Source organism: Astatotilapia calliptera, chromosome 2 (genome assembly GCF_900246225.1).
Source record: "Astatotilapia calliptera chromosome 2, fAstCal1.2, whole genome shotgun sequence".
NCBI classification, from domain to species: domain Eukaryota; kingdom Metazoa; phylum Chordata; class Actinopteri; order Cichliformes; family Cichlidae; genus Astatotilapia; species Astatotilapia calliptera.
The window spans coordinates 12,748,308-12,820,396 of NC_039303.1; the positions used below are offsets into that span (position 1 = coordinate 12,748,308).

The 72,089-nt window shown below is 43.4% G+C and overlaps 2 protein-coding genes across 6 annotated transcripts; both read left to right on the forward strand.

The window, feature by feature from the left end:
* Positions 1-12,995: 12,995 nt before the first annotated feature.
* shtn3 (shootin 3) lies at positions 12,996-45,129 on the forward strand. 5 transcript variants are annotated; one of them, XM_026184875.1, is made up of 17 exons: positions 12,996-13,276; positions 18,275-18,338; positions 30,931-31,025; positions 31,784-31,955; positions 32,159-32,256; positions 32,484-32,565; positions 32,738-32,832; positions 33,428-33,574; positions 36,473-36,626; positions 38,404-38,575; positions 38,880-38,950; positions 39,131-39,237; positions 40,143-40,157; positions 40,442-40,504; positions 41,354-41,483; positions 42,237-42,510; positions 42,819-45,129. In XM_026184875.1, exons 1-17 carry the CDS (start codon positions 13,196-13,198, stop codon positions 42,931-42,933), a joined length of 1,935 nt encoding a protein of 644 aa, XP_026040660.1. In that variant the 5' UTR covers positions 12,996-13,195; the 3' UTR covers positions 42,934-45,129. The 5 variants fall into 5 exon arrangements, with proteins under 5 accessions (XP_026040660.1, XP_026040678.1, XP_026040686.1 ...); XM_026184893.1 differs by having other exon boundaries at positions 41,357-41,483; XM_026184901.1 differs by having other exon boundaries at positions 40,445-40,504.
* Positions 45,130-45,797: 668 nt separating this feature from the next.
* On the forward strand, positions 45,798-50,003 carry thoc3 (THO complex 3). The gene is made up of 7 exons (XM_026184922.1): positions 45,798-46,015; positions 46,322-46,642; positions 47,194-47,350; positions 48,403-48,607; positions 49,035-49,196; positions 49,381-49,481; positions 49,574-50,003. Exons 2-7 carry the CDS (start codon positions 46,463-46,465, stop codon positions 49,735-49,737), a joined length of 969 nt encoding a protein of 322 aa, XP_026040707.1. The 5' UTR covers positions 45,798-46,015; positions 46,322-46,462; the 3' UTR covers positions 49,738-50,003.
* Positions 50,004-72,089: the final 22,086 nt, after the last annotated feature.

Sequence of the window (72,089 nt, forward strand, 5' to 3'; positions counted from 1 at the left end):
AAGCTGTGAATGCTTGGTCCAAGCCGTGCAAGTTGGCACTTAACTTTTTTTAATAAAAGCTTGATGCGGGCCCCCTAGCCTTCTGTTAGAACGGTAGGTCATAGAAAATGTACCACTTGAGTTCTGGCTGTTTAGAATCAGAATCAGAATCAGAATCAGAAACTTTATTGTCATTGTCATGAGAACAACGAAATTAAGAATGGTCCCCGATCATTGCATCATCCCTAGCAATATCAAAATATAAATAAAACAATAAAATTAGCAGAGATTTAAAGTTATTTGCACCCTTGTAGGTGGGAAATATTGCGTTACTCCGGCAGAGAAACGTGTAGTGGACTCCACTGCACCTGACCAATATTTATTAGGGTGTGATGCGAACTTGTGGACAGGTAAATAAACAATACCATTGAAGTCAGGTGGGAGGGATACTCCTGCTGCGTTTTACTGTCCAGTGTAAGTCATCTCCTCCTTTCATTTGCAGAGTTCTGAGCTGCTAACCCCTCTTTGCCAAGTGGACTTCTGGCTGCGGGCCGAGGACCCGATACATCATTGTATTTTAATTTGTTTTAACCTGGTGTAATTTGACATATTATGACGGCGGCCGATTTTGTTTGGTTTACTAGTTTTATTTTTCTGTATCAGTAGGCACTGCAGATATAGACTTTATATGTATATATAGTAGTGAGCTCAGACAAGGAGGAGACAGAGGTATCATTTGGTCTTGCTTCCCGCGAGCTAGTAAGGGAGCACAGCTGTTTATTATCGTCCCCGACAACCCCATTACCCAACACAAAGTCCCGCAAATGTCCAGGTGCCCTCTTTCGTCGCACAGGCCGATCTCGACCAGCAGGGGAAGAGTTACTCGGAATTAGAACGGGTGCCACCAGCATCCCCTGCCCTGGCGCCTGCTGGAGCGGGCGGTCAGTACAGTGAGAGTCTGTCCTGGTGCAACACCAGCATGCGCCCCAGGCCTGGCATGCGGATCCGGTACACCACTTCTGTTAGCCGCTCCACGACCTCCGCCAGCCCTTGCCAGTGGCTGCACGGCTTGGGGGACACTCCTCTCTTGCGAACCAGGCAGTACACCCAAACCTTGTCGCCAGGCACGAAAGCTCCCCCTCGGCACCTGGTGTCACCGGCTCTTCTCTGTTGTACTCCGGCGCTGGCCTGGGCCTGGCGGGTGTAGTCATGAACCACCCGCAGCCACTCCCTCAGCCTCCTGCAGCAGTCCATGGCCACCAACACGTGCCGGTTGCCTGACTTGGTAACGGGGAAAGGCCCTAGGACCTCCACTCCCACTCTCTCCATCGGGCCCCCCACCAGATACTGCTGCAGGGGGGCAGTGGAGCGTTAAGTGGGGCCCTTCCGTGCCGTGCAGGTGTCACAGCAGTGCACATGAAGTTCCACATCCTGTCGACAACCAGGCCAGTAGAACCGTCCCCTGAGACAGCAGAGAGTTTTGGCATTCCCATAGTGGCCGGCCCCCACCAAGCTATGGACAAGCTCGAGCACCTGCGACCGCAGCGACCGAGGCACCAACAGCTGCAGGAGATCCTTGCCCTGGCCGGGGGCCCACTGATAGGTTTGTAGCTTGCACCTATCCGCTGGAACGTTGAAGACAATATAATTACACTGCAAAGTAAATATTTCTAAGCATAAATGACAATCAAAAATACAAACTCTAACACCCACCATCTCCTGTATAGGAGGCCGTTATGGGTCTCCAGATTGTTGTACTGGGAGTAGTAGCCATTCACAAGGCCCAACACCCACGTCCAGTCTGGGCGTAGCGCCGCTTCCAGCCAGGCCCCCACCTGAACCAATGTCGCGTCAGCCTCCTGTTCCCAATTCAGCTGCTACGTGGTCAATGGGAGCCATCCCCCTCCGCTGGCTGCAGCCTGAGCAGCAGCGACGCCCAGTGCCTCCTGGACCCGCTACTCCTGTCGTTTTGAGAGGAGCAGTCGATGTGGATGGGATGGATGGGATGAGCAGAGCCGGTGTGAATGGTGTACTGAACCAGCTGCGTCTGCCTGCAGTCTTCGTCACAAGCGGCAATGATGTCCACATTCTCGTCCAGGAAGCACTTCAACCGCTGGCGCTGGGCAATGGTGAGGCCTACGCTGCTGCGCTGCCACAGGTCATCAACAGCTTGGGTTGTCTCAGTCGAGGGAGGTGTTGGGATTCAGAGATTCTTTTATTGCTACCATATAATCTGCCTTATGAAGAATGTATTAATAACATGTTTTACAGTATCATTTATCAGTAATATTTCCTGCAGGGTTTATAAAATTGCATTGAATATTTCTGTCATCACATTGACCTTTCTATTTTTACAGGTTGAGTTCATTCTATACACAATGCATGAATGTGCTTGGTTAGAGTTGATGTTCCATTCTAGAAGGTTTTAAGCTTCACTGGTGAGAGTGTCCAGATGATACATGCTGAGGGGAGATGAGAACATAGCAGGTTAATTGCATGCATGCTTACGATACACATATTAATCTAGTAGCAGGTCTGAGCGAAGGCCTAAGCATCTTCTGCTTCAGTTTGAGACTGGCTGCAAAGTACTCTACTTAGTGATTAATGACGAGGGTCCATTATTAGCTCTCAGAGATGTTGAGACCTGAAGTTATTACCCTAAAAGGCAAGTAATGTAGAAAAGGGAAGTTATATGTCGGTTTATGGTTATTAGAAGTGTACGTGATGTACCCTTGTCCGCACGAGTTGAACTTTTGCCGGTCTGTCACCATGTATTTTTTAACTGTATTGACGTAGGTGTGATATTTTATCCTATAAAACCAGAACCCAATGTATTCTTGTCAGAGCAAAACAATCCGTATGCTGACGGTTGGTTGTTCTCCTGTGATAATAAAACTCATCGTTTGATTGCACTTTTCCGGAGCCTCCGTCGTTTGTTGTCTGGTCTGAAGTTGATTGATCTCGCAGCAGAGGTTTGTTGAGCCTAGAGGCTGGGGCTGAGGCGAGTAGAGTTGGGGTGAGTAGAGATGGTCCAGAGTCACCGGAGTCCAAAGTCTGTTGAGCGGCAGCTGCCTGAAGCCTGGCTTATCTGTCTCTGGTCCCCTCCGTTCCCTGCCTTTGACCGCACTGGAAGGCCAGAGTCTCTGTACCAAGAGTGATAGCCAGCTTCGCGGTGTCAATGCAGGCCCCCCAGCGGGTCAGCAGATCAAGGCCAATGCACTGGTCTTGGATGTCAGCAAGCCAGAAGTCGTGCACCAGCTTCAGATCCTTCACTCGGATCCGCAACGGTCTCTTCCCCCGCATGTCAGTTCTCTCCCACGTCACCAGCTGGGTGTCGGTGGGCGACCAACCCATCACAAGCAGCCCGGACGTTCCAGGTCGTATTAGGGAAATGGTAGACCCCGTGTCCACCAGGGCCCGGCAGGGCTGGTCCTCAACACAGCAGCTCAGGTAGAGACCCTTGAGGTGCCCGACTAGGCCCACCACCGTGCATCGTTCTTGGAGCGGGGCTGTAAGCTGGAGCGGTGGTGGAGCGGTGGTTCCCTGGCTATACCGCTCCTTCTCTCGTTTCCTTGAGGCCACATAGTCTGGTCTTTGGGGTGGGTGCCAGGCAGTCGTGCGCCACGTGGCCAAGCTCATCACAGAAGTGGTCGGTCGGTTGACGGGGACGCCTCCAGGGCACCAAGGGCTGCAGCTGGCATATCTTGGTGAACTCCCCCTCCCTGTCGCAGTCTGCGGCTCTGATTTGGGGGTAGTTTGGTGGAGTTACCTGCTGGTTAGGTCGTGAGGCAAGCACCAGCTTGGCCCTTTCAGCCTCAAGGAGCGCCTCACGGAGAGTTCATAGCATGGCCAGCCAGACGTGTTGGCGCAGTCGCTCTGGAAAGAGTCCTCGCAGAAAACCATGCAGGCTAAGCTCCTCATGGGCTGCTGCTGGGAACTCTGGGTAGCCACGACGAGCATATAGCAACACATCAGCCGCAAAGGTGCCCAGGCTTTCCCCTGCCCGACGGCTCCGGTTGGTCAGCTGCTCCCTGCTCTGATCAGTGGAGTGCCGCTGCCCAAATCGCCTCTCGAGTGCCATGGTGAGGGCCTGGAGCTCATGCTGCTCTGCCGGGGCTAGGTCAAGCAGTACCTGCAGTGCATCTCTTTCCAATGCTAGTGCTAGGTGCGTAGCAGCCTCTTCATCACTCCAGCCACTATGCCTGACTTGTGAGAGGTAAGGCTCAAGCGGGGTTAGCCTGTTGTATTTCGGTACCTTAGCTGGTGTTGTAGGCATCACTGCTCGCTGTCGGGGGCTCAGTATGTCGGTCGACAGAGGCAGCCCACGAAGCATTGTCCTAGCGTCTATCGCGAAGGGCCGCTGCGCTCTCTCCACCCAGAAACACTCAGTCACAGAGAACACGTCACCTGTAACCATGGCAACGTAACGCTGCCGCCTGGAACAATATATATATATATATATAGGACATCTACTGGACGTAAAAATATTAGTTGGCATGAATTTGAAGAGTGTAGCATTTTGCACACAGCCTATAAATGTCAACAACAAAAGGAGTGTGTAAAACATCTATATTGTAGTGATGGCAGTATACTCTGTATATTTATACTGGCAGTATGGAAAATGATTATTTGGAAATGCTTAAAATGGAAATGATCATTTACTGTGAGGTGAGGTGTGGTTGGGGTATGGACAGTGTTTGTGCTTTTGTAATGTTGAGGTATGGACAGCTACACACTGAGGCTTTGAGCCTCAGTCCTGCCTGTTCACATTTTATTCTGTAAAAACTAAATTTTCACTGCTTTTAGGACCTTTTTAGTGGGGAGAAAATAGCTAGGATTTAATGATTTAACAAATCTTTTAAATCCTTTGTCCTCCACAATGCTAAATGGCTGGGAGTCCTCAATCACCATGCTAACCAGGTCTTCATCTATTTGAGATTGTTCTCCTGAGGAAAGACAATAAAAACAAAGCACAAATATAAATATCACACACGTAACTTATTACAGTTGTATAATATTGTTATATCATGCTATATTATCATGGCATTCAACATGGGATGTTCGTCTCCTCCTGAAGGCCCGCAACACTGCCTTTAGGTCAGGAGATGCACACGCCTACAGTACAGCCAGGGCTAATCTAAAGAAGGGCATCAAAAAAGCCAAACACCATTACAAAAAGAAGGTAGAAGAACACTTCTCCAACTCCAACCCCCGACGCATGTGGCAAGGACTCCAGACCATCACAGACTACAGGACCACCAAACCCTCCCCCGCATCCTCTGATGTCTCCTTCCTCAACGAGCTCAACAACTTTTATGCTCGTTTTGAGCGAGGGAACCCCACAACCACAACCAAAGCAGACATGACGCCAGACCACCAACCTATGACTCTCTCCCCCACCGATGTAGGAGCGGTGCTGAGCAGGATCAATGTCCACAAGGCTGCAGGCCCTGATGGCATCCCCGGGCGTGTTCTCAGAGCGTGTTCTGGGGAGCTTGCAGGAGTGCTCACAGACATATTCAATCTGTCCTTGGCCCACGCTGTGGTACCGGCCTGCTTCAAATCCACCTCCATCGTCCCGATACCCAAAAACTCCAACCCATCTTGCCTCAATGATTACCGCCCAGTAGCACTCACCCCCATCATCACTAAGTGCTTAGAGCGACTGGTCCTAGCACACTTCAAATCCTGTCTCCCCCCCACCCTGGACCCCCACCAATTCGCATACCGCCGGAACAGGAGCACAGAGGATGCAGTCTCCATCGCAATGCACTCTGTCCTCTCACACCTGGACAACAACAACACCTACGCCAGAATGCTGTTTATAGACTTCAGTTCAGCATTCAATACAATCCACCCCTCACAACTCATCAGGAAACTGACAGACCTGGGTATCAGTTCCCTCATCTGCAAATGGTTACTGGACTTCCTGACCAACCGCCCCCAACATGTCCGGCTGGATAACCGCTGCTCATCTACCATCACAATGAACACCGGTGTACCACAAGGCTGTGTGATGAGCCCTTTCCTCTACTCCCTCTTCACCCACGACTGCAGACCTGCTGATGGTTCCAACACCATCATTAAGTTTGCAGATGACACCACGGTGATTGGCCTCATCAGTGACAACGATGAGGTCGCCTACAGGGAGGAGGTGGATCGTCTGGCTGAGTGGTGCGACAGAAACAACCTGCTGCTTAACACCGAGAAGACCAAGGAGCTCATCGTGGACTACAGGAGGAATGCTGACCCACATCCACCCATCCACATTAAGGGGACGGCTGTGGAGCGTGTGAGCAGCTTCAAGTTCCTGGGAGTCCACATCTCCGAGGATCTCACCTGGACGACCAACTGCTCCAAGCTGGTCAAGAAGGCTCACCAGCGCCTCTTCTTCTTGAGGACTCTGAGGAAGAACCACCTGTCCTCAGACATCCTGGTGAACTTCTATCGCTGCACCATCGAGAGCATCCTGACCAACTGTATAACAGTCTGGTACGGGAACTGCTCTGCCTCGGACCGGAAGGCGTTGCAGAGGGTCGTGAAAACTGCCCAGCGCATCGCCGGAGCACCACTTCCTGCCATAAAAGACATCTACAGGAAGCGGTGTCTGAAAAGGGCTGGGAAAATCATCAAAGACCCCAGTCACCCATCACATGGACTCTTCACCCTCCTGCCCTCTGGGAGGCGCCACAGGAGCCTCCGGACTAAGACCACCAGGTACCGGAACAGCTTCTTCCCCACAGCTGTCAGACTCCTGAACTCTGCCTCCTGACATCTGACCCACGTTAAACTCATGGACTGAACATACACACACCCACAATGGACAACTGTACCCTCAAACACAATAATAACATGGACTGAACCACCACTCACAACCACTAGCACTTTATATAGCCTCTGTAGAAACTATCTACACCCTCACTTATCTTAACTGCACTACTGTATAGCTCTGTGTAAATAATCATTCTGTACATTCGATAATCTTTAATCCTACAACTGTTTACAACTTGCATAGTTCCCATTTCTGTATAGCTGTATATCCCAGATTCTGTAAAGTTATTTATTTCATATTCTGTATAGTTTTTCATATTTATATCCTGTTCATATCCTGTACATAGCTTGTACTCACTACAGCCTGTACATACTTATAGTTATAGAATATTCACAACATACTTCATACCGTGTACATTATAACATACCATAATAGACCCATTTCTGTAATATACTCACATATCTATATTATTGCTAATATATATTGTAATATATCTATATCACTAAAGCACTTCTGGATGGATGCAAACTGCATTTCGTTGCCCTGTACCTGTGCATGTGCAATGACAATAAAGTTGAATTCTATTCTATTCTATTCTATTCGATGGCTCACCTGGTCTTGCTCCACAATCAGTGTTCCCCTTATTCTCATGCAAAGCTCTGTAGTGCCTAAACATGGATGAGGTGTTGTTGTTATATCCCAGCTCCCTGGCACATAGCAAACACTTCACCTTGTACAAAAGTAAAGACAGCTTAACGCAAATTGTATTGCACCATCAGTATTATGAAAATACATCTTCTGTAGAAATTTACATACCTTGTTGGGAGGAATAAGATCAAAATGTTCCCACACAGGAGAGGACATCCTCCTCTTCTTAGCTGGCTCCATTCTCTCCTCACTCTCCAGAACGTCACATCATCACTACCCGAGGCTCCGAAGCACTTTTTCGGTAAATTAAACGTGTTTGTAAGCTAATCTGTAACTACCGTCCTTAGCTAGGTCCTGAGACCTAGCTAGCTAAGATGAGCACTTGGCTGTCGGGGAAACTTGATTTGTAAAGTTTGTTTAGCTAACCCGTGCAGGTGAATAAATTTACCCTGACTAAAGAAATCAAGAGAAACGCCCCAGGCTGCTCAGTCACTAATTACCTTTACTGTACTTTTAGTACAAGTATTATTCTGTAAAAGCAACAGGCTGCACTCTGCTTCAGCTCCTGTGCAGAACTGATTATTAAATATCTTCAAACAACAGCATGTTTTCAGTCTCTTGCAACATCTGTAAAGACAGTAATGTGGAGGTAAGCATCAACGACACAGAGCTCTCAGTTCTCACTCCTTCTTTATTCATCTCCAACATCAACTGCGCATATCGCGCTACAAAACGCAGGAACACACTTCCTATACACTGGGTGTGAGTGGAGCCCTCTAGTGGTCCACCACACATGCCCCCCGAACACCCAGCAGAACTAGTCCAGGACCCGGGGCTTAAGCAAACGGCCGGAACGGCTGAACTGGGGGGGTGGGGAACTGACCGAGGGCAACCCAGCGAGGCTGGCACTGGCGGTCAGAAAAAGCTGCAGACGATTCGGACTCCGTTGATTTTGGGTCGCTCCTGGGGGAAAAAACAGAATCCATCAGCCCGGTGGCAGGTGGGCGGCCGCGGCGAGGGGCCTGGGCCGGGACCACCTGATCCTCTTGCATAACATGTGCAGGCTTAAGTCTGTCAACAGAGACAATTTCCTGCCGACCACCAAAGTCCAAAATGAAATGTTTGTTGCCTGGTTTAAGAACCCTGTATGGCCCGTCATATGGTGGCCGCAGCGGAGTCCTATGGGCATCGTGCCTGACGAAAACGAAACGAGCAGAGTCCAAAAGTGTCAGGCAGGCAGTGGTGCACAGGACCAGGAACAGGAAATGAGTCTCTTGGGGGGCGAAAAGGCAACAAAGAGCTATCGAAACATGGGGGAGGGCTCTCGGGTAAGAATTCCCCGGGGACCCGGAGAGGCTGGCCGAGGACCAGTTCAGCCGGGGAAACCCCGAGGTCTTCTTTAACCGCGCTACGCAATCCCAGCAAAACCCACGGAAGACGGTCGACACAGTCGCCACTTGTTAAGGAAGCACGGAGCGCGGCCTTAAGTGACCAGTGAAACCGTTCGCACATCCCATTAGCTTGCGGGTGGTATGCTGTGGTGCCGTGGACCTTGACTCCCAGGCCGTCAGCCATAGCAGACCAAAGCTCGGAAACAAACTGGGGGCCCCTGTCCGAGGTAATGTCAGCAGGGGGGCCGAAACGTGAAACCCACGTTGACAAAAATGCCCTGGCCACCGTCGCCGCTGTCGTGGACGCCAGGGGTACCGCCTCTGGCCACCTGGTTGTGCGGTCCACTACAGTCAAAAGGTGCGTGAAACCCTGTGACTGCGGCAAGGCACCAACCAGGTCCACATGAACGTGATCGAAACGCCTACCCGGGACACAGAAAGGTTCGGTTGTGTGTGCCGGTGGATTTTCGAGCGTTGGCATGGGATACAAACCGCTGCCCATTCTTTCACCGTCTTGCGAAGGCCCGGCCAAACAAACCTGGCGCTGACCAGCTTGACCGAGGCCCGGACGCCGGGATGAGAGAGGGCATGCACCGAGTCAAAAACACGAAGATGCCACGAAAGGGGAACCACCGGGCGGGGGCGGCCGTTTTTGTTGACTGAAGGGCAAGGACGTCCGGGTCAGCACGTTGCTCGGCGGCCATGGCAGCGTAGTCATTGCCGACATACACCGGAGAAACCAACACACGTGAGAGACAGTCAGCGGCGTGATTGGACTTACCAGCCACATGCTGAATGTCTGTGGTAAACTCAGAAATGGCCGCCAACTGGCGCTGTTGGCGTGCGCTCCATGGGTCAGAGACCTTGGACATCGCAAACGTCAAAGGTTTGTGGTCAACGTACGCAGTAAAGTTGCGACCCTCAAGGAAAAAACGAAAATGTCGTGTCGCGAGGTGCAGGGCCAGCAACTCCCTGTCAAAAACACTGTACTTGCGTTCAGCATCCCGGAGCGTACAACTGAAAAAGGCGAGCGGTTGCCAGAGACCTGAAACCCGCTGTTCCAACACCCCACCCACTGCCACGTCAGAGGCGTCGGTGATTAACGCGATCTCCGCCGACGGAAACGGGTGGGCCAGCAGGGCGGCGTGGGCCAGCAGGGCGGCGTGGGCCAGCAGGGCGGCGTCAGCCAGCGCAGACTTCGCTGCGGAAAACGCACGGACGCGTTCCGGCAGCCAGTCAACCGGATCTTTGGCTGTTTTACCTTTTAAAGCAGCATAGAGTGGCTGTAGCAGGTGGGCAGCTCTGGGGAGAAAGCGGTTGTAAAAATTTATCATCCCCAAGAACTCCTGCAACGCTTTAACCGACGTGGGACGCGGGAAAGCCGAAACGGCCTGGACTCTGTTGGGCAACGGAACCACACCTTCAGCGGAAATGCGGTGCCCGAGGAAATCCAGAACAGGCAACCCAAACTGGCACTTGGAAGGGTTGATGATCAGGCCATGCGCTGCCAAACGCTGGAAAACCTGGCGCAGATGGGACTCGTGCTGGCTCGCTGAGCAGCTGGCCACCAATATATCGTCCAGATAAACAAAAACGAACGGCAGCCCACGCAAAACGGAGTCCATCAGCCGCTGAAAGGTCTGGGCGGCACCTTTCAGGCCAAACGGCATGCGCAAAAACTCGAACAAGCTGAAGGGGGTAATGACAGCGGTTTTAGGAACGTCTTCGGCGTGCACGGGAACCTGGTGATACCCCCGCACCAAGTCAATTTTAGAAAAAATCGACGTTCCGGCGAGATTGGCAGAAAAATCCTGAATGTGGGGGATGGGGTAACGGTCATTCTCCGTGGCATTATTTAAACGGTGGAAATCTCCGCATGGCCGCCACCGAGCGTCCGATTTGGGCACCATGTGAAGTGGAGAGGCCCATGCACTGTTCGAACGCTGTACAATGCCAAGGCGCTCTATGGCTGCAAACTCTTCCCGAGCGACGGACAGTTTCGTGGGGTCGAGGCGGAGCGCGCGCGCAAACACCGGGGGCCCGACCGTGGGAATATAATGCTCAACCCCATGCTTCGTTACCGTGCTAGAGAAAGTAGGGACAGACAGCGATGGAAACTCTAAAAGCAAACGCTGAAAAGCATCCCCGGAGGTCACTACATTAGCCCGAATCAGTGGCTCGGCGGCCCGAGTAAAACAGGGTAGCGAAGAAAACGAGAGAGCATAGATTAAACGTCTGTTAGCAACATCGACAAGTAGTCCATGAGCACACAGGAAATCAGCACCCAAAATAGGTACAGAGCTAGCGGCAACAACAAAGTTCCACTGGAAATCCCAGCCATGAAAACAAACAGTCACCAACCTTTCCCCAAACGTTTTGATGGGAGAGCCATTAGCTGCAATGAGCTGCGGCCCACAGTTCGCTGCTAGTCCGTCGGCAGCGGTAGGGGGAAGGAGGCTCTTCTGGGAGCCGGAGTCCACGAAAAAACGTCTACCGGAGCGCGAGTCCTCTATGAAGAGCAGCCTTTCTGTATTGCCAGCGGTCGCGGCTGCTACGGCGCGCTGGCGGGTCCGTTTCCCTGGGCCGTGAAAGCGCAAGGCGGCAGGCAGCGACGCGCTCTGTCACCAAAACGCTGATGGTAGAAACAGATGCTCTTTCCGCGGTGCCGGCGTGTAGCAATCCCTGCCGTCAGCAAGGGGGCGGAGGCAGGTGGAGGCGTGGAAGGTGCCGCAGGCGTGTCCGTAGCCAGGGCGTGAACGTCGAAAGTGCGGCTAGCCAGGAGAATGCGATCCGCTTCTTCAGCCAGGGAGCGATAATCCTTCACAGGCAGAAGCGGAGAGTTCGCGAGGACAGCTCTCACGGCGGCCGGTAGTTGGCGGAGGAAGAGGTGCACGAAGAGGAAACCACCGTCATCCGGCCCGAGCAACGATAGCATGTTCTCCATGAGCCCGAGCGCGGTACCGCCACCCAAGCCTGACAGGTTGAGGAGCTTTTCGGCTCGTTCGGTGTCGGAGAGGGCATTGCGCCGAAGAAGCAGCTCTTTGAGGGTGGCGTATTACCCTTGGGCGGGTGGGTCCCGGAGGAGCGCCATCGCGTGACGGGTGGCCAGCGGGTCAAGCCACCACATGGTGATACTTCGTGTCGTCAGCCAAGATGCCGCGAAGGGCGAACTGAGCCTCCACGTGTACAAACCATGACGGGGGGTCATGGAGCCAAAAGTCCGGCAGTTTCAGCGCCACAGCGAACGTAGCTGCAACAGGAGGCGGAGGTCCGGCGGCCGCTGATGCATCCATAGCAGAGTCTGCGTTATCTACGGCCCGTTGCATGCTCGAGTCAGGGGTCACCAATGTGGAGGTAAGCATCAACGACACAGAGCTCTCAGTTCTCACTCCTTCTTTATTCGTCTCCAACATCAACTGCGCATATCGCGCCACAAAACACAGGAACACACTTCCTATACACTGGGTGTGAGTGGAGCCCTCTAGTGGTCCACCACAGTAATACCATTTTTTTTAAAAAAAAAAGCTTGTACTTCAGTAACTCCTCATTAATAATTAACTATGGATTAAACTCTTGAACTGAAAAAATGTAAGAGAAGAACTTCAGATTCTGGGTGTGTGAGGACAGAGAAGGATCAGCTCTATTTCAGATTTGAGAAATAAACTTTATATTTCAGTTTGTGATGGTTCTGTTCTCTTTGTGATTACAGGAGCTGTGCTCACATACCCAGGATCTGAAGCAGACAGATCATCCAACATGTTAACTGCAAAATTAACTGATGAAAACAGTACAAAGGTTAAAGTACCACATGTGCTGTCAGTGACTGTTTAAAATGAAGAGTGGAATCCCTATTTTAAATTGTGTTTTAAAAAACGTTTTGAAAATCAGGTTAATTTGGAATTTGAAAATGGTTTTTGAAACAAGGTTTTTATTGACATTTAGGTCTTTTCTTTGTGAAATTCATTATCAAATTGAAGTGTTTATTGATCGATTAATAATTCATTTTGAAAAATGTATTTAAAAATAGTGTTTAGATTAAGTGATTTAAAAATCAATTCGAAAATGAATTTACAAGTGCAGAAATCATTTTATAAATTATTATTTAAGCACAGAATTCTTTATTTCGATGTGTGGCTATTGTGGTCCTCCATAGAAGGAGGCGATCAGGGGAGCAGGATGACGCTGTCAGTGAAGGGAGGAGGAAGAGGAGGAGGGTCCTGCCCGCCGGCAGCAGCATCGTACTGAGCCTCTCTCCATCCCATGTGCTGCAAAGGGAAGAAAATGAGCTCACGTTCAGACATGTGCTCCTAGAATTTCAGCTCTGTTCGGCTTTCCTGTTTTTAAAAAAAAATATAGCTGGTGATAAGAATACATCAGCAGCCTGGAAGATAATTTGTCAATCAAAATGCTTCCCTGCTCACCATCCGCGCAGATGGAGGGATGCGAGGAGGAGGAGGAGGAGAAGGACGCACACATGCAAACAGAGGTAAAATGACACAAACGTCTCCTGTGCTGACTTCCGACACTCCAAATCAGCGTGTGAGAGGCGAGCATGCATGCGTGAGCCCGAGCGGCTCTGTTGCCCTTGTGGGACATTTCGCCGCCCGGCTTATGCTAGTGGAGCTCAGACATCAAAGAGCCGGACCCCTCCCTAAATCGTGCTCTTCACGCCATTTAAGCGAACTGAACCAGTCAGTGAGGAGAAATGATACGAGTAGCACAGCTACATCTTCCTTCATGGGGAAGTTTCTGAGTTTAAAACACGCTGTGTGTCTTTTTGTGTAAAAATGTGCGGAGTGAATGAGGCTGCCGGTTTATTCTGGACCGTGTGTCTTACTGCGTGCTCCCTTACAATAGACAGAATGAAAAACGCCTTAAATCATGTTCTCACACCACCAGGGCTTGGCTATGACCCCAAACACCTGCATGGTAGGGGTGGGCACAGGGGAAGTGAACCCCAGACCCCATTTCAGTGGTAATGCCTTGCTCTTGGAATTTAGTTGCCCCACCCTTTGACCTCCAAGAGCGAAAAATATGCTTAAAGTTGAGGTGGGAACAAAACCATCAACCTTTAGTGCTTATTCACCTGCTTCTTGCCCCCTTTTGATGGCTTTATGCCCACTTACTTACTGGGAATCGGACCCTCAAACCAAAGTGTATCAGTGCCTTGCTCTAATGTTCAAAGGCAGTAATGGATCACTAAGCTTTATGCTCGATCAGAGTCAGGGTTTCATCAGAAAATTCTATTTTAGCACCATCTTCTGCAGAAAAATGTATTTGTAGCTGTTTTGTGGGTGAAGAAGAATGGAAAAGAGTCAGAGTCTTACTCACATTCTAATTTAACCTGCTAACCTGCTAACTAGTTTGCTTTAGTTTCTTCTTGAACTTTGTAAAGAATTAAGTTATAATCCAAGAACAAGAGCAGAGTCTTAGGGTCGTATTGCAGTTTTTATAGGTTTCAGCTAAATTTCCTGGTCTTCATTTGACTCAGGCACTCTCCCAGACACCCACCTCAACCATGATCATACAGTTAAAGATCCACACTTTAGCCGTACTCTGGTAATTACTGTATTGGCTTATCAAGGCCCAGCTGTGAAGCCTCAAGCTGGATTTTTAAATGCATGAGCGAGGTGTGGATCCAAGAAACACAGCATGATCACTGCAAAGAAAGAAAAGCATCTACATTTTAGCTAAATCTACCTACCGTTTACAAGGATTCAGCCAAAAGAAAAAAGCTTAACCTTCCAGGTATTATCATATGTGGACCATGTTTTAATACTGTAATTGTCTCGGTGCAAAGAAAATGAAAAAATATTCATAATAACAGTTTGTTTCCATTAAAATTAAAAGGAAATGAGAATCAAATAGCTTGGGACTGCTACTCTGATAGGTGGGGAATAGGTTTTTTGTCGTGGTCGGTGGGAAGTGCAGGAGATCGAACCGCTCAACCAGGCAACCTCAGTGCCTTCCTGTGTGCCGATGAACCGGCTGCCCTCACTGTGCTCCTGAGGGAAATCTAAGCTGACAGTGTGTGAGGCTGCAGGTAGAGCCGGGCAAAAGTGGGACAAGTGCTTCCTGCTGCTGGAGGAAAGAGAGAGAGAGCACGAGCGAGCGAGTGAGCTGGATGCTGAATGTCCTTTTCGTGCTTTTTTATCTGAGGAATGTCCGTTTTGTCGCAATTCCGCCCTTTAGTGGCCTCGAACTTTGACCACTGATATGAGATCAAGCACCGTTTTCCTGTTAGCATCAGAACACCATGAACACATCTGTGTCACTGACACAAAATAGATCCAATCAGACTGTGTTCATCTGTTTGTAGAACTTTTTAGGTCACATCTGTGAAATCTAATGTAAGGGGAGCTGAGGATGGTGAAGCATCAGTTTAGGGCTACACCCCAAGAACAGTTTAGGTTCTTAGAGCTCAAACCAGGAAGTGCTGGTGTCTGTCGGTCCTAGATTTTAATGGAATAACATTTAACGGGTTTAAGAATTCCAGAAATTAGCCCAGTTCTCCAAGTAGCTGAAGTTACACCTCTGACATCAGTGTGTGCAGGTGAAATGTGTGCAAATAGGTCTTACATTACAAATCACAAGACAAGCGAGCACCAATTGTAAGGAAAAAAAAGATCCCATCCATCCCAGAATTTATATCCATATGTGGGATTTTGCAGTGTTGTTACTTCTCTGTTTTGTCAAGTGTTGGTACGTCATCCACAAAATGTCCTCCATCACTGTCAGAAACACCAAGTAGCTTTAGGATCTTCAGTGGAAAATGTGGTCAAATGTGTCCCTGACCGCCTTGTTTAGTGATCTAAATGACCAAAGAGCTATCTGTCTTGGTGGTCATTCATGATCTAGTCTGCCTGCGACTATAATACTAGGTCATTATGGCCACACAGAGTGAAACTAATGGTGCTCTGTGAAACTCATCAAAGTCAAAAGTTGGTTCATCAGCTGCCAGTTGCTCTGTAATGGCAGATTAAGTCAAATAACTAACATTTGTTGGAACAATCACAGAGTAAATAAAGAGTAAGGGGGGAAGCCACCAACATTAAGTCACCCAGCGGTTTGTAGAGTGTTACGAAGCTTCAGGTTTGGCCTTTCATCCGTCACCATCTTTGTTTCATTTAACCTGCATCATGAGGTGGAGGTGACTGAAAAAGTCTAATCCACCTTTCCAATCCCAAAGCAGCCACACCCTGATGCAAGCACAGCTTCATCTCCTGTGGATCAGAAGTAGAAAGAATAGAGGCTTAAGATGCCTTTGAGCCCTGTGCACACTCTGTGGAAACAGCCAGTCTGTGTTTGCATCACACCCAGCTGCTGCATCAGTCAGATGCTTCTCCTGTATTTACCAGTGACTGATGACCACCTGAACACAAACCCCTGATGAGTACAGTATGGTCACCGTGGGATTTGTCCAGGCTTTACAAGCAGACAGTAACTGCCTGAATGCATCTTTAAATTGCTGATGGGCAAGCGAGGATGGACACTAAAAGCCACAAAGGAGACATCATCTTCTATTTCTGAGAACTATAAAAATCGAACGTCTGTAAGTCCAAATGTTTGAATCATCAGTCCTTGAAGGAGCCTGTATTTGGGCCACCAGGAAAATTCACTTCACCTTGACTGACTATAAAACTCGTCCCCAGCTTCTGCCTTTTGGCTCATCTTATGTCAGTCCATCTGAAGTAGTTACCTCCAATGACTGTGCTAATGACATGCTGCATGTGGACATACCATTTGGCCTAAAAGTTCATCATTTTAACCTTGTATTTGGCATTTCCTTATGATGCGCCTTGTCACGTGTGACATCACTGCAGCGGTCCGATGGAGCGTGTAAAAGGTAAATCTTTTTAACGATGCACTCCCTGCAGAGGGTCTGATTCTGATGAATCTTCAAGGTTTGGCTGTTGCCAGTTTGCATCAGTCATATGTTAACCATTATGTTTGTTTCACTACATTGCTCCAGAAAATGAGCTTGAAGCTAATCAGTGTTCTCCAGTATGCAGAGAGTGATGTTTCATGCAGTGCATTTGTACTCTGGAGGTTGTTTAAACCCACAGGGAGACGTTTCTTTGCCTGTGTACTTTTGTTTTTTGCTTTGCAGGAGATCACTGAAAGCTTTACGAGTTTCAATTACCATTTTAAATTAATTGTGTGCAGAGCACAGCAGCACAGCAGATACTCTGTTGGTGGCTGTGGTCACTCAGGAGGGCACTTTACTTCTGTCCTGTAACAGGGAGGAGATATGAATGATGGGATGATAATCCAACAGTTACTTTTCTGCTCAGTGAGCAAGCACAGACACATATCTGAGAGACGGCTGACTAGAAAGAAACCGTCATCATCCCAAAGCTTCTTGGGGCTGCTCTTTTATTCACACGATGCCACCACACACCTGGCTTTACCTGTTTGATTTAGCAACATGAATCCTTTCATATGTCAGGCAACTCTGTCAATGTTAGTAATACGGGGAGATTCTAACCAGCTGTGCGTGTTTTTCTCAGTCAGACTAGAAATACATGTTTGGGTGTGGTGGAAAAGTTGATTTGTCTTTGAGTGTGCATGTTGAGTTTCTGTTAATCTGTGACGTTTGCAGCTGCTTTCATTTTTCCAACATTCAAACGCGGCGTCTCCTCAGCTGCTTGTCTGAAACACAGCACAAGAAGAGACAGTGGATGCGAAAATAAGCAGTTATGGCCTTTCTGGCTTTTTCTATGGTGGAAGTCAAGTCAGCAGGAGCAGAGTGAGTCAGTCTGTTATCAGAGGTGATGGGCTGTCAGTGTTATTACAGAAAGCCAGGCAGCATTTTAAGACGATGGAAGAGGGCAGCGCAGCCTTCAGCACAGAGGGAAATCGGGCAAAATGAACGTTTATCTGGAGGACGTGGTAGGAAGGAAGTGCTTGTGATGCTTGTGTTAGCTGCTAACACTGTCGCTGCAGTGTTCTAAGCATTACTTCATATTAGCCACATTCAGAAAGGATTAATATTATTGTTGGATTTTAAACGTTGGTGTCACCAAGTAAAGTAATGCCAGTGAATCTTAGCAATCACAGCTTGAGAATCACCAGATACATGCAGCTAATCCTGCAGAAATATTCTACAGTGGCAGCAAGGTCATGGTTCGTACCCGCCTAACGTGTGAGTGTTTCTGTCAGGGTTCTTTGTGTTCTCCCTGTGCCTGTGTTGGTTCTCTCCAGTTTCTCCAGCTTCCCCAAAGGTGTGCGTGTTAGGTTAACTGGTGACTCTCGATTTGATGTAGGTTCTGAATGATTGTTTGTCTGATGCACCAGCTTCCAGGTACTGCTCGTTGTTGGCCTGCTGAAAGTGTTTCAGGATAAAATCGCTGCTTTGTCACAGCTGAGTGTGTAAACTGTTGTGTGTGTGTGGGTGTAACTTCACTCTGCTGATATCAGTGACCTGTACGTTCAGCCTGTTGTGGAACACGATCTGATGGGTTGACCCTGCTGTCTGCTCCAGCAGTGCAACAGACTGACGGAGGAGAGAGACGAGGCAGAGAGACAACTCAAACACATCAAGAGAGGTGAGTCCAGCTTGTTTACACCTTCTCAAACTCTCAAACACACAAAAAAATGTGTTTTGAAGCAGGAAATGAAATTAAAGAATCTTTGCTAAACAATAACCTTCAGCAGCTATAACAACCAATAATGGAGTGACAGACATTTATTCTGCAGACATTAGTGTTCTATAGAGGATGAATAATACCAAGTCATCTTCTTACTTTTAAAAGCAGTCAACTCTGAAAAACCTTTACACATATCCCATCAGAATCAGTTGATTGTTTTTTTGTGCAAGAACTTGTATATCCAATTTTTTTTACCTTGACTTTACTATGAGTATTTTCCCAGTTACAGGTCCTAAAAGTACATGGGTGTGGCTTCGAATTTTTATCAATGGTTTTCAAGCCTTATAACTTTATAAAACAGAAGATATCTATACCAAATTTCCTGGTCCTAAAAACAAGCTTTGTACCATGGATGTTTGATCTGTACCCTGAAGATCCAGCTACTCCTGGCATTTCCTGTCTGCTCACTTTGACCTTGGGATAAACTGGTTTAGAGTTTCTGGATCAGCCCATATTCATTAATAGTTTCTAACTTACTACTCATTTTTCTTCACCTGTCAGTTTTCCATTTAGTAAAGTCCTCATCCTCCTAGAGGTTGCAGAAAACTATAATTATCATTTAAAAGTAAAAAAAATAAAATAAATGGTGCCATTAATGCTTCAGTGCACACAGACAAATACTTATGTCCAGATATCAAATACCACAGAGCAGCCTGACACCTCATCCCAGCGAGCCTTCACTTCCTCCGTCCCTCTTCGCGTTATTCATCTGTGCCTCTGCTGGTATGACATCACCAACACCTTGTCCTCTGAACAGGTGTGTTTAAGAGGGTGTCACCCGTTTCCATGGTGACTCTCAGTTTAGTCAGCCAGTTGTAGGGGAGCACTTTTGTTCTGAGGAGTTTAACTCCTGATTCTAAAACTGAGGAAACTGCAGCACTTACCTACGGCTCCCATGCCTTCCATGATTATTCACAGAGGTAAGAGAAGGTTTACTGATGTTTATCTATTATAGAAGCATGTAGGAGTCAAGTGTTTGCATAGCTACCTGATTATGTGTGGGATGGATAAATTAGTGGTGCTAAATGTCTGTTTAGGATGCTAAAATTCAGACTACCAACTTTTTCATATTCAAAAGGCTTATATTCGATATTCTTGTAGATTTAGCCATATTAACGAACACACAAGCCAACATTTGTCTTCCAAAAAGATTACATTTTAATTATCCTTTTGTGTCTTAGAGAAGCGGGTCAGTGATGTCAGTCGGTTCAGTCAGCTATGTGTATGTGGGCGAGCTGTTATTGTCCAAAGGTAACAGGAGAACCAGGCGTTCTCCATCTGTGGCTTGTCCTCAGGTGACGTTTCAGTAAAACAGGCCGATTCAGAGTCATCGCCTACCTCCCCTAACTACAGCAGTTCTTCCTAAATCTAACGGTGTCGTGTCAATGTCTGATTTAAAGATATTTTTGTTTTACTGAGCTCCTTTGTTGATTTAATTTAAGTGGAGGCATTCAAATGATCTTACCAAAGTTAGTGTCCCCTGAGGATGAACTCTAATGATGCTGTCAGGGCTCATACTCTACATCTGGTGTCACCACAGGGCATGACACTGTATTTTTTAACCTTCTATGAACATAAGTTAACAGCTGTTGGATAGATTACTGAGAATTTTGATAAACTCCATCTTGGCCCCCAGAGGATAAATCCTAATTCAGCTGACATTTCCCTGCCTGCCATCAGGTCAAACATTTTATTTGACCTTTTAATTTGCACAACGTGGTCATCTACATTCGTGATCCTGCAGTGAGACTGACCTTTTGCATTTTTAAGCATTTAATGCATTGGCATTAAATTTGGCGCACAAGCATGATCCCAGCAGCATTATGTTAATCATACTGGTGATTTTTACTGCCTGGCATCATAAAGTTATAATTAGCGTTACCAGTTATTGGGTTTATGACCAGTTAACAGCCTTTTCTTTCCTTAGTGTTCTGTGAGAATGATTAAACTGACACGCTACAAGCTAAACTAAGATTGCAATCATTGCAGAGATCATTATACTTAAGCATCAGCTTTAACCCTGATGCACCGTTTGTGTTATATAATTAAGAGCACAGAGCTGCCATTGTGTCTGCAGACTTTCAGTCGGTTGTAATTTTGTCTAACTGAGCCAAGCACGAGCAGCTGTTGTTGGGGCGGGGCCTATGGCTAATGGGGATGAAATAAATGAATAAATTAACAAATATTTGTTAGTTTAACTGGCGTTTAAAGAAACATGAGCTGAGTTATCCAGCTGGTGTTTTGTTGAGGTCTTCAGTGACTGTCAGATATCGCAGTCCTCTCCTAGAACTCAATAATATTCATATTAAATGGTAATGATGTGGCAGTTTAAAGTGCACGGCATGCTCCTAATGGAAGGAAATGATTGTCTTTCATATTTTGCAGTTTAAAGTAGAGTCAGTATACAATACAACGATCGGCAAAAGCGTATCATTACACACACAACAAAGAGGCCTTCCTGTTTGCAGTCCTTATGTTTAACAGGTGCAAATTAAAATCTGGGTGTTTAAAATTTTTATCAGAAAGGCTTCTGTTCATTTGGGGATTTTTCTCAGAACATTTCATGGGAACCTGTGAGAAAAACATATTCTAGTCTTTTAATCCGACTCAAACCTCAAACTGCCAGGAAAGTGTCACAAACTTGTCATCAGCAGCAAAACTGGACCTAAGATCCTCAGCAGTGTCAGCAGAATGCTGATCCTCCTTTTCACCATGGGTCTCATCACTTCACACACCCAGTCTATCGTTCATTCACTCATTTATTCATTCACCGCCTTCCCCCAGAGAAGACAGCAGTCGCTCTTGTCATGTTATTCTCATGAATTATTAAAACCTCCTGACATGAATAATTCAGCAGCAGAAAACTGGGGACGGACGAGGGTGTGTGTGGGAGGGGGGTGGGCTCATCTTGCCTGACTCTTTATCCACTGTGGTCCTTGAAAGGCCCTTTCTACCTGTTCCTCAATAATTGATGACCGTGCTGTAATGGCTTTAATGAGGGAGACTTGGCTGCCTGGCAGGTACTTGATTTTGAGCTCTTTTGGAACTCAAAGGCCAGTCTGAGATTAAGTGAGCATAAAACAGTGAAAACATGACCCGAACCGGAGTCTCTGTGAGATAATAAACTGGCCTCAGTGACGGAGGATCCTATTCACACTGAGAGCAAACATAACTAACTGACTTTATTACAATCCTGTGAGTAAAGTAACAGAATACGTACATGATTATGATACTCACTCAACATTTCACATTTTTGTATTTTTGTTTATATAAGTTTAATTTAAGCATATTTCTGTTATTTCTGTTATAGTTTGAGACCAACTATATATTATAGTTGGTCTCAAAAATGATTGTGGTTAAAAAGTCCACCTCGGCATCACTGTGTTTGCTTCTACTGCTGTTACATTTCTTCTGTGAGTGCAGTTTTTATAAGGTATTTTTAAGGTTTTAATTTTATCTCCATTTATTGATTCCCATTGTCATTGTTTAGCATAAAAATTTATCAGTTAAATATTTGTTCCTTTTCACAAAATCAGTCTCTGAGTATTTAATGTTTGTTGCTTATAAAAGTTGCAAAAAGCACAGAGAAGAACAACAGCGTGGAAGATCATGGGTTTGATGAGAATGCTACTAATACACATAAATGTGTGTGCAGGTGATTATAACGAGGCTTACTTTGTGTAGAACTGTCCCTCTAGTTGGTCTGTGAGATATCCACATTCTAATTTGGAGTGGATTTTAATGTGTTGAGAATTAATTGTTCCAAAAATCTAAAAATCTAAATACATTTCTGTTGTTTTCCTGTGACTGGACCAAAGATAGTCCAGGCATAGCTGCCCTGTCTCGTCTGGTGCAGCGTTGTGTCATATTCCATGGCAGAAATTGTGAGTTTAGTCCAAGATTACTTCTATAAATATGTTTGCAAGCTGACAAACCCTAAAGTAGGAATAACTAAACAGATTGCAAAGGTCCTAACATGTTTCCTGCAGCAGCGAGCACTGAGGAGCATCATTTAGGAGGAGGTGATCTGTCAGAAGGTTTCTTTCCCTTTATTTTGCTTTTCTTGAATCTTATATTTTCTCTGTTAAAATGGAAGCTGCCCGGCGCCCTCAGCTCTTTTCCTGAACCTTTCAGCCAGTAGGAAGCAGGCGGAACTGATGTCTCACAGTCTGCAATTTATTCTCTATTAAACCAGTGCAGCAGAGCAAGTAAAAGAGCACAGGAGCAGAGTGACAAACCTGCCTTCCTGGGAGGGATTTTGGCAGCAGCCAAAATTTGTTTGAGCTCAGTTAAAACCAAAGAACAATGAAAAACTCCACAGAACAGAAGACAAAAGAATATGTGAAATGCAATGAACACATCAGCAAATAAACTTTAGAAAAGAGACAAAAATATATTTCTATGTTCTTCTTCCACCAGTGCTTTGCATCACCTACTGTAATGCTGCATGTAGCTGGAGGCCAACTGTGCAGCACTCAGCTTCACAGGCTGATTGCCTGCAGTGTTATTATCATGTGCAGCCTAGTTATCCAGTCTACTGTACTTAGATAAAAGCCTGTGGCTGCACTTTCCATGCATTCGAGTACTGCAGGAAGTACTGAAATTACATGCTCAGAGTCCACAGAGGACCTGTGACCATGTGACTCTGGTAGAAACTTTCAAACTACATGAAATCAGGACCCGGGCATAAATACGATGAGCACAAAGGATCCGACACTCAAAAACAGTACAGAAAATAACAATGGCATCAGATTTAATCACAGATTGTGCCCTAAAGCATTGAAGCTGTTGATCATGTTCACAATGAACTTCTAAAGTTAAAACATAATTACACAATTAGACATTCAGTTATCTACAGCTTAGCTTAGTGTTGGAGCTTAAACGCCACAGCTCTCTGTCCTCTCCAGCATTTTAACCCTGTTTTAACACTGCGCTGGGATTTTGCTGTTACGCACAGATGAATGTCCAAACCGTTGGCTAATCCTCCAAATCTTCTGCCGATAACACAGACCGCCACTAAAGCGGCTTTACCAGCTGCAGTTCGTCGATGAAAAACAAAAGCCTGCCTCTGTTTTAGCTTCAATTGTCACAGGTTTTAACAGCACGTCATTTATCTCATGAGGCCCTGAGCTTGGAGGAATTACTGACCCAGAACAGCTTCTGCAGGACAAAGTGTGTCTGTGAGAGGACAGCCACATGTTTTATTTCAAACTGTTCCTGTGATGCTTTCAAAAAAGATGAATCGTCTGCTCTTCAATCCTTCAATCCTTATCTGACAAATGATGCATCATTTTTCATCATTTGTCATGATCTCAGTCAGCATGAGTACGCCATTTCAACTCTTTGGGGTTCCAATTTATATTTAGTTAATAAATAACATCTTTAAACTCCTAATAATTCATATTGGTAGCTTACAATTTGTCACCAAAAGGTTGATTCTGCTCATCTGGACGTAGCGTTTTCAGTGGGAGAAACGTTTCGTCACTCATCACTTATTTAAGCTACTATCGTCAGTGTACGCACACACGAGAAAAATAAAGGAGACACAACAAGCAGGGTCGGTGTGTCGCGTTCTGCTGGATAAAATGCTGAGCATGTGGCACAGCTATATTACATTAAATATGGATTATAAAACCTACACATATCCACATATGTAAAGACATCCTCGCAGACATGTGGAGATAGAAATAAATGAATTATGCATGGTTTAACTTTAAAACAACGTAAACAGCCACATTAATGGTTTTTCAATAGAGGAAAAAAATAAAAGAAAGAAGAGGAAGAAGCTTAACATTTCTCACTGCACATTATTAGGTGTGGGATTATCGGGAGATCCAGAGACTGCACCAGCTGAGGGTTTCTCCTGTAAAATAACATTTGAAAGCTATAAATAGCTGAGAATGAACTGTTTGCTGCGTCTGACCCGCAGAGCTGCAGCTGAGCTGCAGTGAAGTCAAGTGGAGGACGATCCGCGGTGGCATGTGGGCTGAAGCAGTGTTTAAAGGGACCAAAAGAATCCCTGAGAGATCTCTGAGGGTTTAAATGAGTCTCTGGATTGGAGGGAATCACACACCCAAAGCCCATCCACGAGCATTAAACATTGAATGAGGGATTAAAAAAAGATCCGGAAGCCTTCCCTGTCTCCCTTCTCTCTCACGTCATCCTCACTGCTGCTTCCTCACCCATACCCAGGCCCTTATGTAAGCATGGCCGACACTCTGGGTCAACATCTTCTGCAGCTGAAGCTTTTCTGTTTGCAGCTCTTGGCTGCTCAGAAATGTGTGGATGGATTTTATTTGGTCAGAGCTCTAATCAGCACTTTTCTTTATTCATTTATTACTTTCATCTTATGATAGGTTTAGAAACAGTTAAAAGATGATGTTAACCTAGCTTTATTCGTTTTTGAAAAATATGTACTTAATAGTTAAGTGGTTAACCAACAAATACCATCCATCCATTTTCTGCTGCTTTCTTGGGGCGTGGGGATATAAGACACAGCGCTCACTGGTCCTCTCTCAGCTTCCCAGGACAACCAAGGATGCAATGTCTCCTTCCCATATGAAGGAGCTCCCCGCCCCCGACGGTGTCCCTAGGGAGTTGCTTTGGGACTCCAGGGTATATGATCTATTGTTACAGGCCTAGAATTTCAAGGCACGGCCAATTGGAGGATCAGACAAAGCGCCTCTTCTTTTTGCTGATGATGTGGTTCTGTTAGCTCCATCAAGCTGTGACCTGCAGCCTGCACCGGGGTAGTTTGTAGCCGAAGGTGAAGTAGCTTGAATGAAAATTGCACCTCGGGTCAGTTGGTGCCCATATCACAGGCCTGCTTCATTTTTAGAATAATTTATAATAATAAATCAAACTCAAAAAACCCAGACCTAAACATTTACATGATGAGGTACATGAGGAAACTATTTTGTTTGGGTCAGTTTATTTATTTGCCCCAACAATTTTGCTGTGATTTTGTGCCTTAAAAATAAAATTACTCTACTTTAGAGATGCTTCTCATGTTAGTGCAAAGCACAAGCCCTCCTGTCCATGTATATAGGACAGAGGCAGATGTGTTAGAGCTTTGTTTTGGGTCTCCTCAGAAAACGGTTCCTTCCCCTGCTCCTCAGCCTCCTCCTGATGATGTAGTTCAGCTTTATTTCCTGGTGAAGACGATCATTTAAAACAGAGCCCAACAGGATCGATGTCATCATTTCTTTTAGCAAAAATATGTTTGATTCAGATCTACACAGATTAAAAAGCATGATTATTTGTGGTTTTGTAACATAGTTCTATAGTTGTTGTAGTATCTCCTCCAGTGCTCTGTTACTATTCTGGATCAGTTTCCCTAACAAATGTGTTGCTTTGCTTTAAAGGAAGTCATTTTTCGGTGGTCTTTAGATCAGATCAGTGTCTAAGCCGAGTGACTGATCCACAGCTGGAGCGCGACGTCCCGCAGGCCCTTTAAATCCAGCTGTTTTTGTTTACGCGGAGCTGTTGGTATGTGCCCAGAATGCATCATCAGGCAGAGAAGCATTAGTCATGTTTCCTGCAGGTCTCACCTGACTCTAAAATGTAATAAGCTCAGGTGACCTGAAGGCATCAGCGACACAGAGACGGGTTCAGCTTGTGGTCACTGTCATCATCGAGGGATTTCTATTTTCTTCTCATTGTCTGATATTACTCTGACATTTTTTACACATGCAGATTTTTTTCATGCAGCAAAAACTTTAAACGTCACTTCTGTTTATGTATTTGTGAAAATGGGACACCAAGGAAAGGCTTTGAAGGACATGCATGGATTGGTGAAATTAGAAGTTAGACTTTACTTTTTGTTACAAATTAAGGAGAAAATATTGTGTATAAGTGTTATTAGGTGATATTTCTGATCACTGTCTGGTCTGGGCACGCCGGCTGAGCTAACATCTTTTAAAGATGACAATCAGGATAAGCTGACGATGTATGTTTCTGCATGCCAGCAGACGCGAAAGTTTCACTTACAGCAGCCTAACAACCGGTCTGGCAAATGATGGAGCAGCAGCCTGTCATTAACTGCTCCGCTCATGTGCTGTGTTATGAAGTCTGCATTCAGCTGGTGATGGAAAGTGTTACCCTGCACACGCTGAGTGCTCAAATACAGGTTATTGAGATTCCTGCTAGGAAACAGTGAACGGGATTCTTCTGTCATACTGCATGTGACAACCACAAAGCAGCTTCTATTGTGCAGCTAGCTTCTGTTAGGTTTCTGTCAAGTTTGTTTCCTGAGTTTTGTATTAATGAAACTTTATGGTGTTTGTTTGAGACGCTGCTGGTGTAAGCTGGTTCACAAAATATAATACAGATGCATCACAGATACGCTGTCTGTGTCAGTAAAAAAAACATTTTCTATGACTTTACATACAAAAACATGTCAATTCAAGTTTTAGGTTTTTCATTTAGCACAAAGAGCAGGTCATTTTGTGTGATCCAGGCTGTGTAAATGATTCAGGGAGTAACTGTGTAAGACTCATTTAAACTTTAGATTCTTTAAACTGAGTACTCTGCAAACCCTGAACGCTGATCTAGTTGAATTGACCCTGCATGCTCCCTGTGCTGTTTACGTGCATTTAACTACACATTTCAGCTCTGCAGACCTCAACTGTGATTGGTCTGTGAGTGAGTGGCTGTAGCTTCAGAGACAGAGCAGGTCATCTATTAGTTAAAAGGTTGGTAGTTTGATCCCTGGCTGCTCCAGTCTGCATGCCAAATATTCTTGGGCAAGATAGTAACCCTGAGCTGCTCTGATGCAGTCGCCGGAGTGTGAATGTTACACAGAAAGCACAACCATAGGAAAAAGGCATGCTGTGTAAAGCACTTACAGTTTTTTCTGAATGCTTAAACCCTAACTGTGATTCCTGTAGCACAATCTCTAAAACTATTCAGACTTATGGCAAAACCACTCACTGAGTTTGCAAAACTAAAAGCACAAAAACTGCTTTGCACTCAGTTTGCAATTTTGTAACACACACTTTGCAAAACTGTAGGCACAATTCACTGCACAACACTCAATTACCAAATTTCCAACACACTCCTAGCAAAAGTATACACATGTATGGCTATCATTAACACTAATTTGCCAACTGTCTGGCACACTTTCACATGTGAAAACTTCTTTAGATAATTAGTTCACTTTGCAATCAGCCTAAGCACTACAATACAGGTAAGCTGTGTGTGCGGAGTACAATGGAGGGAGCAGAAAGTGTGAGAAGTAGAGGAGGCCGAGGAAGAGGACGTGGAGGTGAAGAAGTAGGATGAAGAGGACGACAAGGACAAGGAGGAGCAAGAGGAAGACGAGGAGGGGGGAGAGGAAGATGAGGAGGGGGGAGAGGAAGGGTAGGAAGAGTAAGAAATAGAATTGCTGATGACATCAGAGCTACAATAGTGGACCATGTAATCATATGCCAATGAGAAACACACCAATACCATTGATGTAAAAATACTGAAATTGCTAGATGACCAGATGCTGGGGGCAGAGGAAGCATGTTCACTGCAGACCAAGTAACCCATATAGTCATTATGGTGATTGCAAATAATCCTATACTTGGAAATAAACACTTGTGTTTGTTTTGATGTGTTTGAATAAACACCAGTACTTGAAGTTTGGATCCCTCTATGCTTATGGATCTATGACAGAAGTATGAGCTCAAACTGACACAGAGAAAGCAAAAGCCAGATGTGTTTTGTATTCATACCATCAGTGTGCAGTTGGCGCATTGTGTGCTTAGTAGATGATGGCTTGTGTGTACTGTTTGATACGGAAAGACCATTTTTACGAAGGTGTGAAGAGTTAATCTAGCTGTGTTTGCTTTTGCAAGAGAACTACAATGTTTTGATTATTGGGTGACAGGTTTTCTTATTTGTGTGAAGAGTTTTGCAAAATTAGCAAATAGTTACAAAAAATGTGCTTAAGCAATCAGAAAAAACTGTAAGTAGAGTAGAATTAGAAGAACCAGAATGTATTCAGCTTGCTCAGTATGCCAGTCTGTGTATACTTCTCTCCATCCTTTATTCCTGTAAAAGTAAGTTCTGTTCTTTCATATTTTAGCGCCAACATGAACTTTTGAGCTTCAGCAGAGGGATGCAGGCTCACCAGCAAGTACAAATACAAAAAATACTGAATGCTGCCCACTACAGCAGCTGTTCACTGCAAAGGTGTGGGTTACTCTGGAGTCTGACAGAAGTGTGCCGGTTTCATCTGTTTATGCCACTTCTCTGTTTCACACCACAGACAAATATGCCCATAAATATTTTGACCAATGCTAAATGCTACTGCAACAACAACAAAGAAAGAGGACAGTACATCAGAGTTATTACAGAGTCTCTGTGGCAAATGAGGAGGAGGGCAGGAACACATTTCCTCCTGCCTTCAGCTGAAGGAGTGAAGAGTATAATTAGATTTGGAGCTTGTATATTGATCAGGAAGGACTGTGTTAATGGAGCCAGGATGTTAGCAGCAGCTTCCTGTTGGCTCTAATACAATCCAGCGCCAGCTGCTGAGAGAGCCCAGGACTGACTGTGTCGCAATACCAAAACTTGTCATGTATTTCAGCTGTATTTGAAATACAGACTTTAGATTTACAGTTTTTTACAGACGCTAGGACACATTTCTCAATACTTAGGTCACGTTTGCAAAACTCCTCACACAGTGAGCACAACAGAAGTCTATGTGGGCTAAACTGAGGACCAGTTATCATTGTTTTGGCACAAAATGCATTCAATGACTACATCTCTCAAATTTCATGAATTATCTTCTCACTCAGACACAACAACTGCCAAAAATCTTTGTACGGACAGGACATTTTGCATGTGCTTACATACTGTTTTCAAAACTGTTAAACTTATGGCCAAAACAATAACACAATGCAAAACTTGAAAAGACAGCAAAATCCAACAGCAATATTTTATTGAAACATATTTTAAATCTAAAAATGCAGTTTAACCAGCCACAGCTGATTCTCATTGTAGATGAACATCTACACAGGTGTTACTCCTTCAGTCTTTCAACTCCTTCAATTCTGGCAGCCAGAAGATTCTTTCCTAGATGACATAAGATGTGATGTGGATGAGAATCTGTGGCCAAATGGAGAAGACCGAGTAGATTAGCATTACTATTGTATGTGTATCAGTGGATGGTGTGTATACAAATTCTTGTATTTTGGGATTACTTAGTGCAAAAAAATAAAAATACATAAACAAATATTAACAAATTCTGCATGATGTCTGATTCATTCCAGTAACATATATTGAAATTATAAACAGAGATGTGTCCTTGGTTTACACAAGAAAACACTGTGTAATGCTACATGTTGTTAGTGTTTTTTAGGTCATTGTTTTGTGGGTGACAAAGTGTGTTTGTCGGCTGTCAACCTTTGCTAGTGTTCTGGAAGAATGAGTTTATTTGAGACCTGAATGAAGTGTTTTGGTAGTTGTAGTGCATTTTGAATGTGAAATGAACTGCTTTGCCAAGCTGAAGGTCAGTTAGGAGGATTGTGTGAAGAGTTTTGCAAAAGTGACCTAAGTATTGAGAAATGTGTCCTAGCGTCTGTAAAATACTGTAAACTCTGGGGATTAATCATCAGAGCTCTGATGATTAATCCCCAGTAATCCCAAAATACAAGAATTTGTATACACACCATCCACAGTTACACCCTGAATGCAGCAGAGACGACAGCACAGTGAGACGAGTTGAGCTTTATTTTGACACGATAGCAAAGCTACTTCTCTCCTCTCACTCTCCATTTTTTTCACCAAGTCTCCAGATCTGGGTCATTTTAAAATAACCCAGGAGTCGCAAAGGCTCGGTGACACGTTCGACAGCTGTGAGCGTCTAACAACCTCAAGCCTGCTTCTTTCAGCTGTTTGTGTTAGCAGATACTCTCTGAGCAAAACGACACGGCACGATGCTCTGCATGCTTCTTCTCTTCTCTGCATCAAGGAGACAGATACTCACTCAAAGGACCTTTCAATGACTCACTTTACATGTTTAAATATCTGTCTTTCTGATTGGTCAAAACCTGCAACTCACTGTGGACATGCCATTGTTCGCTTAAGGTTCAATAAAGGTTACGATATGTACTGGAAACCTGATTTTTATTATGTTCAAAGGTCGAGTAGCTTCAACTGCATCTGTGTGCGTCTAAATAACAGTCGCTTGCAGCTAAAGTGAAAATTTGCTGAGCACTGATTTTATTCACAAATCTCGAGGTTTGATGCTTTTTTTGAAATGATGTTTTAATATTGGCTTCAGACATTAAAAAATGGTCATCTCTGTCAAAGTCAATTCATTCTGTGAATATTGTGTAAAACAGTAACAATAAAACCATATTTATGTACTTGCATTACTTATGCTGTGTTATTACTCAACATTTAGAGTATGAAAGCAAAACTGACACTCTGTGTGTGTGTGTGTGTGTGTGTGTGTGTGTGTGTGTGTGTGTGTGTGTGTGTGTGTGTACTCCTTCAGTGTCTCAGATGGTGATTGAGGAGGTGAGTGTTCTGCAGACTCAGCTGGAGATCGAGAAGTCGTGTCGGGAGAATGCAGAGGCCCTGGCCACAAAGGTTGCACGCAAACACGCACACACACACACACACACACACATACGCTGCTCAATAATCAATGCTAAGATTAGAATTATCAGGGCTCAGCTGGCAGTATCAGGAGGAGTGAGTCAGGATGACTGTGCACAGAGACGATTTGACTACATTATCTGTGTGCATTAATGCCTCCACTGCAACAGCTGTGTGGTTACATTAATGATGTAGTAATATGTCTAAAATACTTAGAACAGGAACAGCGATGATGGTGAACAATTATACAGTTTAAAGGTACGGAACAGATTTTCATGTTGATAAAAGTACTAATAATGCCTTAAAGTGCTGTCACTTTCTATCATTTCTTCCACAAACTGTTTGTCTCTCGCCTCCTGTTGCCGATTTAGTTTCTGAATAAATGAACTGATCGTTTGTCCAGTGTGACGCCTGACATACATGATGCCTGCCCAGATTATTATTATTGACTAAAAATAAGTTCTAAAAGACAAAAAAACAACAACAAATCATCATCACAGAGCATTAGAAACATCTCAACTCATAAAATAAAAGCAACGTAACCTGTCAGACCAACTAATGTTGTAAATGAAAAGAAAATAATCCAGACCAGAGCAAAAATTATTATTAAAATCTATTAAAATCTAAATGCAGTAAACAGGAAATGTGTGCTTCAGGATTGATCCCGGTAGTTTGTGATCTATGATTTCTGTGGCTTTAATCTCACTGAGCTGCTCTTACTGTCGACCCCTGTAACCTCTGACCTGCAGCTGAACTGTGAGAACAGGAAGCTGAAGTACCCGAGTCTGACGTCACGGCCGTGTTTGGACGAGCTGCTCCCCAGCATCTCCGACTGCATCGCGCTGGAGGCCGACGCAGACGCAGCAGACACGGGAGACTGCAGCCCCGACGTCTTCACGCAGTACCATCAGCAGGTTAAAGGTACAGCTCACCAAATGAGGTTCACCTTCCACAAACAGCAGGAACGTGTTCTGGAACAACGTTTTTGTCACGGATTCATTTTTACTCATTCATTCTTGCTAATAATATATTTTTAAATCACTGCACTTGATGAGTTTTCCAATACACTCCATAATTCAGCTGCTAATCTGAATAAATGAATATACTTCACTGTGTTTGCTCAGAGCTGAGGGAGACGGTGAACAGCTTGTTGGAGGAGAAGAAGAATTTTGTCTGTCAGATTCATGACCAGCAGCAAAGGATAGAAGAGCTGATTACACAGGTGAATACTGCACAGCACAAACATTACTGTTTGTGACATCATGGGTCACGTGATTAGTTTGTTTCTGGAAACATTTTTTCAGTCCAAACCTTTCTCTTATCATACAAGCTTAAACTGTGGGTCAGTGTCGCAATAGTCATGAAGATTTCATAAATAAAAATAGAAAGAGAAATAAAGTTTTTGTTTTTAAGACGTTTTCTGTGTGTTTGCTCTTCCACTGCGAGCAGTCAGAGAAAGATCAGACCGAGATGAAGCAGCTTCGTGAAACAGTCGAGCAGCAAAGCAAAACCATCAAGAGATTTAACAGAGGTGAGTCGAAATAAACTGCAGGCAAAGAGCAACTTAATGCAAAGCAGAGAGCTGGAGTAAAAGCACAAGTAACCTCATTCAGCATCACATTTATGCTGCTATGCTAATAACTCCAAACCCTTAGTGTAACATCAGTGCCTTTCTAAACATGCCCCCCCCCCCGTATCTGCAGTCTCCATGATGGCAGCTCAGGAGTACGAGGGAATGAAGGAGCAGCTCGACTTGGAGCAGAGCCTCCGAGTCAAAGCTGAAACTTATGCACACGAGGTAAAGAGTGAGTCACAGAAATGCGGCTGTACAGTCAAACACCTAAAGAAGCTTAAAATCTGCCTTTTCCTGTTTGTCTTGGCAGAGCAGAAATTTGAAATATGATTCATGGTGGAATCAAACACTGCTTCCAGTTTTCCAGCTGGCAAACACAATGACTAATCTTTCACTACGTTAATACATAAAAGCCATGCTTGCTGCTGCGGCTGCTGTCTCACCACAGCTGCAGAACTTAATCTTCATATTTTGCATAATCGGCATTTGAGAGTTTCTCCAATTCGTCGAGAGCACTTTGTGACTCCCACAGTTTTCTAAAGTCATTCATTCTGATAATCCAAGCTGAGCTTTGCTGCTGCTAGCTTCAGTGATAAACAGTGAACTGTGTTTCTGTGCTTGTAACTGATGTGTGTGTTAATATTGGTGAAATGTCCTGAATCTGGTTTTTACTGATCTGAAAAGTGAACAGTCTGTGGGATTAAAGCAGATTCTGTGCTGGTTTGTTTAGAGTAAAGATTCACAGACGGGCATTTCCTTCTCTCTTTCTAAAACTTCCTTTGTTCCCATTATCCTCATTATCGTCCTCGGTTTTCTGCAGATGCTGGTGAAGCAGAAGGAGGCCAACAGGCAAAGCATGCTGCTGCTGCAGAGTGCTGAGCCCAGCGTTCAGCTACTCAAAGCCCTTGAAGACGTTGCTGCTGTCACCAAAACCCTGGAGGAGGAGCGACTGCAGCATCAGCAGAAGGTAAAATATGAAGCCTCTTCTTCTGCAGCCTTAATTTCACTGCCAAGAAGGCGGAGTTTCTACTGCTGGAGCTGTGTGAATATATCCTGAAACAAGCAAATATGATCATCGTGCATGGTTAAGGATAATAGCAGAGGTGTGATTTTGTTGTGTTTACCTGTGAAATCATGTAGAGCAGTTAAATAATACTCTCAGTCAAAGCGGTGAGTGAGAGCTGTGCCTGTGCTGAAATATTTCCGCTGTGCTGAAAGAGTTTAAATATCTAAATTAAAATTTTATATTATTTTTCTTGTGTGTCTTGTTGTGGTTTCACTTCCGGGCTTTGCATTTTGTCTCTAGTTCCTTTTCTGATCTTCTCCACCCTCATTGGCTCCATCTGTTCTCAGTTCCTTCTGTAGTCCTGCCTCGGTGCTTCCTGGAGATTCTGCTTTTCTGGACATTTTGGAATTTTTGTTTTGATTTTTAAATGAGTTAAATCGGTTTAGCACTGAAGCTTGCTCTTTGCTAATACTCTTCTTTGGTTTGCATGTTGATCAGACAGTCCAATATATACCAATAAACAGAAAATATGCACATAGTCTGAAATGACACAGTCTACAGTACTACATATTTCTTGTAACATATTTCACACCGGTCCCATCATGACCTTGACTGAAGGAAAAATAAATACTGAAGGAGGACATGCAGAGGGTTGGTGTGACAGAGGAGGATGTTGGGATAGGGTGTGATGGAGGAAGCTGTGGCGACCCCTAAAGGGAGCAGCTGGAAGAAGAAGAAGGTTGTTAAAGGTTGAGTTTTACAGTTTTTTCTGAATGCTTAAACCCTAACTGTGATTCCTGTAGCACAATCTCTAAAACTATTCAGACTTATAGCAAAACCACTCACTGAGTTTGCAAAACTAAAAGCACAAAAACTGCTTTGCACTCAGTTTGCAATTTTGTAACACACACTTTGCAAAACTGTAGGCACAATTCACTGCACAACACTCAATTACCAAATTTCCAACACACTCCTAGCAAAAGTATACACATGTATGGCTATCATTAACACTAATTTGCCAACTGTCTGGCACACTTTCACATGTGAAAACTTCTTTAGATAATTAGTTCACTTTGCAATCAGCCTAAGCGCTATAATACAGGTAAGCTGTGTGTGCGGAGTACAATGGAGGGAGCAGAAAGAGTGAGAAGTAGAGGAGGCCGAGGAAGAGGACGTGGAGGTGAAGAAGTAGGATGAAGAGGACGACAAGGACAAGGAGGAGCAAGAGGAAGATGAGGAGGAGCAAGAGGAAGATGAGGAGGGGGGAGAGGAAGATGAGGAGGGGGGAGAGGAAGGGTAGGAAGAGTAAGAAATAGAATTGCTGATGACATCAGAGCTACAATAGTGGACCATGTAATCAACCGTGGAATGACCCTGAGGGAAGCTGGCCAACGGGTCCAGCCTAACTCGAGCCGCTACACTGTAGCAAGTACCATAAGGACATCTTGAAATGAGAATCGGTTAGTACAGTCACTTCGCACAAAGATTTGTAGCACTGCCATATGCCAATGAGAAACACACCAATACCATTGATGTAAAAATACTGAAATTGTACTTTACAGAATTGCTAGATGACCAGATGCTGGGGGCAGAGGAAGCATGTTCACTGCAGACCAAGTAACCCATAGAGTCATTATGGTGATTGCAAATAATCCTATACTTGGAAATAAACACTTGTGTTTGTTTTGATGTGTGTGAATAAACACCAGTACTTGAAGTTTGGATCCCTCTATGCTTATGGATCTATGACAGAAGTATGAGCTCAAACTGACATAGCCTACCTTGTGCACAGAGAAAGCAAAAGCCAGATGTGTTTTGTATTCATACCATCAGTGTGCAGTTGGCGCATTGTGTGCTTAGTAGTGGCTTGTGTGTACTGTTTGATACGGAAACACCATTTTTACGAAGGTGTGAAGAGTTAATCTAGCTGTGTTTGCTTTTGCAAGAGAACTACAATGTTTTGATGATTGGGTGACAGGTTTTCTTATTTGTGTGAAGAGTTTTGCAAAATTAGCCAATAGTTACAAAAAATGTGCTTAAGCAAACAGAAAAAACTGTAAAACCCTCAGTAATCCAAAGCAAGAGTACATGTAGTATAATAACTCAGGTGGTTGGTGACATTCTGCAGGTATCATAGTGTTATGGTTCAAAATATTGGGGATGGAGACGAGAAAAAACCACAATAACAACACTGGTCCGGCCGGGTTAAGTCAAACGATGATTTTAATGAACACACGCGTGGGAGATGGACACCGTATGCAGACAGCCTCAGATCTCAAAATGGTGGAGCATTGCTCAAACTCTTATAGCCTCTGGTTCTCCCACCTTATTATAAAAGCCTAAACATTCACATGCTTTCTCTCACACAGCGCCTAAGCTACGACCTTGGCTCCCTGTTTATCTGCTCCTGCTGAGATGGGGCAGAAAACTCCAGTATATTCTGTTCTCTTCTAATCAGACAAATAAGGCGATGACTCTCTGCAAACAGTATTTCTTCTAACATCATAAAACAATATCATTCATCCACAATAAATCAGCAGTCTAATGTAATGCAAATCAGTTTAACGAATGCAATAGTTATCAGCTTCTTCTAATTCAGGAGAATACTGCAAACTAAAACTACATAATAATTCACAATCTTTAATTAGGGGTATAACATGGCATAAAATAATATTATAATCTAACAATAGGTGAAGCTGGTCCTTTACTTTTTAGTTATTCCTTGATGAGATGCGGTGGTCATGTGATTTAATGGGTCTGATGGCCTTTCATCCAGTGCTGCATGCTTGGAAAGCCTTCAGTCTGGTAACGGTGCTTCTGTGTAGCTTGTTCTGAATCATGTGCTACGCCTGTGTGTAGGTGCAGAACCTGGAGGAACAGCTGGAGCAGAACCGTGTGAAGACACAGCTAGAGGCTCTGCAGAGGCAGCTGGAGCTGCTGGAGGTGGACAAGAAGGAGGCGGAGGGACGACTGGAGCAGGCACTGAAGAAGAACGAGGAGCTGGAGGAAAAAGGTGGGTGGAGGTGGAGACGCACACACATTAAGAGTGTCCCATAGAGAATATATACAGGAGGTGCACTTCACCAAGTCCTCAGGTGAGCATTAAAATAGAAGTTTAACATTAAAAGGAGACAGGAGACACACAGCATAGCAACAGAAAAAAACTATCTGTGATTGGCTGGCAAGAGTCTGCCTAAACAAACTGAGTGTAACACAGTGAAGTAGATTGTTGCTTTTGTAGGAAGACGTGATGAAGCTAAAGATAGAACAAACACTTCCTCTCAGACCTGTGGGCGCGTCTCTTCTTTCAAAGGACAGAATAATATTTCAGCTGCATGAAAACTGGAGTCCTGTTAAAACTGGGATCAGTGAAGCCTCATGCTGCTACATGTTATTTATGCACCAATACTTTTCCAGCCAATGTGGCATGTGTCAATTGACCCAGTTTTAGTGCTCAGATCAAGCTGCACCAGAATCAGACCGCTTCAACCTTCTGTTTTCCATTTTTGTTCCTAATAAAATGGACGTGCTGATGAATATGCAGAGGATTAGCAGGGGTGGACTCAATAACTCTGCACACCCACAGATTCCTCATTTTGTCAGCTGACATTATGTGTTGATTAAAACTTTAATATCATTGTGAGCCTAGTATAGAACACTGGAGGTGAAGGGAGGCTGTATTTACTGAATTGTGCCCACTGTGATCTTCTGGAATGAAAGTTTTCCACATTATAGATGAAAAAATTTGTTAAAATAGGAAAAGGGAATAACATACAGCAGCAGGCAGGCTGAATGGTAATCTGAGGCACCCATCAGGTCCCACACTCTGACATACAGAGAAAGACCCCACAGCTTTTAAACACAGAAGCAGGTGCCATGAGATGAGGTTCAGATAATTCTTGTATTCAAGTAAAATGTCACAAACTCACTGAAGCTGAATATGAGAGACAATAATACAAATATTAACTGTTTAAGTCTGGTTTAACTCATGTTTTTGTCTGACCTGCTCCCTGACTGGCTTTTATATTCATCCTCCATCTTTCCTTTGGACCGGGCAGCTTGTCTGTGTCTGTGTAGAGAAGCAGGTGGATGCTGCTGAAAGAGACGGACAGTCTGTGGGTGAGAGTCCTGCCTGCTGAGAGGATCCTGGGAGTTAATCAGCTCATTCCTGCTCTTTATGATATCACTGTTCAAGCTCACAGCAGGTCAACACGGCTGTGAGTCCACCGAGGGTTAGGTTAACTGCTCGGTCCCTAATGCAGTTAGCAAAGTAATCAATAATTTCTATGTTAGCTTTGAGTCTCTTTCAAGCACTTTTTCCTGAATCTTCTACAGACGAGGAGCAAGTAAGCGAACTGCAGCAGACTGATTAATGAGAAATAATCTACATTTATAATTCACATTAAGCAAAACTAAGTAAAAATAAAATATCCATGGTACAGTCAATGTTTTACGGTTTTTAGTGATTTTCTATTGTAGTATAATGTGAGGAGGAAACAGCTGACCCGACGGCTGATTAAATAAGAGGGTTACAGGTCTCGGTGCTTCGTGGCTCCTGTGTTTATTCCTCTGCTGATGCAGAAAGAAACAGGATGACTCCAGCCTCACAACACTGTCTGATACTCGTAAATGGGTCACATGATGTCAGGGCTAAAACCAGCAACCAATGACAACGGTTAAAAACATGACCAGATCCTGCTCTCTGAGTTTAGGAAGGAGCTTCAATGAAAGAAAATCATCATTCCAGCAGCTGAGAGGATTTTTAACCGCTCACGTTTTCTTCTCTCCAGTTCACGAGCTCCAGGAGGCCCAGAAAAAAATCGCCATGACAACCAGCACAGACCCTCCTCCTGCACCTGGGGTTGCGCCGCCTCCCGCCCCTCCTCCACAGCCACCGCCACCCCCTCCTCCTCCCCCTCCCCCTCCACCTCCGCCTCCGCCCTCCAGATGTAACCCCCTCAGGTGAGAGACCAGCGTTTGTCTCGGCCAATCAGAAAGTCTGGCTGCCAGTGAGGGCAAACACATGAATAAATAAATAAATATTAAGAGAAGGACTTAAAATCACGTATTTATTTTCCCGTATCTGATACTGAGAGTAACAACAATCTGATAAAAAGCTGATATGGATTTTCTTTCATATGTGAGATAAACATGTCGCTGAAGCTGTAATAGGAAGTAAATTTGACTATTTGCACATAAGTCTGACCTCGTGATTTTTCTTTTGTTTCTTGGTTTTTCATTTTGAATCATTTTGCCTGTTTCTCAGCTCTCTGATAGCTATCATGAGGAAATCTTCCAAAGGTTCCAAAGCCTCCGTGAAGGCTGAGCAGCCTCCTGGTGGGTTTCACCACACTGTTTTATATTCATGTATTGATAGACAGAATGTTATTGTTATTATTTATCATGATTGTTATGGTCAGCAGCGTGTTCTCAGCCAAAGCCAGCCTCAGAAATAAATGATAACGCTACGTTAATCCAGTAGGTGTAATTTGGGTTTGTCTCCCTCTGGCTGTCCAGCTGCTGCTGAAGGTGTGGATGACGTGAAAGTGAAGGCAGTGAACGAGATGATGGAGCGGATCAAACATGGCGTCGTCCTGCGGCCCGTCAAGAGTCAGGACACCAAGGTGAGACGGAGCACTGCACGCTGAGAGGCGTAACCCTAACCCTTTTTTTTCACAGCTAAATTTGAAAAACAAGGACACGACTGGAGTTACGAGTGCAGATGTGAACTCCAGTTTAAACCAGTAAATGTGCTGAGCTGCATTTCCAGCATGACGAGGCACAGACATGCGTCACCTGTCAGGAATAACAGGCGTTTGTGTGTCTTTGCGGTCGACCTGCCTCCGTTTCTGTCACTTGTTTTCTTCTCTTTGTTGTTGTTTTGTGTCCTTTGTGTGTCTCTTCTTTAGTCTTATATGAAGCCAACGACGAAGCTTGGGTCATTGTTGTTGGGGCTTTTGTCTCTGTGGGTATTTTTAGAAACACTGACACCCCTCCATTGATTCCCAAATATATAAATGGATGTAGAAACACCTGAGCTTGATCTATCAGCTGGTAAAGGCTGTGAGGTGAAGTCTCTGACAGGAACCACATATAATCTGATCGTTCATTTTTTTTATCATTTCCTGCTCACTTTAATATGTAAAGAAAAAAGATCACAGTATTTACTATAGTGTATTTTAATGCTCCAGAATGTGAGTGAAGCATACACTCTATAAGAAGACGCATTTGCTCATCACCATTTTAAACTAATTGTCAAACGGGTTCTTTTGTTGTCAGCTTCCATTGATTTGTTTTACCTTCAACAAGAGTAAGAGATTAAATGTCACAAATATGAGCTGTAAAAAATCAATCTGTACTTCCTGATTCATCCTTCCTGTTTTATCTCAGCTCGTTGTTCATGTGAAAATGAATCCGGGTGTCTGTTAATACTTTCAGGGCTGTTTTTTCTCGTGCAGTCTGAAAGCACTCTGCCTGATTACTGTCCTCTCTTTCCTCTCCATGTTTCTTCTTCTTTGTGCTGCTGCAGAGGATAGCAGTAAAAGTGAGTCAAGTCACAGTTGCTCTCTGGGCTTTCCAGAGAGACTAACACACACACACACACACACACACACACACACACACACTGCAGGTCCTCTTCCAGTCACTAAAACATGTCACTTTAACGTCCATTGTTAAGCACTTCATGGCCCGGACACCATGTGCCTGCTCAGTTACTAGAAGCTTCTTCCCCTTTTCCATGATTCTCTGCTAGTGAGGCTGCACAGATCTGTCGGTGGAACATGAAGGTCATGAAGGTCAAGTGTGATGTTTCTGTTTTTGCTCCAGCAGCCTCCAACCTGTGAGGAGAAACAGCAGGAGAGCGCCATGGAGGAACTGAAAGGCATCCTGGTAAAACGGGCTTATGTTGGCTTTACTGCAGCGTGTTAAATGTTGTTAAATGTGAAAAGAGAATATTCAGACAAACTGCATGGATCTTCCTGTGTACACTGGAGATGTCAAGAGGAGAAATAAGTGCATTGCCCCCTGGTGGGCGGTGCGCATCGTAAGCTCTGACCCCACGAATACGCCAGGCTTAAGATGGTGCTTGTTTCCATCAGACCTGCTGCAGGGTGTTTGAGGATTGATCTGGACGTGGTTTTCTGCGAACAGTGCCGGGTTTCTGTTTCGCTGAACCAAGTTGCTCAGAGCAGACAAAGAGCAGAGGAGGCCAGACACGGAAACAACGCAAAACATCAGGTTAACTGTGAAAATACGAGAAACTGCATGAAGGATAATTCAAAACTCCCCCAGAGACAGACCTCGTGTCATTCAATACATTCAGCCCTCCCACTCGAGTGGGAGGGACACTAAACAGCCCACCAAGGAGGTTGTAGCTCTGAGCAGTTGTGTGATCCACTCTGACTCAATGTCTCAGCCTCGTGTTTCCAGCACACCCTCACGACACGTTTGGGTGCGTCGAGACTGGAGCATCTTCCCCCACCACCTGATCGTGCCAGGTGCACTTATGAACACTCTGGTGCTCAAACAAAGTTTTTGTTAAAGGCAACCTGTGACTAGCACAGAGGTCTCAGGTTCAGCTGACTGACACTGTAACAATGTCTAAATGTAGTATTTATGTTTTCTAGACCTGACAGTTAGGATTGTGCAGTAGGATCAGTTGTAGCATCGCTGGTTGGAAACAATTTGTTTTCAGATTAAAAAACTATACTTCCTGCAGTAATGTGTGTACTCCTCCAGGAGACGGTGAAGAGGAGCCCCAGCCGAGGCTCGCAGGAGTCGGGACCGTCACCTCCCGGAAAGAAGGACAGCGAGCTGGAGGTCATCCTGAGACGCCGACGCAACAAGGCGGGCGAGGCCGGCTCAGGAGGTAGCAACCTGTCACCAAGCAGCTCATCAGTGTTGCGTCAGCAGCTATTTTCATTAATTATATACAATAAAACATTTAGTCTTTAGAAATATTGAAAATCATTATCAAAAGTGCCAACAAGGACCTCAAAGAGCCGCCATAGTGTTGGTCAGGATACTGTCACTAAAAGTTCTACTATTGTTGTTTTTTACTGAAGTAAAAGTATTTAAGTATAATCAGGATAATATGAATATAAGATCTTAATAAAAGCTTAATGAACAAAAGTCGTTCCAAACTGCTGTGTCAGTTTGTGTCCAGCAGAGGGCGCACTGCGCACACAGGACAAACACTTCTGCTCTGCTTTCCTCGCATTGATTGACCCGTTTGGCAAAAAGAGCCACAACCTTCTGATTTTAAGTGTGCAGAGTATTTGAGCTGGATAAATATTCATCTACAAAACTTCTAATTTCTAAAAAAAAAAAACAATGACACAAAGAAGAGCGAGCAGTAAGCAGTAGGATGTAGTTTGAGTAGGAGAAAAAGTTCAAGGAAGATAAAAACAGTGTTAAAAAGCAAATAAAAATAAAATAAAGATGAATAGAAATTCAATACATGCAGTCAGAGAATATAAAGCCACAGATGAAACTAACATCTACCCTCTATTATCAGACATCTGACATTCTTTCTTCTAAATAAAAGTTCTGTACCATTTTTTTAAGACAGACTCATGTAAAAACCTGCTTTTTGGTTTTTGTCTGTCTCTTTGATAACCAGATGAGGGCCGTATGAGCCACGTCTCATCTTCTGACAGCCTGAATGGAAGGCGAACCAGCAGCGACTCCGGCAAAGATCCAGAAGGGCCCGGCGGGCTGAGTGCCCCGTCTGACCCAGCAGGGCCCAGGCTTAGCCCAGAGAGACGGGGGTCGGGCTCGGGGCCGGTCGTAGCCCGGAGGAAGAGCTCGGACACGGGCAAGGAGAGGAGGTCCTGCAGCTCTCTATCTGAGAAAGAAACAGCCGAGTCTCCAGTCAGCAACGGCTGCATAAACAGGTGGAGCGACACTCATCACAAGCATGCCCTCCATCCCGTCCTAATACTTTCTGACCCGGGTGGAGACGCCATCAGTATCCCTGGAAGTTCATGTATCTAATCTAAAAACCTTTGCATGTGTAAAACAAACACAAAAAAGAATATTTGAAGTCATGCAGTCAAGAAGGAGGCTATGTAGTTAGCTGCAGTTTTAGAGTCCAGGTTCCAGCACAAGGTTGATGCTGACCTGGTCTCCACAGATTACAGTGATCGCTGAGTCTCGGCTGTTCTCGGTCTCTTACATGTTGCTTGCTGTCTCTGCTCCACAGTGTCAAGGAGGATCAAATCAAGTCAAACGGAGTCGACCATGCAGTGCCCGGTGATGATGCAGACGCCGCCCTCTGCGACAGCTCAATCAACGGCAGCGCAGACGCAGAGTGCTAGGATGGACTCTGAGTATCTTCGGTTTGTGCGTTTATTGACAAAAGAGTGATGAGATCAGATGATTTGCAGAGTGTTTGCCTTTTGTTTACTGTGTCAGATCAAAAATGGAAACGTTGACTTTGTTGTACTTTTGTATTTATGTTTTTTTTGGATTTACACTAACCGACTAACAACTCGCTCGGATGAAGATGCGCAGGTAACAGAGCAGTAAGAGCTAATGCACTGGTGACTTTATGAAAAAAGCAGGGCTCAGATAAGGGGAGTTGATCAGCCATTGTAGAAACTCCAGCTGCACAAAGACCGACTGTATCTGCTGCTCCATACGTACCACATGAGGCTAACGTGCTCACATTCAATAAAACTGACACTCGGATTTTTGTAGCTACTTCTAAAAACACCAAAAAGTCTCAAAGGAGCCAAAAGAACAGCGTTAGTGCACTGTTGGCTTTTCTACAACGGCTTTTATCGGCCGCTCGCTTCTCTGATGATTTTTGACAATAAACCTGTGGATCCAGGAGGAAGGATGGGCTGCACTGTACAAGGGAAGCTGCACTATTTTTGCACAGATACTCAGTTTTCTTCAGACACTTTGACTTGTATAAAGACTGCAAAGCTTTAGGTTGATTTAGTTCTATTTGATGCACAAAGATTCTGCTCAGTGTCACTTTGTGTCATCAGCAGGAATGCGCTGTACTGTTATAGAGCCCAATTCTCTGGCTTCTCCTGCCTTGCCTCCACGTCCTGTAATTTTTCTCCTGGTTAAGTTAGACCTGTGCTGCAGCTGGCATCCTCGGCGGCGCGAGCATAACTGGTTTTTCTCTGTTTATAACCTGCAGTTGCAAATAGTGGAGAAACGCTCTTCTTCTGCTGCTTTCAAACAAACGAAACACTTTGTCATGGGTTGCTTTTGAGATGTGCACCACAGATTCTGCTGTGTTCTCCGGCAAACCAAGCAATACCAAATGTACCAACAGACAGATGATTGCAGTTTTAAAAGCGTGTTTTTTGGTAATGTGGGGATGTTAAAATCGAAGCTTCTTTTCAGACATGTTGTAGTCAATGATGAAAGCATTGGATGTTTCAGAAAGTTCCAGATGAAGTAAATGAACAGTTTAGTTTTGTTGTGCTGCTTTCAGCTTCCTGCAGCTGCCTGCAGCTCCACCTGTCCAGGCGTTTACCTGAGTATGAGCTCAGGCTGATGAAAACACCGGGTTGTCATTTTTATAGACAGGGTTTAAAAAAAACAAACGCTTCCTGCCTTCTCACACCTTTCAGTCCAGGTGTGTCGTCATAAGTCATGCAAGGTGAGAAGGGGGGAAACACAGAAGTGACATGTGACTGATATTTCAGGTTTAGAGGAACACGACACAAGCTTTTTAAAGATACATGTCACAGAAATGTTCTCAGGGTCCATGGGTCAGACCTTCATCAAACCTACTTTAGGGGCCTCAGTGAGAAAACGATGAGGAAAAATGAGCTAAGAATAGAAGTGCTTTGGAGGAATTAGGGTGCTTGTGTACTTTTTCTACCTCTCCATACACCTGCATCTAAACCTCAACATCCTGAGTTATAGTCTGTGGCGTGAAAACTCATGAGATCGTGTCATAGTCCACCAGAGACGAGATGTCTTCCTCCACTGAATCAGCACTGAGTCCAGAGACCTGTGTGCACGTGTCCTGAAACACCGCCCTCGTTCCTCACCAGAACAGTTGACTTTTATTTTGTAGGGCTTGCTGTCTTTACATCGCTTTCCTGGCACGTGCCCGCAACATTAAAACATTTTTTCACGAGTATGCAAAGACGCAAGGCACATTTATGTGACGCTTTCACTGCTTGTCATCTTTTCTTAAAACACAGAATCACATTTAAAAAGTGCATTTTGTTCCGTCCATTCGGTGTGTTTTACTCTAGTGCAAAAGGACCACACACTCGACATCAGAAGCTGCCTCAGGCCTGAATATTATGCATATTGAGGCCTTGCACAGGCCTCCGGATGGCAGGGGAGTCCCCCTGCAGATGGTGCAGGTTTTGGGTCCTCGCATCGATTGCTTAGTTGGTAACCAAGTGGCTTCTTAACCGAGGGATATACCATATTTGACAGAGATGGGGTGACTAGATATTGTGTGTGTTTGAGATATAAATGGAGTGTTGGTTTTTTTTAAACATCACTTTAAATAAATTGGAATTCAAATAAAACGAGAGATTTCTGTCTTTATTTCAACAATGAATTTGGAAACTTGCATTGGTTACATCATTGAAAGATATAATGAATGTGTGCCGAGTCAAAGATCACATGTGTGGTAATATGAACATATAGCATTACTTTGAGTGACAGCGTTACTGCCACTGAATCTTAAAGTCATAGACCAACATCTGATATATGTCAGAAAAGATGATGTAAAGTTCAAAGGGCATAAAAATCTCCCCCTGCACAATCAGTGGATTTATTTTTGTACTCAAACCTATCACGCTGTTGATGTTCACGTAGGCCTATGTGCAAAGAACTGCTGTATTTTCTTTAGAAAATGAGAGATAGTAAAGCATTTTTTTCTGCATGAATTTACAAAAGGAAGGAAAAAATTGAAGAAAATAAAAGCAAAATATTTCACAATGATTTACCTAAAAGCAGATCGTGCCACTTCTTTCCAGTTCTTCCACAAATAGTCACAAAAAAAACTTTGATGTATAGATTAACCCACTTTAAACTGTATGATAAAACTCTATCAGCTGTAGCACATTAAATGCACATAGGCTGCAAACCAGACTGTTTCTAATTTGACTGATTAAACATGCAGTGTGTTGTGCATGGATTGTGTCATGTTATGCATTCCACATTATTAATAATGATAGAAACAATACAATGAAGCTGAAGTACTTTTTGTTTTCTGGGATTTAAACTGAAGATCACTGACTGAGCTCTGAACTGTTTCATATTTTACTGTCATACAGAAACGAGGATCTGACAGTTTGTAAATGATGGATGATGCTCATTCTAAATTTCTTAAATAGCCCATTTCCCCAAAGCTCAACGAAACCTGTTTAAATTCATTCATAAGGTTTATGCAGCTGAAATTTCTTCAAGGTGAAGTCTGGCTTTATGTTTTTCTTGTGTTGGTTTTAGTTGTTAGAAAATGCATATCAATTCAAATAAATGATGTCACAGTTTGAGATTTCTTATATATTCTTTTAAATGGATAACTTTAACTTTTCTGTTTCTAATTTGACTGATTAATCATTCTTATGAGCAATATCCTGCAATAATAAGGCCTTTTCATTTGGTATTTAGAACGATTTAAATATTTTATTCCTTGCATTAAAAAATACAGATAAGATGGATTTACACATACTTCTTTTCTACTGTTGTTTTCTGAATGTATTTATGTTACAGGACGGTTACAGGACCTTTTATAAAGTTAACCGTCTGAGCAAAGTAAACAAGTGTCGGTCCCCTCCGAACCACCAGATGGCGCGCAGGCTCCCTTAAACCCACCTACAGTCGGCGGCCACTGTTGTTACGTAGGAATCCAAGATGGCGTCGCAGTATTTCCAAGAGATGCAGGAGAGCTTTAAAAATAACAACAAAAGCCGCGAATTCGCCGCTCATACGGCTAAAGTTCACTCGGTGGCGTGGAGCTGTGATGGCAGGAGGCTGGCCTCCGGGTCCTTTGATAAAACAGCGAGCGTCTTCGTGCTGGAAAAGGACCGTTTGGTGAGTCACATAGCGGCATGTTGCTAGTATGCTAGCGTTAGCCTGGTTAGCTCGCTACCGTGAATGAATGAATGTTGGACGTTAGAGAGCCGACTGTCACAAAAAACACGGCCCCCTGGATAATCCCCATCACTCAATAACTGCCACTAACTGAACAGCCTTGTAGTTATTTAGGAATTTACGTCATTAAGCAGAAACCTATAAGCTCCGTCTGCAGCCCAGCTTTCTACTTAATTTTTTATTCATTTTAATTACGTATATGTTTACTGATTAGTATTTTTATCACTGAAATGCCCAAATTGATAAACTTTCATATTTATGTAAAGAGACATGATCAAATCAGAAAGTTAAAGTCACAGCCCTCAAGTTTAAATTATAACTTGAGGGATGCTAATTTTTTTTTCCTTTCCACAAAGTGTGGTATGCAAGATAATCTGAGTCATATTTCTAAGAGAAAACTTTACAGGTGATCGTCTTGCTGGGCTGCTTGTGGATGTGCTCTGTAAAGTGGCACACGATGGATGCCTGATACATGTGATGTTTGTCTGCAGGTGAAAGAGAACAACTACAGAGGTCACAGTGACAGCGTGGATCAGCTCTGCTGGCATCCCACCAACCCGGATCTGTTTGTCACGGCGTCCGGAGACAAAACCATCCGCATCTGGGATGTACGCACCACCAAATGCATCGCCACCGTCAACACGAAGGGTAGGCTCTTGGTTTTTGTGGCGAACAGAGTCAGCAGCTAGTACTGACCTCAGGTTGCTGCTGTTTGCCTGCATTTTCTCTTTGGGAGTTATTGTAGCTGATAGAAGCTGACTGATTCAGGTAACTGACTGGGATCCTTTATGACCCCATCTGTATATTTATGTCAGTTTGTTAACATTGTAGAGTCTGATTTGATTGTAATTGGGCATTTACTATTGACAGTTGAAGATTTTAGATTAAGATTAAAAGTAATCCTAAGTATTTTTGAGTGCTTATGCTCAAAGGCTTTGAAAGATTCCACTTCTTTAAACCGGATGTTCGTTCAGCATGAAACAAAATCATGAAAATAGCAAACAGTCCGAGTATGATGACATCATCCAAATTTGTTAATCAGAACGTTACAGAGTCACCTGTTCATGGTGAATTCATGAGTCCGTACCTGCTGATTCATTTTTTCCAGGTGGTTTCTCCCGGGAAGCTTCTGTAATTTGAACATCCTTCAAATCTCATTAAAAATAATTGTCATACAGACTTCTGTAAGGCTTGTTTGTCTGATGTTATCCTCTAAACACACAGCTTGCATTAATGCTGAATGAGCTACCTGCGCTCTTAGCTGCAGCGCTGCTTACTGTGACTAGATGGTGAAGAGACTCTTGAAAAGGCACTGACATAAACCATTGTGAGTTATAGACTTCAGTAAAGCGCCAAAGATGTTTAGTGAGTCGAGCTTCCCAGATTATGAAGTCATAAGTAAAGCATAGTAAAATACAATTATTCCTTCATTCATGGTTACATTAGACAGCGAGTTGTAACCAGTTCTTTGAACAAACAACGTCTCTGTGCAGCTGGTCAGCCCCCAAAAATTTAAATGAATACAAAAAACCTTCTGGTTATTCAAAGATACAATAGTCTCACCGTCTGAGGAAAGTCTGCTGGGATGATAGCGGGCACTTTTGTATCGGTCATTCAAAATGCCCACCCGTACAGGAGTCATGACCCTTCTTTAAACCTCGCTCATCACTGTGTCATCAAAACTGAATCTTTGTCTAAAGGTGAAAACATCAACATCTGCTGGAGCCCGGATGGTCAAACCATTGCCGTGGGGAACAAAGATGACGTGGTGACTTTCATCGATGCCAAGACGCACCGCTCCAAGGCAGAAGAGCAGTTCAAGTTTGAGGTGAATGAGATCTCGTGGAACAACGACAACGACATGTTCTTCCTCACCAACGGAAACGGCTGCATCAATATTCTGAGGTACGGAGCAGATTTCTGCTCACGTTCATTCCTGACATGCATGTTCATGAAAAGCTGAGCGTCATGTTCTCCGTCGCTTCTCACACACCAACACAGGCTAGCTGCTGAGTGAAAGTGTACAACTAAAGGTTGGGGAGTTTGATTTTTCTTTTTTCAAATCAAGGTGAGAAAATGTCAACAAGCTGATCCCAGAGCTGGCTGGAATGGTCGCCACTTCATTGTGATTTGGCTTTAAAATGTGTTTTTGCATTATTAGAAAACAGAGGAACTTTTCTATCTGCTCCTAATTCTGTCTTTGAAATGAACACGCAAACACTGCAGGTCAACAATAACTAAAGGTCTGAAGGTATTTTACACTGACTCACGTTTTTCCTGACCTGTGCACGAGCCACGTGGACTCCTCTGAAACACCTGGGTTTTTTCGCAGTTATCCAGAGTTGAAGCCCATCCAGTCTATCAATGCCCACCCGTCCAACTGCATCTGCATCAAGTTTGACCCCACAGGGAAGTACTTTGCCACAGGAAGTGCTGATGCGTTGGTCAGCCTGTGGGACGTGGAGGAGCTGGTGTGTGTCCGCTGCTTCTCCAGGTCAGAGACGGTTTATTTTCAGAGTTTTAGGTTTCATGAGATAATTACAGTAATGGTCTTTTAAAAAAATAAATAAAAACACATCATGGATCACATCTTTATCGTGGAATAGAAATGTGCCGTTATGACTCTAAGGTTATTCTGGATCTCAGAGTTTCTTTCTTTTATCGCTCTGATGGTGCAGACTGGACTGGCCAGTGAGGACTCTGAGCTTCAGCCACGATGGCAAGATGCTAGCCTCGGCCTCCGAGGATCACTTCATAGACATCGCTGAGGTGGAAACGGGTCAGTGAGACAGTTTGGAGCTGTAAATTTGAAATATATATATTTTTTTACTAAGCATTAAACACATTCTCCGTCTTCTCCTCGTGTTGTAGGAGAGAAGCTTTGGGAAGTTCAGTGTGACTCTCCAACCTTCACAGTCGCCTGGCACCCAAAGAGGCCCCTGCTGGCCTACGCCTGCGATGACAAGGAGGGCAAGTACGACAACAACCGGGAGGCGGGCACCGTCAAACTGTTTGGCCTCCCCAACGACTCCTGAGGTCATTTCTGCGTTCAGACTTGTTTAGCTTGAACTCTGTGAGCGAAACCTGCCAAGGATGGAAGTAGAGAGTCTTCTCCAGCACCGAGCGCGATCCTAAAGCAGCAGTAGCCTTTTCCCACCAGCAGATGGTGCTGCTTTCCTAGCGCTTCCTTTACAAACTTAACTCCATTCCTCATTTGTGTACATGAATAAAAATGTGCTGTAAGATACTGTTTGTATGTAAAATAAAGTGTTTTGATATTAAAGCTGCTCTCTGTCTATAAGTCTTTTGTTTTGAGCTCTGATAGCTGAACTTGTGATTATAGTTCAAATATGAAAATGATGAAAGCCTCGGAGGTGTGCGTTAGTTTATTAAGCTTCATTATTTTTATTTGACTTTAGACACTGGATGTTGACTCATCATATCCTTCCTGCAGCCTGTAGGTATACACCAGGTAGGTGTACCAGATAAGAGGAGATGCACCTGTACCCTGTATAAGTACACAGACACACTCAAGCCAAGAAAATCAATTCGCTTTTGCCTTCAAGTCAAAGACTGATTCACTGCTTTTATTACATGTCCACTGTTCCTAAATAGTTCATTTTTATTTCTACATTATAAGACCTTTTATTTTTTAATTAGGCCATCGTTATAAGGTATAACACTGCCGAGTGTAAAACAGACATCAGCTGACAGCAGAAGTGTCTTCCTGTCTTTTCCTCCTGTGACTGCTTTATCTTCCTCCACCCTGACATACGTTCACAGTGTGAGCAAAAATTTAAGGCCCTCAGCCCAGGCTGGTGGCAGCTGGTCACTCCCGGTCCCCAGAGCCTGAGAGCAGCAGGCTGCAGGTTGTTTTCCCCTCGCAGCTTCCTGTCGTCTTGGCGGGGATGTCAACCGGAACCCTGCTGTCTTGCTTTGATTTCTTTTAATTTGGTTCAACCCCACATGAGAAATGTGCCCAAAAACCTTACTGTGGAGTGGCTGCCCTCTGCTGCCTCGCCTGTGCTGGCATTAAATTAACCTTTTATTTTATATTCAGAAATATTTGCTGGAAAATGTTTTAATGCTTCATTCACTAAAGTCTTTTAGAAACCTTTAAGGTTTCTGTGCAAAGAAGACTGTTAGCGCCATTTATAGTTATTACATGTTTTATTTTGAAAAGCCTGAAAAGGATATGGTGCTTTTGTTGTGAAACTTTTGTGAGAAATAAAGTAAGCGAATGGCGGAGCGACACGATGGTTTTACCGTCGTTGTTGCACAAACCGACGCGTAAAACAGCCTCTTGTCCATCCAGACTCTTATTTTAGATATAAGAGAAATAGAGAACTCCAAGAAGAAACAAAGATAGCCATTACATTAAGTAAAACCATCATGCTCCCGAACAAGACGACTGCATCGCTATGAGATCGTGCAAAGTTTGATACAGCAAGTCAGTTAAGTGCACAGAGCTGTATGCATGAAGAATCTAAGAAAAGAAGAAATAAGCTTTCATGGATAAAGTTTTGGACTATGATATGCTGCTAAGCTACAAGTCGTGTTAAAACTGAACAATTGCGATTCTCAACTTCTTACAAATAAGTCAGTGACAGTGTTTTTGGTCTTAAGAAGATGACACTAACTACGAAAGCCTCAGCTTTGTGTCATAGACCATTTTGTTTCATGAACACTTGTTGAATAAGAAGTTGTGTAAAAGGGGCAGAGATGGCAGATAAAGACCCGCAAGGTTGCAGGCCCAGGGCACAGAGCTGCAGTAGCGGGACTGGCCACAAGAGCGCGCAAAAGTACACCGAAAGAGGTTTGGAAGAACAGCTCGGCAGGCACATAAACGCAAGAAGGTCCAAGCTGTCACAATTAACTTCAAAAATGAATAAAATTAGTGGACTGATGAAAGAGAATGAAAGCCTTGACATTGTTGATGAACATTTAAGTAACTTTTCAAAGCTGCATGAAGAATTCTTACGGGCAAATGATGATGTACTGTCACTGTTGCCAGAAGATGAAAGGAATGTGGACCAGATGCTCTGGTTCAATCCAAAAAAGGAGCAGTTCAGTGCGTTTATGACTGAAGTTGAGAAATGGATCATCGTAACAAGACATCAGCATCAAGACGACGTGAGCCCAGATGACAGCGTGTCAGTGACTGCTAGACTAATTGCAAAGAAATCAGGTACCAGCGTTGGAAGAAGCTCAGTCAGTAGCCGCTCATCAAGATCGTCCAGAGCTTCTTCGATATCATCTGTACGGCAGAAAGAAGAAGCAGAGCGCGCTGCTCTGCTCGCACGAGCCGCATCCTTGAAACAGAGACAAGCCTTGGACATTGAAGAATGTAAGTTAAAAGCAAGAAGAGAACAGCTTGAGATCGAGACAGCTATTGCTGCTTCTACAGCCAAAATAAAAGTGTTAGAGGACTGTGAATATGACAGCTGTAAAAATGATGTGGAACAGTGTGAATCGGCTGTTAAGCACTTCAGCTTCCAAGAGCCAAAGGTACAAGGTGAACATGATGGGCATTCAAAGGTAAACAGTCACAGTGTAAAACAAGAAGATGACTTGCACCAAACTGATGCCAGTGTTATTCCAATGAATCTATGTGAAGTCATGTTGAAACAAAATGATATCACTGAGATGTTAGTCAAACAACATAGACTGTCACATTTGCCTCAAAGAGACATTCCCATTTTTAGTGGTGATCCACTTGAGTTCATACCATTTACAAGAGCCTTTGACCATACAATTCATGACAAAACTGACAGTGACAGTGACAGGTTATATTACCTTGAACAGTTCACCAGAGGTGAGCCCAGAGATTTGGTAAGAAGTTGTCAGCACATGAATCCTCAACAAGGCTACAGTGAGGCAAGGAAGTTGCTGTTTTGTCATTATGGTAATGAACTGAGAATTGCAACTGCCTACATGAACAGAGCATTCAATTGGCCACAAATCAAAACAGATGATGCAAAGGCTCTTCATAGCTATTCACTGTTTCTCACTGGTTGTAACAATGCAATGCAAGACATCAGTCAACTGCAAGAGATGGAGATCCCCACGAACCTCAGAGTTATTGTCTCTAAACTGCCATACAAAATGAGAGAAATGTGGAGAGTCTCTGCTTTTAACATTCAAGAAACAAGTGGAAGGAGAGCAAAGTTCTCAGATCTGGTTAGATTCATAAACAGACAAGCAAAAATAGCTGCAGATCCTTTGTATGGTGACATTAAGGATGCTGAAGACAAAGCAAAGTCATCTGCAAATGTGAGAATGACTAGATCATCCAGGCAAAGGGGAAGCACATTTGCTACAAGTGTAACACAAGCTGCAAATGAAAGGTCACCTGAAATTAACAAAAGTGCTTCTTGTCACACTAGCAATGCCTTCCAGAAACCATGCATATACTGTGAAAAACTCCATACACTGGCAGAATGTCAAAAGGTCAGAAACCAGCCTTACAAAGAAAGACTAGAGTTCCTTAAAGCAAAGGGTCTGTGCTTTGCATGTCTGACACAAGGTCATCTGAGTAAGGACTGTAAGAAAAGATCATTGTGTGAGTACTGCTCTAAGAGACATCCAAGTATGCTTCATTGGACAAAGGAGGAGGACAGTAAGGCAGACGATTGCATCCAGAGAAATGTCTCAGACATTCCCACAACAAGTGATGAAACACACACTTCAGGCAGAATTTGTGGAGCCACGGGGGCCGGAAAAGGCATTCATGTGTTATCGATCGTTCCTGTGTGGGTTAAGTTGAAGAAAGGCAATAAGTTGATTGAGACTTATGCATTCATGGACAATGGGAGCCAAGCCACGTTTTGTTCAGAAAAACTGATGAGACAACTGGGTGTAGAAGGTAAGAAGACAAAATTCATGCTTCGCACAATGGGACAAGAAAAGATGGTGACAAGTTACCACCTGTCAGGATTAGAAGTGTGTGGTTTAAATGAGAACACCTATATAGATCTTCCTGACATTTACACTCATGCAGACATTCCAGTGTCTAGAGAGAACATCCCTACACAGGATGACTTAAAAAGGTGGCCACATCTTCGGCAAATCAAGTTCCCACATTCAGACGCAGACATTGGACTTTTGATAGGATGTGATGTGCACAAGGCTATGGAACCATGGGAGATTATTCATAGTAACGATAACGGTCCATATGCTGTTCGAACAGTCCTGGGTTGGGTTATCAATGGCCCTCTCAAGAGAGATTCTTGCTCTACTCCTTCTGACAGAGAGCTGAGTGTTTCAGTAAATCGCATCTCTGTCACTAATGTTGAGAATCTTTTGATGCAACAGCTCAACTATGATTTTCCAGAGAAAGCTTCTGAGGAAAAACAGGAAATGTCACGAGAAGACATCATGTTTATGGATTCTGTCAATGGCACAGTTGAAGGGATTAATGGTCATTATAGCATAGGTATTCCTTTGAGAAACAAAGCTGTCAAAATGCCAAACAACCGGAGTGCAGTAATGCAGAGGGCAGAGAATCTGAAAAGAAAATTAATCAGAAACACAGAGTTTCACAAGGAGTATCAGAGCTTCATGTCTGACTTGCTGAATAAAGGCTATGCAGTTCAGGTACCAAACACAAAGACTACCCCTGAAAATGAGAGAGTTTGGTACATACCACACCATGGTGTGTACCACCCCCAGAAAAGAAAACCCGTTTCCACCTCAAAAACACAGTTTTTGACTGTGCAGCATCCTTTCAAGGGAAATCACTGAACGAAGAACACTTGCAAGGGCCAGACCTAACGAACACACTGATTGGAGTACTAACAAGGTTTAGGTGGGATCACATTGCCTTGATGTCAGACATAGAAGCTATGTATCACCAGGTGCGAGTACCTCCAGAGGACAGTGATCTTTTGCGTTTTCTCTGGTGGCCAAATGGGAACTTGAATGAACCTCTGCAAGAATACAAAATGATGGTGCACTTGTTTGGGGCAACATCCTCCCCAAGCTGTGCAAACTATGCACTAAAAAAAGCAGCAGAAGATGCTAAAGAAAAAATGCCACTAGCAGCAGTTACTGCTGTTCTGAACAATTTTTATGTAGATGATTGTCTTCTGTCAGTTTCAGATGAAACAGAGGCATGTACTATGGTCAGGGACCTGACTGCATTGTGTGAGAGTGGAGGATTTCACTTAACAAAGTGGATGAGCAACAGCAGAGTTGTCCTTGCTTCCATTCCTGAAAAGGAAAGAGCAAAAGAGATGAAAGATTTGGATTTGAGACATGATGCACTACCAGATGAAAGAGTCCTAGGAGTGAACTGGTGCACAGAGACAGATGTATTCAAGATCAGGATAACTGAAAAATCTGTGCCAAAGACTAGGCGAGGCATCCTCTCATTTGTAAGTGCAATATATGACCCATTGGGCTTTTTGTCTCCTGTCATTCTGACAGCAAAAATCATCCTGCGAGAGCTATGTGGCAGGAAGATTTCATGGGATGAGGAAATCCCAGCTGAACTGGCTCAAAGGTCACAAGTTTGGCATTCAGAGCTTTCAAAACTTCATGGCTTTACCGTCAACAGGTGTTTGAAACCTGCTGGATTTGGAGTGGTCATATCTACACAATTGCACCACTTCGCTGATGCCAGTGAGAGAGGCTACGGAGTCGTTACTTACCTCCGTATCACAAACCAGAAAAGAGAAACTCACTGCTCATTCATTATGGGCAAGTCCAGAGTGTCTCCTCTGAAGCAGATAACAATTCCACGTCTGGAGTTGACAGCAGCTGCAGTTGCTGTAAAAATGGACAAGCTCATGAGAAAGGAGCTGCAAATGCCACAAGAAGAATCTGTGTTTTGGTCTGACAGTAGCACTGTTTTAAAGTACATTTCCAGCGAGAACATCAGATTTAAGACATGTGTAGCAAATAGTGTCACTTATTAGAGACAACACAAAACCAAGTCAGTGGATGTATGTAAACTCTGAATTAAACCCTGCTGACCACGCTTCAAGAGGAATGAACACAGAGACATTCATGAAGTGTTCAAACTGGATTGCTGGGCCAGAGTTTTTGACAAAAGATAAGAAAAACTGGCCAATTCCACCAGACATTAAAGAAATACCAAAAAATGATTTCGAAGTCAAAGAGGTGATGAGTGTGGATGTTACAAAATTACATGAAAATCCAGTGAACAAACTGATCTCTCACTATTCAGACTGGTACCGTCTAAAAAAGGCAGTTTCCTGTATACTTACGTTCAAGCAGCTGCTTGGCAGGTTAAGTGCGCATCGGAAGCTTCTCATGTCACAAGCAAGTGGCTGTGACAGCAGTAAAAGGAAATCTGAAAAGGTTGCAGGTCAAATGCAGCAGTTCAAAACATGTATTAAGGGATCTTCACTTACCACTGCAGATGTTGCAAAGGGAGAAACTGAGATTGTTAAGTTTTGTCAAAATCAAAGCTTCGCAGAAGAAATTGCAAGTCTTCAAAAAGGTGACAAGCTTAAAAGGAGCAGTCACATTGTGAAGCTGGATCCTTTTGTCCAGGATGGAGTTTTAAGGGTTGGCAGTAGTTTGCATGAGTCTGCACTACCAGTAGATGTTAAGCATCAAGTGATTCTCCCTAAAGGTCATCATGTTTCTACTTTGATTCTGAGACACATTCACCAAGAAACAGGCCATGGAGGAAGGAATTACATATTATCCAGGCTGAGAGAAAGATTCTGGATTCCACAGGCAGATTCAGCAATAAGAAAGATCCTGTCAAAGTGTGTAACATGTAGAAGGACATCTGCGAAACCTGGTGAACAAAGAATGGCAAACTTGCCACAAGATCGCCTGATTCCTGACAAACCTCCATTCACAAATGTGGGCATAGACTATTTTGGACCTTTTGAGGTCAAGCATGGGCGCAGCAGAGTTAAGCGATATGGTGTATTGTTTACATGTCTTGCTGTTAGAGCAATACACATAGAAGTTGCCCACTCACTTGAGACTGATTCTTGCATAAATGCATTCAGGAGGTTTATTGCAAGACGAGGTCAAGTGTCTGTCATGAGATCAGACAATGGCACTAACCTTGTGGGTGCAGAAAGGGAAATGCGTGAAGCAATCAAGGGATGGAATCATTCAAAAATCTCAGAAATGCTCATGCAAAAGGGCATCACCTGGATATTTAACCCCCCAGCAGGGTCACATTTTGGAGGAATCTGGGAGAGACAAATTCGCTCAGTTAGAAGAATTCTTAACCAGATCCTAAAGCAGCAACCTCTGGATGATGAATGCTTGCGGACATTGCTATGTGAAGTTGAAGCAATTGTCAACGGCAGGCCAATAACAAGAGCGTCTAATGACCCCAATGATTTAGACGCACTTACACCTAATCATCTACTTCTTCTTAAAGGGCAGCCAGTACTGCCACCTGGATTGTTTCAAAGAGAGGACTTGTATGCAAAAAAAAGGTGGAGACAGGTGCAGTACCTGTCAGACATTTTTTGGAAGCGTTGGACTAAAGAGTATTTGCCGCTTCTACAAGAAAGACAGAAGTGGTTAGTGACTAGGAGAAATCTGAGACCAGGAGATGTTGTTCTCATAGTCGATGACAGTGCACCAAGAAGTTCCTGGTTAATGGGAAAGGTTGAGAGAACAGTTCCAGACTCACATGGACTTGTCAGACGTGTGTTTGTCAAAACCAAAACTAGCGTTTTGGAGAGGCCTATCGACAAGTTATGTTTGTTGCTTGAAATGGAGGCAACAGTTTGAATCTCAGCCTCATGTGTAACAGATATATGTTCAACACATATGACTTATGTTTCATATAATGTTTGGTTAAGCCAGTTAGATTCTGAGTGTTGATATTAAATGACGCTTTATGGTGTTAATATGTAATTGTTATGCCTTAGCAGTAACAATTAGGGGCCGGAATGTTAGCGCCATTTATAGTTATTACATGTTTTATTTTGAAAAGCCTGAAAAGGATATGGTGCTTTTGTTGTGAAAGTTTTGTGAGAAATAAAGTAAGCGAATGGCGGCGCGACGCGATGGTTTTACCGTCGTTGTTGCGTAAAACAGCCTCTTGTCCATCCAGACTCTTATTTTAGATATAAGAGAAATAGAGAACTCCAAGAAGAAACAAAGATAGCCATTACAAAGACAATGTGGTGAAGTGTCACCACTGAAACTTAAAGGTTTGCGAATTTGATGTTGTGTGTCTTTTGTCTCCCACCACAGTGTTTAACATGAAGATAATCAAGATATTTTAACCTGAGCAGGCGTTCTGTAACCTTAACCAGGTCATTTCGATATATATAGTTCATATATGTTTATATTTTATAAGTTCAATTTGTTATATCTGTGAGATACTAAGAGGCCTCCATATGCAACAGGCACTGTTGTAAAGGTTTTCACACATACAAAGAAATATAGCAAAACAAGAGTAACAAACATGTATTAGTATTGGAATAAAGTGACTAAAATATGTGGTAGTGAACGAATACTAAAAGTATTTAGATGGTGTGCTTATGACACAGATTTTAAACCAAATGAAAGTGATAATAGATTTCAGTCCTGGATAGAGAGTGGACTAACAACATTCCATTCCTTCACACATAAAGGGACACTACAGAGTTTCCAGTCTTTACAAATAAGAAATGGCTTAAGACAAGTAGATTTCTTCAGGTTTCTTCAAATGAGGGATTACTTTAATAAACACTGCAATATCCCAAACCCAAATATGGTTGAGTCAGAATTTTTTTTTTTTTTTTTAAATTCATATTTTTATTAAGGTTTCAAAAGCAGGCATTCACAATATGTACATCATGTAAGCATTCTTCATACTTAGGTTATCTGCCTTAGATACTGAAATAGTATTTTAATTTACAACCAAGTCATAAGGGAAGAATACTTACAACGATAGAAGTAATTGAAACCATCACATAATCCGAAAATCAAAAAACAAAACTAACAAACCTAAAAAAAGAAAAAAAAAAAACACGGATGTGTTGTATGGGGTGAGCCTATAAATATATATACATACATCATAATTATTGGTTTGTAATAGTAAAATCTGGCCTATGAGACGTGATATATTTGACCCAGTTTTCCCAATATGATGTAAATTTCTCCAGCTTGTGGTTAACAGAAGCTGTTATCTTGAGTCAGAAATTTTTAAGATAGTTAAATTAGCATATGATAGTTCTCTGAGAAAGGCAATCTCCAAACTATATGATGTGCTCCTTCAAGCAAGGAAGGATACTACTCAAAATGTTAAGATTAAATGGGAATTGGAATCGGGGATGGGTATAACAAACGAGAACTGGGAGAGGATTTGTAATTTTCATTGGTACTCAACAAGTTCTTTATCTTGGAGAGACCACTGTTGGAAGAACATTATTAGATTTTTCAAAACCCCTCATCAAACTAAATATAAAAATGGGACAGCAGAATGCTGGAGAAGATGTGGATCAGAAGAGGCACATCATTATCATATCTTTTGGGACTGCCCTAACTTAAAAAATTACTGGCTGGGAATCCATAAAACTTTGTGTGAGGTTTTTAAGATAAAATTTGACATCAATTTTGTAAATTTGTACTTGGGCTTGGTTGCTGACTCGGTCCGGGGAGGGGACACAAAACTCTTACAAGCGCTATTAGCGGCCAGCAAAAAAATCAACAACCAGAAAGTGGTTAAATCCAACTCCGCCAACACTTGAGGATTGGTTTAATGTGGTTTTCGAAATATTTAAAATGGAAAAACTGACATTCTTTTTAAAAATTCGGAAAGACAAATTCTATAAAATATGGAATAAATGGATTAGCTTTGTGTCCCCCATCCGCCCTGAATTTAGGTAAGACCAGCCCTGAATTGGTGTATCTTGGTGTATCTCCCATGTATCGTACAATGTCAGGTTGACCCTCAACGTTTTTTTGTTTTTTTTTTCCTTTTCTCTTTTTTTTTGACTAAATAATGTCAATGCACTTTATTGTAACAAGTCCCTTTTTTTTCTTCAATAAAAATATAATCTAAAAAAAAAAGAGTTTGTATCCTTCTCATGAATCATAACAGCATAAATACACTAACAGTCAAAATTATTCACTCACTCGTCCAAATCATTGAATTCAGGTGTTCCAGTCAGTTCCATGTTTACAGGTGTATAAAATCAAGCAGCTAGGCATGCAGGCTGCTTCTGCAAATACCTGAAAGAATGGCTGCTCTTGGGACCTCAATGAGTTCTAGTGTGATACTGTGGATGACACATGTGCAACAGGTCCAGTTGTGAAATTTCCTCACTTCTAAATATTCTACTAAGTATTAGAGGGATTATAACAAAGTGAATGCAGGCTACAGACCTCCAAACTTCACATGGCCTTCAGATTAACTCAAGAATAGTGTGTTTCCATGGCGACCAGCTGCATCCAAGCCTTACATCACCAAGTTCAATGCAAAGTGTTGATGCAGCGGTGCAAAGCACACCACCACTGGACCCTAGGGCAGTAGCAGCATGTTCTGGAGTGACCAATCATGCTTCTCCATCTGCCAATCTCATGGACGAGTCTGGGTTTGACGGTTGCCACGGGAACAGTACTTCTCTGACTGCACTGTGCCAAGTGTAGAGTTTGGTGGAGGGGGGATTATGGTGTGGGGGTGTTTTTCGGGAGTTAGTTCAGGTGAAAGGAACTCTTTGTGCTTTAGCGAAGACATTTTGGACAATTTCATGTTCTCAACTTTGTGAGGACCTTGCTTTGTGAAGACAAATGAGTGATTTAAACCAGCACAGGCTAAACTGATCCTATAAGGATCTTCATTTCGATGCTGACATAAGTATTAGTTAAGTCAAGCACCTTTGATTGAATTTGGCCTCATGAACCTGGAGTGTTTCATTCAATCAGTGTCCCTGCTGATCCCAGCTGTTACTCATTGTGTCTGAGTATTGTGAAGAAGGTGGTCAATATCCATATTTGTGATTACCAGTGAGCATCGTGAGTTAATAAATCAAGTATAGTCACCTGCAGGCTATATCTGATCTACCTGGAGCAGCCTCACTGTTTCATTAACTGCTGGCCTGTAAATCACTGATATTTCAGCTTTTTGCTGCGGCTCTGAAACCCTGTTAACTCTGCTGCTGCTGCAAGCAAAGCAGGAGTTATAAGCCTGTAAGACATTTACAGTGTTGGGGAGTAACGGAATACATGTACCGCCGTTACGTATTTAAAATACAAAATATGAGTAACTGTATTCCGTTGCAGGTACCGCTTAAAAAGGTGGTATTTAGAATACAGTTACTTTGTTGAAATAAATGGATTACACGGCGGTACTTTCCTGTTTCATATTGAGGCGGGTCAGGACTGTTTGGGTTTTGTTTGACAGCTATGTTCTGTTGTTCCAGGCGGTAGCGTTACGGTTGCCATGGTTACAGGGTGACGCTCTCTCTGCGTGTTTCCTGGGTGAGAGAGTGCCTTTTTGTTGTTGTTGTTGTGCTAAGCTGAATGCTGACAGAATGCTACAAGCTCTAAAGAATGTAGCATCATGGGCAGTGTAGTCCGTGCTGCAGGGAGAATGGACTGCCATACACGTTATGTGTCTGTGAGCGCGAGGAGGGAGAAAAAGGCGAGTGGAAAGGTACGAGTTGTCATCGAGCAGAAACGGGAGCTGGACGCATGTAAATATAATAATAACCACTGCAGCCAAGAAGAGTGCCTGACGAGCCCAGTTGTAAGTAAGCTATTAAGACTCGACTGTACACCGTGTTCGTGTTTTCCTCCGAAACAATGTTCCGTTGGAGCAGCCTTTCAACGCCTCTCCACACAACAAAGTAAAGCGATTTTTCGGCTACAGCCCTACACGGAACCCGACGTATTAGCCAGAGGTCCCTTTACTACGGTTCAGACCTTCAGTAACAGTAATAAATCACAGCAATAGTACATTCACGTAGTTGTAAAAAGCATGATAATATAGTAAGTAATCCAAAGTATTCAGAATACGTTACTTCACAACACTCAGTGTTGGGAAGGTTACTTTTAAAATGTATTCCATTACAGAATACAGAATACATGCCCCAAAATGTATTCTGTAACGTATTCCGTTACATTACTCAATGACAGTAACGTATTCTGAATACTTTGGATTACTTACTATATTATCATGCTTTTTACAACAACGTGAATGTACTATTGCTGTGATTTATTACTATTACTGAAGGTCCGCGACTCCGAACTGTAGTAAAGGGACCTCTGACTAATACTGGGTCCCTGTCAGCTCGTAGCCGAAAAATAGCTTTACTTTGTTGTGTTGATCAACTTTTCTTGCGAGAGACAGAGAGAGGCGTTGAAAGGCTGCTCCAGCGGAACTTATTGTTTTCAGAGGAAAACACGAACATGGTGTACAGTCGAGTCTTAATAGCTTACTTACAACTGGGCTCGTCAGGCACTCTTCTTGGCTGAAGTGGTTATTATTATATTTACATGCTTCCAGCTCCCGTTTTTCCTCGATGACAACTCGTACCTTATTCCATTCCCCTTTTTCTCCCTCCTCGCGCTCACAGATCCATAACGTGTATGGCAGTCCATTCTCCCTGCAGCACGGACTACACTGCCCACGATGCTACATTCTTTAGAGCTATGCTTGTAGCATTCTGCCTGTTAGCTTAGCACAACAACAACAACGAAAAGGCGCTCTCTCACCCAGGAAGCACACAGTCGCAGAGAGAGAGAGCGTCACCCTGTAACCATGGCAACCGTAATGCTGCCGCCTGGAACAACAGAACATAGCTGTCAAACAAAACCCAAACAGTCCTGACCCGCGACAAAATGAAACAGGAAAGTACCGCAGTGTAATCCATTTATTTCAACAAAGTAACTGTATTCTGAATACCACCTTTTTAAACGGTAACTGTAACGGAATACAGTTACTCATATTTTGTATTTTAAATACGTAACGGCGGTACATGTATTCCGTTACTCCCCAACACTGCCAACACTGGACATTTATTAAACATAATGACAGAAACTGTTAAAAGTCAAATCCAAATTGGATTTTTGCCAGACTTTGTGTCTGGCCTGGGTCATTTCCTCTAGATTAATTTGAGGTAAACAGCAGAGAAGCAAGCAGGACAAATCTGCAGTAACATCACATCTCATACTAGATATCTGCTCTTCATCTCTCAGTATAATGAGACAACGAGTCAGCCTACATGAGCCTGCTCTGATGTTGCCATCTACAATATTTGATGTTATTAGATAAATTCAGACACTAAAAATGTAAACATCAGCCCAGGGTGTCTCTTGTGTTACTGGTTCAGTCAGCAAATTAGAGTTTTTACTATATGCATTTTTTTAGAGCAAAGAAAGGTAGCAAATACAAAGGGATGGTGGCTCATGACCTTTGCACAGTATTGCATTTGGGGGTAGGGATGGGGGTTTAAGTGAGGTAATGTGGAAATGGAAAAAAATCTTATTTCACTGTGTGAGGGTGCAGGGTAGCATTTCCCTTGCTAAAGTGAAGCACACACTCGCCATGTCTGAGGTGCCTATTTAAGGAGTTTTTTTGGGGGGCTGCGATGTTCATGTGTGTTGAACCTTGGTATTTATAAAGAGAAATATATTCAGAGCTCTGGGAAACGACTGAAGTCTGTTGTGATTGTTTTTTCTGTTATCTGGTCCCCTTCACGTTAACTACCGACCGCTACATGCTGTAAAACATCAAATCCAGCATCTCAAAGATGCTTTCCAACAAAGCTAAGGGCAGCAGGTCTGCAACATGACAGCCATATTAGAATCAGGGAGGTTATTTTGAAGCCCTTGTTCAAATAAATGGGGAGAGAGCCATAATGTCACCAGCCACTGCAACATAAAAATTATATTAATAGCAAAAAATTTTTTTTGGCCCAAATAAGAACTTCTAATTCTGTTTGACAGCTTAAAACTGCTTGATAACCTCTCTGTGTGACTTAATCACTACCGGCTATGTTTACCACTTTGCCTGCTGATTGGTTCTTTGGTGTCAGGACAGTCTCCACCTTAAATAGAAAAGAATAGAATAGAATAGAATAGCCCTTTATTGTCATAGTACCTGTACAAAAAAAACTGAGTGCTCCACACCAACTGTGCCAGAATAAAATATAAATAGTAGTCAATAAAAAACAAACATTAGAAGTATATACAAAACAAGAGAAAGTCGTTGCAAAGTGCTTGGAAGTAGTGCAAAGAACAGACGTGTCTGAGTATAGAGTCTGTATGTGAGTGGCCTGAGTGATGAGGGTTACTCAGACCATGGCTCAGATTGATGAGGCGAGTGGGTACGGGTGGAGTGTGGGGGGATAATGTTTAATAGTCTGAATGGCCAGGGGAAAGAAGCTGTTAATGAGTCTGGAGGTGCCATCCAGGGGGCAGCCAGTCCAACGGGTGGTGGGCAGGGTGTAGGGGTCACCTGTGATGGCCCTGGTTTTCCTGAGAAAGCAGGATCTGGTGATCCTGTCTGCCAGGGATGGCAGAGGGCAGCCGGTGTTAATGACCCTCTGCAAAGCCTTCCTGTTCTCAGTCGTGGCCCCTGAGTACCAAACACCAGGGAGGAGGAGAGCACGCCCTCCACTGAGGAGTGGTAGAAGGCCAGCAGCAGCTTCTGGTCCAGGTTATTCTTCCTCGGGATACGGAGGAAGCGCAGCTGCTGCTGGGCCTTCTTTACCAGGGCGATGGTGGTGTGGGTCCAGGTGAGGTTGGCAGATATGTGGGTGCCCAGCAATTGGAAGGTGGAGACAGATACTACCCATTCTCTATTTATAATGAGGGGAGTGGACCTGTCTGTGCCTGCTGAAGTCCATTATGAGTTGTTTTGTTTTAAGGATATTCAGCTTCAGGTTGTTTTATGAGCACCAGCAGCACGTTCTCTACCTCCACCCTGTACGCTGTCTCATCTCCATCAGAGTTGAGCCTAGCCAGCCGATGGTGTTATCGGCATACTTGACAATAATGTTGGTTGGATGGGTTGGTTGTGTGCAGTCATATGTGTACAGAGTGTAAAGTAGGGGTAGGCAGTCTCCGATGTGCTGAGAGGTTACCTGCTCAAAACTTACATGACTACAGACGGGAGGGCTGTAGGTCTGTATTCACTGAGGCTGTCTACGCCAGTCTTTTTAGGGATGGGAATGATAATGGAGGTTGGATGGATTTTGTAGACATCACCAGACACAGAGTGAGCAGCTGTGCCTGCTCAGACTAAAGCCAGCATTATTGTGACTAAACAGACAAATGTAGAGGTATTTAAGCATTGCCTGTGCTCTCCTAACTTCACATTAAAAAAAAAACAAAAATCCAGCTTCTGAAACACAGCAGGATGCTCACAGACTCCTAAACAGCCTTTCAATAATGCCTTCTTCTTAATGTGCTTAACAGTTTAAACATATGGGAGGTGAAACGTGTCAGGATTGAGCCGCAGCCTGAAACAGGTTTCGCTGATCAATTGTCTCATTAACTGAACAGCAGCTTTCCCAATGTGATCCTCCTCTATTTCATCAGAGAGCTCAGATGTGCTCCAGCATGCTAATCAATCTATCCAGAAACTAATGCTTTCAGACAAGGTGTATGTAGCTGTGTGTGTGTGTGTGTGTGTGTGTGTGTGTGTGTGTGTGTGTGTGTGTGTGTGTGTGTGTGTGTGTGTGTGTGTGTGTGTGTGTGTGTGTGCTGGTGAAGGCCAGCTGTGTGCTGAGAGACAATCAGACCTGCCCGTCCATTTGCCGCTGCCACAATGAATTAGGGTCCAGATCCATTAAAGGGCAATTCCACTGTTCTGGATCGTCGGCGTGCTGCATTGATTGCAGGCTTCCTGATTGATTTCTGGAGTTTGATGAGAATCTTAAATGTCCCAGCAGTGACCAAATGTGCTTTGTTTCAGATGGTCAAATTGTTCAACAAACATCCGTCAATCAACATTATTGATCAGACTAACATTCGCTGTATTTACATGCCCTTAAGGAACCGGACTACTCCAGCTTTCCAGCTTATTCCTGCCACGTAAACAACAAACCTTGTTACCGTAATGGAAATAGAGGATTAAAGAAATCTGATTTCCCAGGTGGATTTCTCTACAGTATTTGTGAGAAACCAGATTTCTAATTGGACTTTACAAGTGTGTATAGTGGGTATGTGCATGACAGAAGACTGCTGACAGGTATATAACAGTGATGGAAGAGGTGTCCATATCTTTTATTAGATTCACTCCTTATGTGTTAATAGACCTCTCTGCACTGAATCAAACTTGTTATTAATCTCTGTCTCTCTTCCACAGCATGTCTTTTATCCTGTCTTCCTTCTCTCACCCCAACCACATACATAGGGCGATCGTGGCTAAAAGAGTTGGCAGTTCGTCTTGTAACCGGAAGGTTGCCGGTTCGAGCCCCGGCTCGGACAGTCTCGGTCGTTGTGTCCTTGGGCAAGACACTTCACCTGCTGCCTACTGCTTTAGCCATAATATAGATATATTACAAAATATATATTAGCAATAATATAGATATATAGATACAGAAATGGGTCTGTTATAGGTATGAGGGTACAAAATATGGGTCTATTATGGGCATGTTACAATGTACACGGTATGAAGGTATGTTATGAATATGCTATAACCATAAGTATGTACAGGCTGTAGTGAGTGTACAGACTATGAACAGGATATAAATATTAAAGCTATACAGAAATATGAACTATGCAAGTTATCAGTGTTGGGAAGGTTACTTTTAAAATGTATTCCACTACAGAATACAGGCCCCAAAATGTATTTTGTAACGTATTCCATTACGTTACTCAATGAGAGTAACGTATTCTGAATACTTTAGATTACGTAATATATTATCGTGCTTTTTACAACTACATGAATGTATTACTGCTGCGTGATTTATTAATATTACTGAAGGCTACTCGCCATACCAATACCAACTAGATTTTTAAATCTTAATATAAAATGAATAACAGTAGGGTGGACACAGTGTTGGGGAAAAATGGAATACATGTACCGGCGTTACGTATTTAAAATAAAAAAATATGAGCAACTCTATCCGGTTGTTCAGTGATGACGCGGCGAATCCTACTTCCGGGTCTAAAGTAGTCTGCGTTTAATATGGCTTTTGTGTTGTTAACATGTTTAATGTTATGCATTTTCTTCTATTTGATCTCAAAAAGCTCCTAAAACAGTCAGTGATCACTGTTGACCTCTCTCGGCTTTTATTACCACTAATCATTTATTTAAGCTCAGTTTTTAAAACCTTAGGATGTAACTACAGCCCAGCCCATGCAGCAGTATGAATGACTAACCTCGTATTATGGATGGATTATCTGAGTTGTTCTCCTGGCTCAAGTTTGGTCCTTTTACAGCATCCTGCCATGCGATTACATTTGTTCCTGACCACCGAGAACACTCACGTTAACTTTTATCGAGTGGAAAAAAAGTTAGCTTGTTTATATTATGCTAACATAGCTGTGTCGCTAGCGGTAACGTAGCACATCATTATACACCAGCTAGCCCAACTTCAGTAACCCTACAAACGTCACTACTGTTTAGTTTTCTGTCTTCATTTATGTTGGAAGTGATAGCAGAGCTGTACGTTTTAATTTGTTTCCAAAACCCCGCAGTCAGGACATGCTATATTGTATTTAGATTGAAGCTAGCGAGCTAACTCCCTGCTAACTTCTAACTCTGTTAAATGTCATAAATTCCGTTTTCATGGATGCCTGGATGTTAAACTCAATTGTTACACCTGGTAGAGCAGAACGCTGATCATTTTATTAAAGATGAAAGACTTTAGACAGTTTTTCAACTCTCAGTAATGCCATAGTGATCATTTGATATATGGACCTGCAGCGGAGTTTAGACCCAGACACGGCTAGTGACGTCAGACTGAACAACCGGATTACAGTTACAGTTACCGTTTAAAAAGGTGGTATTCAGAATACAGTTACTTTGTTGAAATAAATGGATTACACGGCTTTTCCTGATTCATATGTTAGGCTACGCCCTCTCTATTTTTTGGTAATTCCACACCGGACAAAACACGCATTAAGAGGCTCTAATGCCTGTGTCTCAATCTCGCGGCCCATGTCACCTCTACTTGCAGGCGCATAATGATGTGAAGAAATATTTTTAAAAATTATTTTTCAAAAAATTATTTAATATGAAGGCAATCCGGCTTCCTCCCACCGTCCAAAGACATGCAGATTGTGGGGATAGGTTAATTGGATAATCCAAATTGCCACTAGGTGTGAATGTGAGTGCGAATGGTTGTCTGTCCCTGTGTGTTGGCCCTGCGACAGACTGGCGACCTGTTCAGGGTGTACCCCGCCTCTCGCCCTATGACAGCTGGGATAGGCTCCAGCACCCCCCGCGACCCTGAAAAGGATAAGCGGAAGCGAATGGATGGATGGATGGATGGATGAAGGCAATCCGGTCTTTAAGTCTGACGTCATTAGCCATGTCTGGGCCCAAACTCCGCTGCAGGTCCCTAAGTCAAATGTTCACTGCAGCATTACTGAGAGTTGAAAAACTGTCTAAATTCTTTCATCTGTTACAGGTTATGTGATAGGTTTTTTGTTTTACTTTTAGAAATATAAGAAAATATAATGGTCCTGCATGTAGTGAATTATTTTATTTTGCAGTAAAGCTGCTCCTTTTTTTTTTCTTTGCATTTTTTGCATGCTGCTATCGACTGTTTATAAAGTAAAACTAACAAAAAGAAAAAAAAGAATCCAGTTCTGTGCAGCAGAAAACAGCAGACAGTTTTTGGAAACATAATGTTAAATATATATATATATATATATATATATATATATATATATATATATATATATATATATATATATATATATATATATATATATATATATTGCTCGGTGTACTTCATTGGCTTTTTTCCCCTAACAGCTTCTCAGATAATTGAGAATTTAAGCCTATGAAGCTCAAACTAGATCTGAGCAGCCTCATTGTCCATCCACACAGGCTTTGTTCAGCAGCTAGTGCTCAAACATTTAATTGTTGTTTCCAGATTAAAGTTATCGATTTATTTGAGTTGGGATCTGTAGGAGATTACAGACATGTAGAAAGGCTTAATTTTAATTTGAGGTTTGATTTATCAGGAGGGTTTTTTGTCTTTTTTCAATGTCTTTCTTTTATTTCTAATCACATATTTGGATGAAAGCGAGCAGTGACGTTTGAAGATCAGATAGCCCAAACCCAGATGATCACGTTAACATGAATTATTTGTGCTTCCACAAAGTAGAGGGCAGGGCGAATGTGCCCCTCGTGTTTGAATGCACATCAGAATGAGCAGTATTCCTTATTCTCAGAAATATGTTTTAAGGATGTGAAAGTTTCCACCTGACAGACACAAAGCTGAACCGAAAGGTGCTGAACCGCGTGGAGGGGGATGCCAAGCAATCACTGTATTTATTTTTTATGAAAAGCAGCAGGTGTGTTCAGCAAGCCCTGCTTGGACAAATAAAGGCTGAGTCTATCACAGACGACAATACGAGATATTTGGGTGTCTAATTTGTGATTTTAACCTCAGGGGACAAGGCGAGAATGACACAGATTACTGCTTTAACTGCATGTGCAGGAGTCAGGACTTTTCTTTCTGGGAAGGCAGTGAACTGCTGACAGCGGCAACCCTCGGCTGACTGAAGCAAATGCTCTGCGTAAAGACGAGAAGCACTGGGACACACAAGCACTCACCTCAGCAGAATTCATCCTAAAGAAAGTCATCTTTTTTTACATTTTATTTTTTCAATGCAGCTTTATTTGTTCTACAAAATGTTTGCACACCTGAATTTCAACTACGCATCAGGGGAAAAAACCTGAAGATAAATAATATTTCAGTCTGTCTGAAGGTCCTCATATATATCAGTTGCATGTTCTGTTTAAATCATTTCCAATAAAGAGCTCATTTACATATTTTTTTTTCACCTTCTGTTGTTGAAATAATGACTAAATAATGACAGGAGTGCAGACTGTTAAGACGAATGTCGTTTTAGACTTAATGTTGATTAACTGATTATCATAATTGTTGTAGTGTGACATTCTAGCACATGTAGTTAATGAGCAAACTCTGTAGTTGATAAATATAAACTTCAGTATAAAAAATTTATGAGCTCGGTCATAAACAAGTGAATGCAGAAAAAAAACTTGACGCTTATGTGAGGATTTGGACCTTAGCTGTAGCTGCACAGAGGTGAACTGTCGATGAACTCTTGGTTCTTGATTCGAGATGTTTCGAATAACTCTATCAGTCATCTTCTGCTGCGTATCCCCAAGTCTCTTCCTGGGTCTAAATTGTGGACATTCACTTGTTAACCCTGAAACAATAAAGGCATAAATCTGTGTATTAATCTATATTAGTTCAAATAGATCTAATAGGTTGCTCTAGTCTTCCAAGTAATACCTTCCCCTGGGGCGACCCAGGCTTCTAAGACCAACCCAGATTAACAAGTGCCACGATCAAGAGGGGAGCTGCCATGACAAGTCTGACTGATAAGATTTAACCTGCGAGGTTACTTGGGTTTCTTTGTATCAGGGCAACCAGTAGATGTCAAAGCAGTCGCGTTGGGCGAGTCCCCCCCCCCCCAACCACATCGGCTCTAGAACCTTACTGCACTCTCTACTGCATAGGATCCAGCTCATACAAGCTGAACCAGACTTTTTCTAATGTGCTTTTGTGGGCCTACCAATTGGCAAAGCTTCACCAGTCCATTTACCATCTTTACCATGCACCTGTGCACTAGCTTTGGCCAGTGCAAATGAGACCACAAATACAAGCCCAGCTCCAAAGAAGCTGGGCTGCTGTGTAAAGTATTTTATTCATAGGAAACTCTTCCACTGCTGGCATAGATGCAGTATACGGTTCAGCATCATCCTACTGAACCACGAAGGACTTCGCAGAAAAAGACATCTGGATGGGCAGATATGTTGCTCTAACACCTGTATGGAACTTTCCACATGTGCCAGCTGCCAGTTCCAGTTGCTGCTAAGGGCCTGAAAATCACAGGCATCAAACACTGATTTTCAGCCTTGTCCTGTGCACACAGAGATTTCTCTGTATCTCTAAATACTGCAGATGGTGAGATATTCAGTTTTCACAATGTTTTACTGAGTAAGTTTTGGCTCCAGACACGCTCAGTTGTTGATCAGTTTTGTTCTGTCATAAGCAATCCTTCCTCTTGGCTGATAACTGTCATGTTTCCTTTCATAAACAGCCTGATTTACAAACTGTTTACTGCAACCTTTATAGCAGTTGTGATGAAAGATGCAGTAGCAATTCATCTCATGTTTTCTTCTTTGAAGTATTTCCAACAATCGAGGCAAGTGATGGATCGTTTCCCGAAGCAGGAGCGATGGCTTGTTGGCTGATGATAAACTGAGCTCCCCTTGTGACTAATGGACTAATCAGTGCGGTAACGCCGCACAACAAAGGAAGAGGAGGAGGTAACCATCCAAAAACAGGGAAAACAAATATAGAAGCTGTTCCACTGAAGAAAGTTAAGCCGATACCAAGGTTTTACCATGCTCCGGTGACTCCACCGCCTTCACTTTCTTGTGAATTACTTCATTTCTTTTGCAAACAAACACAAAGCTGAACAGGGTTGGCGAATCACAATCTGGTGTGAAGCTCATGGAATAAGGTTCAGTCCACTGCTGTGTTTTCGCTTCAGTTTAAATGCTTTATGAAAGATTTTACTGCAGCAGGAGGAAGAACAAAGACCGGATTAATGAGGAGGAAAGGAGATAAAGGAGGGAGAGCGGGTGGGGAAGAGAGAATAGAGGAGGATGAATAAAGGAAGCCTAAATGTGGTCTGAAGAAAGGAAGCAGAGACAGCGCTATGGAAGGGGACAAGACTCAGGTGAAAGTTTATAGGCCATTTATAAACACACCACTTCCTCCCACTGTGAGTGAAGCCAGGTATGGTATAAATGTCCCTTGTGCTAATGATGTCATTTGACCACTTATTTTTTACAGACATTATTTCATACTTTAAACATTTCTTTTCCTTTGTATTTTGCTTTTTGATGCTTCCGCACCTCCACATTCAAACTGTCTTGAGCCAAAAGCAAACTGGAGCAAAATATGTCGACCTTTGATCAGATTAAAGGAGGCAAACAGCTCCTGAACTGTGCTGATCATACAGCAGGCAGAAAAGCAGCTAGTCTTTTCTGGGATTGCACATTTATTTTGTAATGATTAAAGATTTGTGGTTGGATTTGTTTCTTGAGTTTCAGGGTGACGTCATCATATCACCTGTTTGTGAAGTAAATGTAGAAAATTAGGAAATGAAAAAGAAAGCATCAAAGTAAATCCAGCTCCTTTTCCTACAGTGACCTTTTCACATCACTGGTATACGACTCTGTTACACACACACACACACACACACACACACACACACACACACA

Bases quoted from the DNA above. Each gene is read 5' to 3' on its own strand.
- shtn3 (XM_026184875.1), top strand. From the start codon at position 13,196: ATGCTTCCCTGCTCACCATCCGCGCAGATGGAGGGATGCGAGGAGGAG. The intron at 31,956-32,158 runs GTACAGCTCACC...GTGTTTGCTCAG, and splicing joins GTACCATCAGCAGGTTAAAG to AGCTGAGGGAGACGGTGAAC. The intron at 32,833-33,427 runs GTAAAGAGTGAG...GGTTTTCTGCAG, and splicing joins CTGAAACTTATGCACACGAG to ATGCTGGTGAAGCAGAAGGA.
- thoc3 (XM_026184922.1), top strand. From the start codon at position 46,463: ATGGCGTCGCAGTATTTCCAAGAGATGCAGGAGAGCTTTAAAAATAAC. The intron at 47,351-48,402 runs GTAGGCTCTTGG...CTTTGTCTAAAG, and splicing joins CGCCACCGTCAACACGAAGG to GTGAAAACATCAACATCTGC. The intron at 49,197-49,380 runs GTCAGAGACGGT...CTGATGGTGCAG, and splicing joins TGTGTCCGCTGCTTCTCCAG to ACTGGACTGGCCAGTGAGGA.